The sequence below is a fragment of the Monodon monoceros genome, unplaced genomic scaffold (assembly GCF_005190385.1).
Source record: "Monodon monoceros isolate NGI ecotype Baffin Bay Population unplaced genomic scaffold, NGI_Narwhal_1 Super_Scaffold_11, whole genome shotgun sequence".
Lineage (NCBI taxonomy): Eukaryota > Metazoa > Chordata > Mammalia > Artiodactyla > Monodontidae > Monodon > Monodon monoceros.
The window spans coordinates 81829820-81901908 of record NW_021703767.1 but is presented as its reverse complement, the minus strand read 5'-3'; the positions used below and the strand labels follow the sequence as shown (position 1 = coordinate 81901908).

Genomic DNA, 72089 nt, shown 5'->3' with positions numbered 1-72089 from the left:
CCCCCTCTAGTAATCCCAAATTGCATGTCATTCCCATACTCCCACCCCAACCAATATACATTCTGTATTAGCCAGGGTTCTCCAGAGAAACAGAACCAATATTTAAAAGGGATTTTTAAATAAGGAATTAGCTCACACGATTATGGAGGCTGAGAAGTCCAGACCCAGAAGAACCCATGGCATAGTTTCAGTCCAAGTTCAAGCCTGAAGGCAGGGGAAGACCCATATCCCAGTTCCAAGGTAGAGAGAGAGGATCCTTTCTCACTCAGTCTTTTATTCTATCCAGGCCTTCAATGGATTGGATGAGGCCCACTCACATTGGAGAAGGTGATCTGTTTTACTCGGTCTACCAATTCAGTGTTAATCCCATCGAGAAAGCCCCTCACAGACACACCCAGAAATAATATTTAATCAAATATCTGGGTACCCGATGGCCCAGTCAAGTTCATACATGAAATTAACCATCACACCTCTGAAATGTAGTTCATATTTCTAAGCCTTTGTGCAGGGACTGTTCCCCTTGTCTGGACCACTCTCCCCTTTTCCCTTCTTCATCTGTATAATTACTTTATCCTTTATGACTCAGGTAACTCCTCCAGGAAGTCTTCCTTGACACATCCTCACTGAACCGAAAGCCTCTCTTTCAAGCATCGTAGCAGCCTGTGCGCTTCTCCCTGAGTAGGTTGCAAATACTTTGTGGCCCAGAGACAGTCAAAACTCTTAGCCGTCTTGGTTCCTAGCGCAGTGCCTGCCTCACAGCAGTCCTAAGAAAGGTCTGTACCATCTGCTGCTGTCTACCCCACTGAAAACTACTAGTTTGGGGGTTTTTTTAAAATAAATTTATTTATTTATTTATTTTAGGCTGCATTGGGTCTTTGTTGCTGCGTGCGGGCTTTTCTCTAGTTGCAGCGAGAGGGGGCTACTCTTTGTTGTGGTGCACGGGCTTCTCTGTGGTGGCGTCTCTTGTTGTGGAGCACAGGCTCTAGGCACGTGGTCTTCAGTAGTTGTGGCACAGGGCTCCTCCTCACGGGCTCTAGAGCGCAGGCTCAGTAGTTGTGGTGCACGGGCTTAGTTGCTCCGCGGCATGTGGAATCTTCCCAGACCAGGGCTCGAACCCATGTCCCCTGCATTGGCAGGCGGATTCTTGACCACTGAGCCACCAGGGAAGTCCAAGACTACTAATTTTGACATCACTGTTTGTCTCACTGAAGCTGCTCATACTAATTTCAATATGGCTCTCAGCCCTGACTACATGCTGGGATGTCCTGGGGAACTTGTAAAAAGACCAGGGTCAAGGCCCCACCCAAGGCTGAATGAATGGGAATCTCTGGGCTGGGCCCAATTATCAGGATTTTTTTAAAGCTCCCCAGATTGATTTGCCTGTGCAACCAGGATTGAGAACCATCAACTTAGGACAGTGTTCAGACCCCAACTAAGGGATGATCTTAATTCTCTGTCTGACTAGGCAGATGGGGACGTGAAGCCCTGCTGATATGGTGCTATCCAGAGCTTAGGGGAGACAGGAAGCATCTCTGCTGCCTCTCAGGGCATCCCTACCACACACACCCCTCCCCACTCCCCACACCCCCATCACCATGAGGCTGAGTACTCAGCATTCTCACTTTCACATCTTCTTAGAGGGTAGCTGTTGAAGCCCTTTCTCTGGGAACTGCCTTAGCAATTCCCACGCACCCACATCACTCGTTTGCCTTATGCCTAATCGGAGGGGTGGAGCTTCATTGGGCATTACAGCACTTTGATCCTCAGGTGCTCCATTTAGAGTCGAAGGGTGGCAGGATATTAATGGGACAATCCAACGTAAGCCTGACTTATGTACAATTTTAGGGGCCCTCTTTAAGAAAAAGAATACAAAATTACAAAATTGCGAGGGGCTTCCCAAAGTTTTGGAAAGGGCCGGTGCAAGTACCACACCCTGAATTTAAGCTTCAGCAGCTTCGGAGGAGATCTGCTTCTGAGAAGCATAACTACCACTTACTGTGGCAATACGTACCAGAGACTTTCCTATGGAGCTCTCCTTACAACAAACAAGGAAGGATGTGTTATCTTCATTTTACAAGTGAGGAAACTCTGGTTCAAAAAGTTTTGTTACTCATCCCAGGTCACACACGTGGCACTAGAATTCCATCCGGTTCTGGCTGGTTCTGGAACCCAGACTCTTTCCACTATACCCGCAGATCTCAACATCTACAAAAGCTGGGTGCCTCCTGGAGGGCCTGGGTTTATTATAAAAGGCAGGCAAATCCACTACACCAAGTATCGTATGTAGACTGAAAAATTAATGTGACTGGCATATATGTGCAGTGTTTTCTACATGATGTAGATAGTGGTGTCAACTAAAAAAAATGCACAACCTAAAAGTTGAGAATTATGTTTTATTCAGCAGACTTGCTGAGGACTTAAGCCTGGGAGACAGCCTCTCATATTTATCTGAGGGACTGTTCCTGGCTTAAGTCCTCAGCAAAGCCTCCGAATAAAACATAATTCTCAACTTTTAGGTTGTGCATTGTTTGAGATACGGTTGACAACATGCTTCGTCCACAGAGTTGCAGTGAATAAAATAAAGTCATTTAAAGGCACAAGTGTTACTTAATAGTTTAAATCATTGTGTCCTTTCTCAATCAACAGATACAAAAGGTACAACTTTTATATGAGCACTTGTGAAACTGTTTTTATGTTAAAACGGCCCCTGGTGCTGGGAAGGATGGGAGCCCACTGTGTTACTGGCGAAGTTGTACAGCTTCTGCTCCCGAGTCTGTAGTGGTCAGCCTCCTTCCACAGTGCTCCAACTTCTCAAACAGTGGTCTCTAAAATGAGAGGTTATAAAACAATCTGTTGGGGTAAAAGGAGAATATAGCAGAAATTCTGTTTATATTTATTTTTACCCTCATCTTTTAAAATGTCCATGCATGTCTATGTTTCATAAACTACATATGATCACAGTAGCACATGTGTGGGATTATAAATAAGTATATATTGCATGGAATACTAGTTAAAGAGCATAGATTCTGGGGAAGACTGCCTGGGTTAAAATCTTAGGTTTGCCTCTGTGTGTCCTTGGGTAAGAATCCTTTTTGTGTATCAGTTTCCTCACCTGTAAAACAGAGATAGCAATACCTACCGCACAGGGCTGTTGTGAGAACTAAATACATGAGGAATATTTATTTGTTAGTAAATTTATTTATTTGTTTATTTATTTTATTTTTGGCTGCGTTGGGTCTTCACTGCAGTGTGCAGGTTTCTCACTGCGGCGGCCTCCCCCACTGCGGAGCACGGACTCCAGGCGCACAGGCCTCAGCAGCTGTGGCACGCGGGCTCAGCAGTTGTGGCTCGTGGGCTCCAGAGCGCAGGCTCAACAGCTGTGGCCCCCCGGGCTCAGCCGCTCCACAGCGCATGAGATCCTCCCGGACCAGGGATCAAACCCGTGTCCCCTGCATTGGCAGGCGGACCCCCAACCACTGCGCCATCAGGGAAGTCCCTACATGAGGAATATTTAGAACAGTGCCCTGCAACAGTAAGGGCTGTGCAAGTTTTCTCTATGATAAAGACAAAGGTAATTATCATGCATATATTAAGTCACACTAAGGGTGCTTTCTCTCCCTCACTCTCTTGCTCTCTCCTTACTCTTTTAACCAAAAGAGGTGTGATCTTAAAAGTTTGACAACTACTGCTTTATTTTACTCCTTTGGAGGCAAAGAAACAAATGACTCTGGGCATCGGAGTAAAATCCCTCCTGAACTGCCTCCTCCAGCTGAAGTCGGCCTCCAGCCTTGGGATCCGCCAAATTGCCTAACTCCTCAAGCGTTAAAAGAGGGCGCTAATATGCTGGGATTATTTCTCTTGTGCTGTCCTCTGGCCCAGCCCTGTCCAGGAGTTGGAGACAAACTGCTACACAGTGGTTTACCCTCTGATAACTGGGGGATGGAGAGACCAAGAAACAAGGCTCCACTGACAGCGGCTTCCCACTCCCTCCAAGGAAGAAGAAAGGGGTCTGTGTGCTGAGGCAGCTCCCTTGCCAGGAGCCCGGCAGAACAGCTGCTGAGCCCTGGCCCTGAGCTCCCGCTTCCCCCATCTCCAGGCTGAGGTGCCAGGGAGTGGGAACATCGGCTGCAGAGAAAAGAAGAAAGAAGTGCATTGAGTTGTGCTCCTGCTGCCTGCTTTCCTTTCCTCTTTCATTCTTTCCAGTGACAATCGCATAGTCTGTATCCCCTCGCAGCCTCAATGCCCTCAAGCCCAGAGGTCGGCTCCTCTATCTCTCCTGTCTCCCTGGATGTTGCCATCCCAGATTCCCGTCTTCCTAAAGGGAAGTCCCAGAAGACCTTTCTGAAGTTCCAACCCCCACTCCAGGCTCCTCTCCTTTCCCCTCCCATCTGCCTCTCACGTGCTCAGATAGACTTATAATTTATGCAAATAAACGTAGATGATTATGTAAATGATGCCTTCCCTTTTCTCATCCCAATTCTGGTAACACTAGGAGAAAGTAGCGATAATGATTAAATCCTGCCATTTGCGACAACATGGATAAAAATTGAGGGCATTATGCTAAGTGAAATAAATCAGGCGCAGAAATACTATATATATGATCTCACTTATATGTGGAGTCTAAACAAACCAAACTCGTAGATACAGTAGATTGGTGGTCACTGGAGGCTGGGGGGGAAGGAGAGTGATGAGTGAAGGTGGTCAAAGGGTACAAACTTAGAGTTGAATACATTCTGGGCATCTAATGTATAGCATGGTAACTAAAGTTAACAATACTATTTTGTTTTGCTGAGAGAGTACCTCTTATCTGTTCTCAACCCGCACACACTCACACACACACACAAAGTAACTAGGTGAGGTGACAGTTGTGTGAATTAACCTTATGGTAGTCATTTCCCAGTATGTACTTATATCAAGTCATCCCGTACACCTCAAACTTACACACTGTTTTATGCCAATTATATCTCAATAAACCTGGGAAGACAACAGTAATTAAAAGATAGAAAATAGAATCAATGTGTAAAAGGTAAAGAGGCTGAAATTTAATCTAGAAAAGAAAATGCAATGGCTTTTTCACAGCAAGATTCAATTTCCACAGAGGATAAAATAAAAGAAGACTTTGACCCTCAAATTTCCATTAAAGCTTCAAATCTATAGCAGATTGTAGAGTCTGACTCCCTATATCCATTAGGTTTTCCCATTGAAATTAGGGGCTCTTAGGAAGTGGTCAAAAGGGCTAATTGCTATATTATACCAATAGGTCATGCTACTATATCGGAATACAGCTTATATTACACACTGGAAAAAACACTGATTTTTCTGTCTTATAGACCAAATCTCTTCACAGAAAGAACCATAAATCCAACTGTTGAATTACTATTTTTAACACTCTTCTCATATGTGTAAGAATTAATAAAGCTGGCTTTTCATGAACCACATAAGAATAAGCAACTGGGTTTTTTAATTGAAAGGGTATTACAATACTCATTTTGGTAGACTGAACAAGATCTACAAGAAAATTATGTACATCTTATGTAATTTTTTTAAGTTTGAGAAAGGTAATTGGAAGCCAAGTACATGATGATCGCTGGAAATCTAATAATATCAAATGCTGTTATGGCTGAAATTCTCTCTCCAATTTCCACCTACTCAGATTGCCTATTATTTATAAAACTGACCCACATCACATCTACACACAAGCTCTAGGAGCCCACAGAACATTTTGTTGAAAGTTTTAAAAACACATCTTATGACAGAACTATCGTTAAACATATGAATGATATTCTATTGCTTGGTTAAAATTGTGTGTCTAAATTGGAATTTTTAAGAAAACTTCTTAGCAGCACCATCTAGTGGGGAGTGTAGCAAAAATCCTACTCTCAATATACCCAGTTCATGGAATGATTTATTTAAAGTTTAATTCATTAATTTTGTTCCATTTTCTGACATAGAGTCTAAATTATGAGATATTACTGAGGACCAGTTGAATAACCGAAAATACAGAAGTAGAGCAAAACTTAGATTTTCTGCAACAGTTCAGATTTCAAATTTTCATACATTCTAATAACAAATATTTTTGAATTTTATAATTATGTAATGTTATTGTCTTAAATAAAAGTTTAAATTGTACAAAGTGTCATTTTATCTTTAGTTCTCTGTAAGTATTTTTTAATGCAAATCACAAATTACGAAAAATTTTATTGGATCACGCATTCTGTAGTTACAGGTGGGTAGACAAGTCATAAGTCAGGTTACCAATGGAAATTTAGTTTTTATACCACCTTACATTAAACCGTGCTAAACAGTTTCAAACAGACAATCATTAGATGAGCAATCGTTCTACAACTTTCCTTTAGTGTTCCTAGGATAGCTTGGGCTAATCTCCAGCATGCAGAACATGAGGTATAATATTTCAGAATGGCAAGCCTCAGACAAGGGGTAAATTAAGATTTTTACTTCTTCAATAATTACAGTTGACCCTTGAACAACACACTTTTCAACTGTGTGGGTCCAAAAAACATATTGGAAAAATTTTTGGAGATTTGCTACAATTTGAAACAATTCACAAACGAACCACGTACCTAGAAATATTGAACAATTTAAGAAAAAGGTATATAAGAAATACATAAAATATATGTAGATACTAGTCTAGCCTAACATAGGCATAAGGTGAGTGATATTTAATATAAAATTAATAATGTGTTAGTTTTCTGTTATATAACTTTGCTTTCAAAGAATTACATTACTGTACAGTATGCCTCTCTCTGGTAATTGGGTAAACTGTGTATCACCCTACCATCACAGGTAAGTGGATTCTCTTAATGCAACAATGTTTCCAATACTGTATTATGAATATGACTGTAACACTCTATGCCATAAAAATTTCATAACGATTCATTCATTAACATATAGGCTAGGCTACCATAAAGCAATAATACTGCTGCTGCTTTGTTACTGATGTATGAATCGTTATACCTGTAAATAAATGCAAATTTCTTTTTCACATTATCTTTTCATTTTTGACGTCTAGTGTTAGTAATAAGGATAACAGCTACCATGTTCTGTATTGTATAAGATGTAGGTACTGACAGACAGATGATTCATCTTGTAAACAGACAACATAAACTAACTGTATTCATAAATACAGTACAGCCTGTAAATGTATTTTCTCCTCCTTATGATTTTCTTAATAACATTTTCTTTTCTCTAGCTCACTTTACTGTAAGAACACAGAATGTAATACATATAACATACAAAGCATGTGTTAATTGATGGTTTCTGTTTAGGTAGGGCTTCCTGTCAACAGTAGGCTATCAGTTGCTAAGTTTTGGAGGGCACAAAAGTTATACATGGATTTCAGCTGCACAGGGGGTCAGCCCCCCTAACCCCCACATTGTTCAAGGGTCAGCTGGTATATTGAGCATCACCTATGTACCAGGCACTGGTCTAGGTTCCAATTAGAACAACAAACAAAACACCCAAAATGTCTACTTTCGAGAAACTTACATCAGGGGAAGGGCCATAGAAAATAAGCAAATAAACAAACATATAATATGTCAGACAGTAATTGTGCTGTGGAGAAAATGCAGGATCAAGGAGATAGGGAGTAACAAGGAAAGGGATGGTTGCTCTTGTATGTGAGATAGTCAGAAGGACCTTCTAACAAGGTAACATTGAAACAGAAGGTAAAAAAGGGAGAAAGCGAGCTATGCAGATAGCTGAGGGCCATGAGTTTCAGGTAGAGAGAATAGGACTTGCAAAGGCCCTGGGGTGAGAGATTGCTTGGCATATTCAGAGAACACCAAGGAGGTTGGCTGGGGCAGAATGATCTAAACAGAGAAATAGGGGCTGAAGTCAGAAAGGTAGTGGGACTACATAATGTAGGGCCTCGTGGCATTGTAAAGAATCTCATTTTTATTCTAAATGATGTGGGAAGCCATGGAGCTTTTGAATAGAAGAGTTGTTCTTGGTGTTGTGTGGATAAGGCCACAGTAAAACAAGGAGGGAAGCAGGGAGTCACATTAGGATGCTTTTGTCTCGAGTGAGAGAAAACTTAGACCCAGCCGATAGCAGAGGAGGCAGTGATAAGTAGTAGGATTCTGGATTCATTTGCAGGTAGAACCACCAAGATTTGCTGATGGATTAGATGTGGAGAGTGAGATAAAGAGTCAAGGATGATGCTAAGATTTATGTCCTGAACAACTGGCAGGAAGGAATGGGGTAGGCTGCAGGAGAAGCCTGTATTTTCGGGGCTGGCAAATATTAAGAGCTTGATTTTGAACATGTTAAGATTCAGATCTCCGTTAAACATCCAAATGTAGATGTCAAGTAGACAGTCAAACAGGGGAGAGGTGCAGGCTGAAGGTGTGACTTTAGGAGTTTTCGGTGTGTAGAGGATATTCAAAGCCTTGAAGCTAAATGAGGTCACAAAGAGAATAGGTGTACATAGACAAAAGAAGAGGTTTAAAGAATATGCCCTGGGACTTTCCAACATTTATTGGTGAGGGAGAAAGAGAACCAGCAGTGGAAACTAAGAAAGAGGCGAGTGAGGCGGAGGAAATCAACAGAGGTGGTACACTTGGATCAGATGAAGCAAGCTTTTTGAGGAAGAGGGAATGATTGATGAATCAAGTAGGATGAGAATCAGGAATTGACCATCAGATTCAGCAATAAAATAGCCACTGGTGACCTTGACAAAGGCATTATTGGTGGGGTGGTGGGGATACAAGTCCGATTGAAATAGGTTCAAGAGAGAATGAGAGGGAAGCAATGGGAAACAGTGAGAATAATCAGTATAGATGTTTGCTATGAAGGAAAGAAGTGAAAAGCGCTGGTAGATGGAAGGGGAGACAGGATCAAGACTTTTTGAGAGAGAAGCTTTTTCTTTTTTTAATTTATTTTTGGCTACGTTGTGTCTTTGTTGCTGCCCTCGGGCTTTCTCTAGTTGCGGCGAGCAGGGGATACTCTTCTTTGCAGTGCCTGGGCTTCTCATTGTGGTGGGTTCTCTTGTCGTGGAGCACGGGCTCTAGGCATGGGGCTTCAGTAGTTGCGGCATGTGGGCTCAGTAGTCATGGCTCGCGGGCTCTAGAGCGCAGGCTCAGTAGTTGTGGTGCATGGGCTTAGTTGCTCTGAGGCATGTGGGATCTTCCCGGACCAGGGCTTGAACCCGTGTCCCCTGCATTGGCAGGTGGATTCTTAACCACTGCGCCACCAGGGAAGCCCAGAAATTTTTTCTAAACAAGAATTTTTTTAAGATGGAAGACATTACACAGTGTTTACATGCTGGTTGGAAAGAAGCCATACAAAGAGGGGAGTTGATGAAGCAGAAGGAAGAGGAGAGGCTCGCTGGGGTGGTGCATTTGAGTAGGTGAAAGGGGATGTTGGGGGAGTTGGGTGTTGAAAGGCACACAGATAGTTGGTTCACAGAAATAGGAGGGACAGCAGGATATATGAGCTCAGATGCAGGGGAGTGGATAGATGTGTTGGTGGGTACTTGTGGCAGGTCTCTTCTGATTGCTTCTATTTTTTTCTGTAAAGGAAGCAAGGGCATCAGCAGAGAAGGGGGACAGAGAAGGAGGCGATGGAATTCAGGAAAAGAGGGGGTATGAAATAGTCATGTAGAAGAGTGGGGCAACGAATGGCCTGGGGAAGTGTTTTGTATAATAATAGTATAGCCTCCTTGAGGTTAGTAGGCTTTAATTGTTTAGTGACCATTTCCTTCACAGAATTCCAGTAGTAATATTCTACATTATTCATTTGGCACATAACACATGTTACATCCTGTTTTCATTTATCTGTTATTGAGAGTCCTACCTCTCTTTTTCTTCTAATTATACCTCACATGTTTCCAAAAAGGGGCTGAGACAATTTACATACAACAAAGAATTATTTAAAATGACATAAATGAGGGCTTCAGAAAAAAAAAAAAGTGTGGGCCAGTGCTGCTGACTCTGTGGGGTGGTCTATTTCTCAGGTGCAAAGTTATCAAGTCCACAGGGTTAATATACTAAACCCACATCTTGCAATCTGGCCCCTACCAATAAGAAAGGTGGTATTTGGCCCCCACAATTACTTTTTATTTTATTTCTCGATTATTCAGAAGCTGGCTGGTGAAGCCTCTCATTGGAGACTCCCTTTAAGACTTTAAGAATTTAGGCCACAAACACGAAGGAATGTTCAGAGAACATTTAAGAATAGAGGATATTTTGCTGATGGAAACCATGAATTCTACAGGACTCAAGGGAAGAATTTAGAAAGCTGAGGAAGACAAGGCATCAGATTAGGAGATATACAGAGCTGTATAGGGATGAGAGTCCAGGTGATGAGGGGTGGCTGGGAGTTTGGGGCTTCTTGTAGTGAATGACCAAAGCAGGGAAAAGGTGTGAGGAGAGTGATATGGAAGGTCTACAAGGCAGAAGCTGTGTACTGGATGCTGTGGTGCACGGTCCAGGTTCCCCCTTTCAGTACCAAGGCACTTATTCCCTCAGCTGCTGGGAGAAGCCAAGGACCTGAGTTCCCCCAAGGATATTCTCCTTGGCTGAAGGTAGATGCCTTGTCCAAGGCCATGCCTCCCTCCCTGGGGGCAGCCCACACCCAAAAAGGTGAGAGTACAAAGGCGCAACACCCCTGCCTCAATTCAGGACATCTCTGAAGGGCTGTCTGAGCCTCAGAGCTCCCCAAAGATCTGCTGAAGCTTCTGCTACATCTGCCTCACAGTTCAACTCCTCCTTTTGCTCCTTCTTGCTTTCTCCACTCCCTTACAGGTATTATACCCAGGAGCACTCACCAGTAGACTTCCTGCATGGAAATCTCTATTTCAGAATCTCTTTCATGGGAAGCTTGCTCTATGCCAATTGCTAACAGAAGTGGTCCTAGGAAGCAAAATCTGAAATGAGATTTTAGAGCTGGATTATAAACCAGCCAACTGGCAATGAAAATGTCATCTGGTGGTAAGTGGAGTATTGAAAGCGCCTAGCATACTGTAACTGCACAAAAGTTAAAACTTTCATCAGTGGAGAAGTTGGGATGGGATATCCATAGAAGGTAATGAGGGCATTTTTCAGGCCTTTAAGAGGTTACAGAAAGTTGTAATGGATTCAGAGGGCTGTTGCTGGGGACTATTCCTGTCCTGGAGAAATACAATAAAAGGTGTGAAGGTGATTAACTACCAATCTAAGACAAACTGTGATTTTCAGAGGGCTTCCCTGGAAGCATATAAGACAGATGTATCTCCTGTAGTCACAGTATAGAAAAAGCAGAGGTCAGGCCCAGGATTTAATTATGAGGGAAATGGAGTTTCAGAGAAGGGTGAATTCTCATGGCAATTCTGCTTTGCCAAAGTTAAGGCCTTGATTGAGAAGAAATGGGACCCTGCGACTGGCAATGGGGACATCCGGGTCAGTGAATTTGAAAATATCAAATTCTGAGTTCCCCTGAATGCTTTGCGCCTGCAGAGGAGGCCGGCCCCTCCTTCCTAAAGACTTGTGTTTCACCCTTGCTCAAAGACAATTCGGGGGCTTCTGTTATGCAAGACACACACTCAGCTTGTGAAATAACTCCCCTCTTGGGCATCAGAACAATAACTAGAGTTAAGTCACAAAACAACCCATTTAGGGGAGTGTTAAGACTAAGGGAAGAAAGGGTTTATATCCTCAAGGAGGTATAGGATCCAGCCAAGAGGTGTTGGCAGAAGCTGGGAGACTATGTTTGGGAGTGGATCCTGAGGGCGCTGGATCAAGAGGGGCAGAACATGAACTTTGGTAGAGTGAGTTTACTGATGTGGAAACCTTTTCCATGATACAGGATTTAATGCCCAGGCAGGCTCTAGGACACACATTACTAACACAGTGCTAGGTTGGCTCTTGGAGGCTTGGAGAAAGTGATGGCACACACGTAGTGAAGTAGATATACTGAACTGCCATGGCAGGTGGTGGACGAAGGAAAAAAAAGACTCAGAGAGGTGGCTTGAGTGGGCAGTGGCAATGGCTTGGGTGGTTGGTCAGGGACCAAAAGGAGAAACATTGGAAGATAGGAGACAGCAAAAACTGGGGAATTGAGGGATGCACTGATGGGAGTGGGCACAAAGTGTGAAGAGCTGTGCATGACATGTTAATTCCATCCAGAAAACATCTACCACAGAAGATGAATTAAACAACCAAGTAGACAGAGTGACCAGGCTAGCGGACATCAACCGGCCACTATCATTACCCACATTAGTGCTGCTGGCACAAGTGGCCCACAGCAGAGAAGGCTTGTTTGTAGGGATGAAGCTATGCATGAGCCCAACAGAATGGACATCCACTCATCAGGGCTGATCTAATTGCTGAATGTACAACTTGCCCCAGATGCAAGTTGTCATGGCGAGACCAACCAACCACTTGGTGGTAAGCCAACTACATCAATACTCTTTAGTCAGCAGGTTAGTGATTCATCTTGACTGGAATTGACACATATTCCAGGGTTTTCCTTTCCTGACTGCAGGGCTTCATTTTCCAAGGACTTCAAGAGGATCTGAGCCAGTAAAGTAAGAACTCACATAATATTGCATCAGACCAAAGGACATGCTTTAAAACAAAGGTGGTACAGAGGTAGGCATATGACCATGGATTCCCTTTTCCGATCAGATACTACACCGCCCAGAAGCTACTAACCTTCCTAATAGAATAATGAACAGCTTGGAGATTATATCCTGTGAGGATGGGGTACCATCCTCCAGGACGCAGTTCACATCCTGAATCAATAACTGTTATATGGTGCTATGTCCCTAACAGGTAAAATACAAGGTTATAGGAACCAAAGACTGAAAGTAGAAGTGGCCCCATTTATCATCACGGCCAGTGACCCACTTGGAGAGTTTTGTTTCCTGTACCAGAAATTAACACCCTGAGATCTAGAAGACATGGTTCCTAGAAGGGAAATGCTTCTGCCAGAAACACAGTAAGATCATTTTAAATCTATATGTGCCCATTCAGTCACTCCTGGCTTTTTGTGTCAAGGAAAGGAGTCCCCCCACTGGCTGGGTATTTGACCCCAATCACAGGAGGAGGCAGGACTATAGATAAAACATGAGCAGGGCTACAGAGAAAACTTGACCAACATAATTAGAAAGCTCGACCTTAGAATAGCATCCTAGATTCATCAAACAGAGAATGCACATTCTTTTCTAGCACACACAGCTGTTTATAAAAACTGATAACATGTGAAATCAGAAGAAGTCTATTACACATATACAAAAGAGTTGATAGCATATGGATCAATGGTTTCCAAACATCTTTGGTTGTGTACCTGCAGTGTTGCAGTTTCCCTGGGAAGCCCACTCTGGGACGGAGATGACTGTGCAGATTGTTTAGGGAGGGCTCTTGGGATTAACACCTGTGAAGGAGAAGGGAGGAAGCAGGAAGGAGCAGAGAGAGAAGTTCAGCTGCAATTGGATACCAACGAAGGCCCCAGCCCAATGTCCTTGGGAGCTCGCGAGCTATGTCAGCCCTTCAGAGTTGGGGCAAGAAGATCAGGTGCTTACACTCCTGAGTTGAGCAATCATTGAATACCAGCTATTTTTTTAAAGTTAATTTTTATTGGAGTATAGTTGCTTTACAATGTTGTGTGAGTTTCTACTGCACAGCAAAGTGAATCAGCTATATGGATACATATATTCCCCTCTTTTTTGGATTTCCTTCCCACTTAGGTCACCGCAGAGCACTGAGTAAAGTTCCCTGTGCTATACAGTAGGTTCTCATTAGTTATCTATTTTATACATAGTATCAATAGTGTATATATGTCAATCCCAGTCTCTCAATTCATCCCCCACAACAAGCTATTTTTGGAAAAAGTTGTGACTTTGAGCAAGGCAGTCCCAAAAGAAGGCCATTTTCTGGTAACACTCCTACCAACTCGGAGAATAAAATTTTCATTCCTAAAAGAGCATCTGGGTAGCACATCACATAAATTTTGAGTATACATCTCTAATACATAAGAATAGGATGTTTATAAATTATATACTTTTACTATTATATTGACATATATGACATTTTAAACACAATAACATAGAAGTTTATAAAGAGTGAGATAGTGATGAACTAAACAATGTATTAAAACATTTTGCATAGGTGATGGTTTCATACTGCTATTCACTAAGATAAGACACAATACACACTTAGGACAGGCAGACTTCATCATGAATGGTAGGTTGTAAGTCAATATTTCTAACAATCTTCTTGATAATTTCAATTTTTTGGCCAACTTCTTACCTGATCTGACTCCTTTGCTTGCATTATTTGTGTTATCTTCAACTGTTCTTTCTTTCAAAGATTATTTTTAAGGGTGCTTTCTTTGAAGGAATCTTTTGTGAGGGTTAATTTAGTTAAATTAAATAATTTAGTCTAAATATCCACTTAGCCCAGCATACATAATTTGCAATATTTCTCAATATGCTAAAAGCAAATGTAAGAGGGAGGATGCCACTGCCAACCTCTCTACATTTTGGAACTCGCCCTCTTCCCTCAAGACACTCCATTCCTGACATGTGGCTATCTGAGACACAACCTGGTGAGGACAGCAGTGTTCTTATCTACATGAAATATTAATAAAGATTAATCTCTTTTTTTTTTTTTGTGGTACGCGGGCCTCTCACCGCTGTGGCCTCTCCTGACACGGAGCACAGGCTCCGGACGCACAGGCCCAGCGGCCACGGCCCACGGGCCCAGCTGCTCCGTGGCACGCGGGAACCTCCAAGACCAGGGCACGAACCCATGTCCCCTGCATTGGCAGGCGGACTCCCAACCACTGCGCCACCAGGGGAGCCCTAATCTCTTATTTTTTAGACAAAAATAAGTAGCAAGAGTAGTTCTAAATATTTTCTGTCTGCACCTCTATGGATCATCTTTCACACCATCTTCGGTAGGGACACCCCATTTTAGAGATTTCTGATCTAGTGAGCAGGTTTGTGCACCCCAGATCCAGCACCTCCCTTTCGGTCAGTGCTAAGAGATATTGCTTCTTGAATTACTCCTCTTTCCATCTTTCCTTCTGATAGCACATACTTTGTTAGTGTTTTTATCTCTAATCAAGTAGGAGTCAATTTGAGGTTTAAGTAGGCCTGTGAGACTGTTTCCTACTAAGTTGATGTAATCCTTTCTGCTATCCCTTTCTCCTTGTGGTCTAGTTTTTAAATTATGTTCAGGTTCTTGGTGGTGTCTCCATGAATTGCCTACAACAATTATATGTGAAACATAACATACAAGTTTATTAGCAATTCAACATCAAGTTGAAAAACACATCACACTGGCAAAAAATTGTTTTTCTTAAAACAAGAAATCCTGTTTAATGAGATTAGATTCTCAAAGCTGCCTGTGTGTCAGAATGACCTATGGCACTGAGAAAAACAAAAACAAAACGAAACAAAACCCACTCATTCTTGGACCCCACCTGCATTACTTAGGGTCAGCTGTGAGGAATTAAAGAACTACAATAACAGGGTCTTACCCATAATGGGAGTTGATTTCTCTCTCACACAAATGACTGTTGGAAGGCAGAGTAGCAACTCTGCTCCATGAGGTCTTGGGGGACCAAGCTCTTTGCAGCCTTCCTTTCTGCTATCCCTAGGGAATTTTGTCCTTGTGGTCCAGCATAGTGGGTTGACCTCCAGCCTTCACATCTATGTTCCAGGCAGCAAGATGGAGGAAGGGGAAAAAAAAGAAACAGGAAAAGGATGCATATCATCTGATCCTTAAGGTAGTTTCCCAAAGTCTGCCATGTGACACTGCCACTTACATCCTATTGTCTGGATCTCAGTCACATGTTCACAACTGGATGCAAGAGAAGCTGACAATAATACTATTTATTCTGAACAACCAAATACTCAGCTAAAAATTGAGAAGTTTATTGCTAGAGAAGAGAAACTTTGGGAGACAGCCAACAGTCTCTGCCAAAACTTACAAATCAGCGATTCTTTAGGCCTTGGCGGTCTTCAGGAATCCAAGTGCACTTATGATTCGGTTGGAGAAGATTTTGCTGTACCCCATCCTAAGGATCTCATATTATGTCCAGAATTAGCAACTGCTTCTGTGCTCTCTTAGAGAAGGTGGAAAGATGGACACAAGGTCAATTGCCTCAGCTCTGTGCCTGTCATTTTATCACATGCTTTCAGGCATCACTCAGCTAGGCTATTTTAGGTTTGGTGAAAGAGAACAAATAAATATTACAATTAAAATACCCTGGAATTCTTTTGACAAGAATTAAAAGCCCTGTTCATCTCTCTCATGTTCCTCTTTCTCAGGGTGCTAGAAAAAAAAATACTAAGAAGAACAGACAAGACGTACAGTTGACCCTTGAACAAGGCTGGGGTTAGGGGCATTGACCCTTCTCCCAGTCTAAAAATCCACCTATAATTTATAGTGGGCCCTCCATATACATGGTTCCTCAGTATCTATGGTTCCCCCGTATCAGCAGATTCAATCAACTGTGAATGGTGTAGTACAAAAGTATTTACCATTGAAAAAATGGAATTTTTCAAACCTGAGCTGTTCAAGGGTCAAATGTAATCTCTTCTAAAAATTTGGTCCACTGGAGACACCAATCTAAATGGAGACTTTCCCTCTACTTTTGTCAACTTTGTTTAGAGAGGTGCTTACAGCAATAAAGAGAAGAAACGGTTTGGGGGCTTGAAACCTCTACACGGTGTGCCCTGGAAACAATACTGGGTGTTGCACAACTCTACAGGGTACTGTTCACATTATTTCTGTGTGAACGGCAGCCCCTTGGAGCAGGGTATAAATGGTGTCCCTCAGAGTTGTGTAAGGTTGCTGTCCTGCAGGGAAGCAGTGTAACTTGTCTGTTAATATCGAAATACAGGTAAACTGGCAAAATAACCATGTGGCATTGACAGTCCCAAGAAGAGTCAAAGACTATTCTGTTCTTGAAGAAAGCTGTTTTTAAACATAGTCCAGAGAACTTGATTTATATTAATTTCATCAATGGCTACCAAGAGGGTTCAGCTAATCTAGTGAATCTGCAACATTTCTGAATTTCTAGGTGTCTATTTTAAAGACAAGTGTAAGACCCTAGAAATTTCAGGTTTCTACAGTGCTGTGGAATATGAGTTGCATGCACATTTCTGTCACATCATTAATCAGGCGAGTTTAGGATACCTCACTTTCTTTCTTGCGAGCACACCTGTTCCTGCTGGAAATGAATAAGTAGATAGCAACCGCAGCTGCATGGTGGCTTTCCTGATTTAAGGAACATAATTAGCCTCATCTTTAAAGCTGGAGTATTATGGCAAAGCTTCAAGGGTGCCTCTAATATGTAGCTCTTGTCAGAGTCAATTACCATTAGAACATATTTTTAACATGTCATTTAGAATGTGTTTTTTTAAAAAAATATAGTTTTAAAATTATTAACAACAACAAAATAAGTCTTTAAGCAAGTGCATTTTCAATAATGGGATGGGATATCCTGGACAGGTTTCTTCATATTAGCCACTGTTGTTTATGGGACCCAACAGTTTTAATCAGTCTTGCCTCCTTTGACACAAAATAAGGATAATTGAACTCATGCTTCTTTTTCCCATTTTATATCAATATATAAAGTATTGGTCCTTAACATTTATTGGGTCATAAACATGTCAGAGAATACAGTGTAAGATATGGCACCTTTTCTAAGCAATGCACTCAGATACATATACACAAATGTTAGCATAAAATTTCAGGGATTATTGACTAAAAATCTATTCATAGACACTCTAGTTTCAAAACCCCAATCTAAAGGAGAATGTAGGATGAAAATACGTTTTGAGAACTCAAAATTGAAATCTACTCAAGGTCTAAAGAAGAAAAAGTTGATGTGTGTATGAATTTGAAATAAGTTTACATTAATTTGAAACTAAGACACTTTGGAGACAGAGTTACTATTTTCAGGAATTTTTTTCTATTGATGTCTTTAATTTCAAGGACCAATTTATATAAAATCCAGCAATACACATCTCAAAAATTATTCTAAATTGAGCTACAACTCAAAGCACACTCTAGAAGTTTTTTTGGTTTGTTTTGTACAATGGAAAACTTATGCTATATTCCTTCAAGATTTCTCTATCAGAACTTTTGGTAATTTTGTTTGGGTTCACTGGTGAAAATATTGTAAAAAAACCAGTTCATTTACATCATCCTGAAGGACAATAACCTAAGCCCATTTGTTTGTCTGTTTACTTATTTATTAACTGTATTAAGATATAATTCACATACCATACAGTTCACACATTTAAGGTATACAAGTCAATGGTTTTTAGCAGATTTACAGAGTTATGCAACCATCACCACAATAATTTCAGAACATTTTCATCAACCCAGAAAGAAACCTTGTACCCATTAACAACCACTCCCTATTCCCCACCCCCGATCATTCCAGCCTTAGGCAAGCTGTAATCTGCTTTCTATCTCAATTGATTTGCCTATTTTTTCACTTAGCATAATATTTTCAAGGTTCATCATGTTGTAGCATGTATTAGCACTTCATTTCTTTTTATGACTAAATAATATCCTATTGTATGGCTATTCTACATTTTATTTATCCATTCATCAGTTGATGGACATTTGGGTTGTTTCCAATGTGGGGCTATTATGAATAATTCTGCTATAAACATTTGTGTACAAGTTTTTGTGTTGACTAGCCCCTCAACATTTAACCATACAAGGCAAAAAGTAAAAAGAGTTCTTATAACAAAATTAAACAAAATTTGTTTTACAATAATTTTAGACTTGCTAAGATTTCATACCCAGCATCACAAAGGCATATCATGACCGGGAAATGCATCATGACTTTATCACAGAATTAGAGGAGGTTAGATCCCTGAGATCTCTTCTTACACTAAGTCAACAACTTAACTACTTTCCATTACTTCTGTCTGACTAGAAGAGTAAATAAAGACCAGGTTGTGGACATCTGGTGGTCTTGAGGAAATTATCATAAAATGTTACTGAACCTCTTGCAAGCAGCAAGGACAACTGTGCACATGGGCCTTGGACAGAAGTGTTATACTGAGCGTGACTTGCCAAGCTACCCTGACCTCCCTTTTCTGGTCTGAAGTATGTGGTTTCCTCACCAACTCTCAATTGTGTTTTGCCTAAACTTCAGCACTGTTCTGCCATTGATACTCTGCCTCTGACTACTGCCTCTGCCTCTCCCTTGGCCGCTTTCCAAGCTCACTCATAGAGACCCTCACTGCTGACTCTACCCTGCCAACCATCTTCACTCCACCTCTGAGACTGAAGTGAAATGTATCATAGGCTTCCTTGCTGGATTAATGCCCCTCTGGACTCTAGGTCTGTCAAGTGCTGTGCAAGATGCTCAGGGGTGCATGATGAGTGTCTGTTGAATGAAGGGTCCATAAGATTTCCTATCAGTGCTACGTGTGTGAGGTTGAAAGGGCTCAAATGAATTTATACATGTATCAGTGAACAATTAGTGACATATTTCTCCAATGATCAAAGAATTTGGGGACCTCAACTTATTCCTGAGGCTCTTTCCTTAGTGATTATGGTGTTAACATAAGTTTATTCACTGAGATTGAAATAATTTATCTGATAGGGACAGATTCCCTGGCATAGGAAGCACATTCCTAAAGATCTGTCCCATTAGAATCTTCATCAGACAGAAGACCCAAAGAAGAGTTTTAGCTGGCCAATTACTTCTTTTGCTTTGCATTTCAGAGCAATCTTACTTTGGATCTTTGGATTTAGTTTCGCTGAAATTCAGTGAGCATTACCTGATGCCAGCATGTGAGGCAAAACCTGAAAGGCTGAATCACAATTTACTGCTGGGGGGTCCTGCCAAGCTTTGCCACTCTTTCAGAGGAGGGTTTCCCTGGGAAGCCAGTTTTTTCAGATAGTCACAAGGCTCCAGTTGGGGAATATCAGGATTCTGCCTGTGATATTTCTGCAACTTCTCTACCACTGTGGGCAACCCAACTGTGGAAGCATAGAACATGGGCCCACCCCTGTGCCTTGGCCATCCATACCCGTGTAAATAGACCACATCAATGTGCTCTGGGGTAGCCGCCATCCCTTCTCCCAAGATGCAGAATGCTTCATTGATGAGTGAATATAAGCAGCGCTCGAGGATCTCATCCCGGCTAATGATACGTGGTTCAATGTGATAGGTTTCTCTGTACTGTGTCAGAAATTTGGAAAGCCAGGGATTAGGTTTGTGAATCCTACCCAACGGCTTATCATAAAGGTACCAACCCTCACCTGTCTTCTGGCCAAATCGTCCTGATTCACAGAGCATATCAGGAATTGGGCAATATCTCCAGCTGCCTCGCTTTCGGGAGGGAGTTCCTGGAGGCAATGTAGGTCCAGTAAGACCTTGCCCTTTTCGGGATTTCCAGCCTACATCCAACCCAGCAAGATCAGACACTCTAAAAGGTCCCATTTTGAAACCAAACTCTTCCAGCACCTGATCTATCTCCTCTGGTTTACTGCCTTCTTCCAATAAGAAATATGTCTGATTATAATAAGGCTTCAACATTCGATTCCCAACAAATCCAAAACAATTTCCTACCACTACTCCAATTTTGTTAATCTTTTTTGATAAATTCATAATAGTGGCAATGGTAGTGGGGGAAGAGTATCGGCTGGGAATAACCTCTAACAACTTCATGACGTGAGCTGGTGAGAAGAAGTGGGTGCCAATGACCAAGTGAGGACGATCACTGGAAGAAGCAATCTCATCAATGTCCAGGGCTGAAGTGTTGGTGCACAGAAATGCTTCTGGCTTGCACACGGCTGACAGTTCAGCAAAGACCTGTTTCTTCAGGTTCCTTTCCTCAAATACTGCTTCAATGACTAAATCTACACCACTAAGCTCTTTTATAGATGTAGTTAACCTGGGTTTTGGTCCTGACCAAGGGTGGCCACTCTGCTGCATTTTGGACACTTCCTTTTCTAAGATGGAGGTTATTATCTTGTTTGCAGTCTCTAGCTGCTTCTTGTCTGATTCTACAGCAATCACAGGGATTTTGGCCATTGCAAAAGATATGGCAATGCCTCGGCCCATTGTTCCCAAGCCTGCAGATAAGAGTGAAGGAGAAAAAGAATGATTCAATGGTATTGGGAACTGAGAAATTACTCAGTAAATGGAAGGCTTCTGTGGAAACATGGCATTCAAAGATACAAATTCAAGGACTACAAATGGATTGAATACTAGTTAAGGCTAGGCACTGTATTAAGTGATTCAGAAGGTATAACAGTAAGTAGGATTCACACACAAACACACACATGCTATTAGAAATAATAAACAAGTTCAGCAAGGTTGCAGGATACAAGATCAATATACAAAAATCAATTTTATTTATATATTCTAGCAATGAATAATCTGAATATGAAATTAAGAAAACAATTCCACTTATAATAGCATTAAAAAGAATACTTCAGAATAAATTTAAGGAAGAATTGTAAGACTTGTACAATAATAACAAAAGAACATTGTTGAGAGAAATTAAATAAAACCTAAATAAATGGAAAGACATCCCATGTTCGTGGATCAGAAGACTTAATATTGTTAAGATGGCAATATTACCCAAATCAATCTGCAGATCCAGTGCAATCACTATGAAAAATCCAACTGTTTTTTTTTGCAGAAATTAACAAGCTGATCCTACAAGTCATATAGAAATACAAGAAATCCAGAATAACCAAAACAATATAGAAAAAACAAAAAGAACAAACTCTTTCCAATTTCAAAACTTTTGACAAATCTACACTATTCAAGACAGTGTGATACTGGAATAAGGATAGACATATAGATCAATGAGATAGAATTGAGAGTCCTGAAATAAACTCATACATTTATGGAAAATCAATTTTTGACAAGGGTGCCAATATAATCCAATGGGGAAAGAACAGTCTTTTTCAACAAAGGTGCTGGGACAACTGATATCCATATGCAAAAGAATTTTGTTGAACTTCTACCTCACACCATATACAAAACTAGATCAAAGTGGATCACTCAAAGTGGATCAAAGACCAAAGTAAGAGCTAAAACTGTAAAACTCTTATGAGTAAATCTTCATGACCTTGGATTAGGCAATAGTTTCTTAGAAATGACACCAAGAGCATAAGCAATAAAAGAAAAAAATAGATAAATTGGACATTATCAAAATTAAAAACTTTTGTGCTTTGAAGGACACAATAAAGAAAGTGAAAAAAAACCCATAGAATAGGAGAAAATATTTGCAAATCATATATCTGATAAGGTACTTGTATCAGAATATATAAAGAACTCAAACTCGACAATAAAAAGACAGCTCAATTTAAAATTAGGCAAAGGAATCTGCAGCAACATAAATGGACCTAGATATTCTCATACTGAGTGAAGTAAGTCAGACAGAGAAAGACAAATATCATATGATATCGCTTACATGTGGAATCTAAAAAAAGGGTACAAATGAACTCATCTACAAAACAGAAATAGAGTTACAGATATAGAAAACAAACTTATGGTTACCAGGGGGTAAGTAGGGGGAGGGATAAATTGAAAGATTAGGATTGATATAAACACACTACTATATATAAAAGAGATAACTAATAAGGACCTACTGTATAGCACAGGGAGCTCTACTCAATACTCTATAATGGTCTATATGGGAAAAGAATCTAAAAAAGAGTGGATATATGTATATGTATAAGACTCACTTTGCTGTACACCTGAAACTAACACAACATTGTAAATCAACTATACTCCAATAAAAATTTTTTTAAAATAGAATAAAATTAGGCAAAGGATCAATTAAACATTTCTCCAAAGAAGATATACAAATGGCCAATAAGCATATGAAGAGATGCCTAACATCATTAGTCACTATGGAAATGCAGATCAAACCCACAATGAGCTACCACTTCATACCCACTAGGATAGCTATAATTTAAAAAGACAGACAATAACAATTCTGGTGAGGATGTGGAGAAATTGATACCCTGATTCACTGCTGGCAAATTGTAAAATGGTGCTGTTGCAGTAGAAAACAAGCTGGAAGTTCCTCAAAATGTTAAACGTGCAGTTACCATACGATCCAGCAATTCCATTCCTAGGTAGGTAGGTAGGTAGGTATATACATAACCCAAGAGAAATGAAGGCATACATCCACACAAAACTTGTACTTAGATGTTCATAGCAGCATTATTCAAAATAGCCAAAAAGAAGAAACAAGCCAAATGTCTATCAACATGGATAAACAAAAGGTGGTATGCCTCTCCAGTGGAATATTACTCAGCCGTAAAACTAAATGGTACATCCTATAACATGGATGAGCCTTAAAAACCATTATGCTAAGTTAAAGAAGTTGGATGCAAAAGTTTACTTGTTATATGATTCCATTTATATGACATGTCCAGAATAGGAACATCCATAGAGACAGAAAGTAGATTAGTAGTTGCCAGGAGCTGGGAGGATGGGCAATGAGGAATAACTGCAAATGGGTACAGGGTTTCTTTTTAAAGTGATGGAAATGTTCTAAAATTTTTTGTGGCAATGGCTACACAACTTTATGAATATCTAAAAACCACTTAAGTGTACTCTCTTTTTGGTGACATTGTTACTATGTCTTTTAAAAATGTTTTAATTGCGGTAAAATACATATAACATAAAACTTAACATCATAACCATTTCTAAGTGTACAGTTCAGGGGCATTAAGTACATTCACAGAGTTGTGCAACCAGCACCACCATCCATCTCCAGAACGCTTTTCATCTTGCAAAACTGAAACTCTGGGCTTCCCTGGTGGCGCAGTGGTTGAGAGTCCGCCTGCCGATGCGGGGGACACGGGTTCGTGCCCCGGTCCGGGAAGATCCCACATGCCGTGGAGTGGCTGGGCCCGTGAGCCATGGCCGCTGAGCCTGCGCGTCCGGAGCCTGTGCTCCGCAACGGGAGAGGCCACAACAGTGAGAGGCCCGCGTACCGCAAAAACAAAAAAAAAACAAACCTGAAACTGTACTCATTAAACAATAACTCCCCATTTTGCCCTCTCCCCAGCCCCTGGCAACCATCATTCTACTTTCTATCTTTATAATTTTGACTACTCTAGTCTTTTTCAACAAAGACTACTCTAGGTGCCTCATATAAGTGGAATCAAATGTTATTTGTCCTTTTGTGACTAGCTCATTTCTCTTAGTAGAATAGCCTCCAGGTTTATTCATGTTGTAGCGTGTATCAGAATTTCCCACCTTTTAAGACTGAATAATAGCCCTTTGAATATATATATGTACCACATTTTGTTTATTCATTCATCTGTTAATGGACATTTGGGTTGCTTCCACCATTAGTCCACTATTGTGAATAATTCTGCTATGGACATGATTATACAAATACCCGTTTGAGTCCCTGCCTTCAATTCTTTTTGATATACCCAGAAGTGGAACTGCTGAATCATATGGTAATTCTAGTTTTAATTGTTGGAGGGATTGCCATACTTTTTTTCAGCAGCTGCAGTATTTGATGTTGAATTGTACTCTTTAAATGGGTGAATTTTATGACATATGTTTCACCTCAATAAAACTGTTATTAAAAATATGAGTAGTACCAACCCTCAAGGAACTTATAATCTAGTGGTGGGAAAGAAAATAGTTCATAAATATCCACCCTTAAAGGTAAAGTAAGTGATGAGAGAAGTTCAAATTTCTTTGGTGATTCAAAGGAAAGAGATTATTTTTGGTTGGATGAGTCAAGAAAAACTTCAAGATAAAGATATTTGAAGAAATATTTAAAGAAAGATCAAACTAAAGCAGTGAAATTGGAGAAGGTGAACCAACCCAGCTGGGGAAGGGAAAAGAAAAGTGAGAAATATTTTTTAAAAAGGCAAGAAGGATGGAAAATGTAGAAAAATTATTCGATGGCAAAGATGTTGCTATTTCTTTCCCACACCATTTCATTTTCTTCCTGGGCACATAGAAGACTGTACTTTCTAGACCTCTGGTATCCTGGTAGGACCTGGAACTAATTCTGGTCAAGGGAATGGGGAAGAGGGCGGTGTGGGATCACGACTGGCCCCTAAAATCACCCAAAAAATCCTTCATTACCACCTGAGTATAGAGTATGCAGAGAACAACTCTGAGGCTTTGGAGGAGACCCTAGAGCAGATGTTGGCCTGCAGGGTGCATCCAGCCCACTGCCTGCTTTTGTACTGCCGGTGAACTAAGAATATTTTTACATTTTAAATAGCTGAAAATGAAAGAATAAGAATATTTTGTGACACAGGAAAATTATATCAAATTCAAATTTTAGTGTCCATAAATAAAGTTTTACTGGAATCAATCACACTGATTTGTTTTTGTATTGTCTATGGCTGTTTTTTTTCTTCAGCTACTTTAATTATAAAAATCTTTCATGTTCTCAAAAAAAAAAAAAAGGAAAACCAGAAGGCAACAGTCTAGTACAGAAATATACAACCAGAAGATATGACCACCAACCAGGTCCAACAACTAAATCATGTTGGGGATTCTGAAAATAAAAGCACACTAATACAAAGTAGTAAACCAGTGGTTCTTATATAATCAGGGATGGAAAAATGAGTCAGTAGGCCTGGAAAACACCATTCCTGAAAAAGAAACACTGTAAGAATATAAACCATAACTTTACAGTAAAAAGCGACCAGGACTTTCCATTCAGACATGGGTGAATCTAAAAAGGTGGTGATGCCATCTACTGATCACATGACCTTTTAAGGAACTGTAAAAAAGCATAGAAACAGTAGGTAAAATGTATCTACATCTCATAAAATTAAAATTTCTCTGGCTAATTTATCTTTGTATTTACCTTTCTGCTTAAGACGTGGAGGTCAGAAGTAACCCACAATGAACCGAGAACCATAGAATATTAACTATTCTTGAAAGCATAAAAACCAACTATAATCCTTACATATGTTCCTTAAATTATCACCAAGTATTATTAATAGTGACCTCTAGTGAACACCTGTAATCATTACACCACAAGTCAAAGTCTCTGTGACTGCTTTCAGTATCATACTCAACTGAGAATGCAAGACAAAACTGGCCAACGGGACTTGTTAATTTCAGAAATCAAAGTAACTAAACTTTTTAATAGCCACAATTTAAATGTAGAATGTAAGGTTTTAACGACTTCTATCTTCCATATTTTTAACAAGCCATAAAATTGTGCTAGGTTTTCTGGTTAAAGTGATTGCAAATTTGGACCCTAAGGTTAAATCCTGGAGGTTAATTTTATATCAGGCCACATTATAGCTATAATCCACTATCCTTTTTACAGGAACCCTTCCAATTCAAGACTCTGCAAGTTGTATACTGCCAAACATGCCCATGTAGATTTATAAGAGCAGTGTAATATTGATGTACCATATTACTTCCATGAATTCTTAGCTATCTTGCCTTGCTTGATCATAGCAAAGGTTTTAAGCTATGAAATGCCAAAAGAAAAAAGGCCCAAAGCCCGAGCTCCCAGTAAATCAATAGGCCATCTTAAAAGTGTCTTCTGTAACAAGGCTCATACTGAACTCCACTGACACCAGTTCTCCCCCTGTGACACCCAGGACTCTCCTCCCTTGATATGTGCGTGAAAGGTGAAGAAGGACCACTGGAAATAATTTGTTTAGGATCTGTATCTTATAAAACATCCTTATAGATTAATACAATGACATCTTTTATATTAAAGAAAGTCAGTACAGCATAATCCAAAACTATCTTTAAATAGTACATTTAAGGAAACTAAGCCAAAAGACTGTTGCATTATGATTTAATCTAATTGCACAAAAATTTGAAATTACAACTCCTCTAGATTTCTAAGAAGGTTATGCATGCCTCCATATTCAATTCTGCATTGTTACATTTAAACCAGATAATGAATTTCACATCATGATGGATCAATTTAGAATTTCCATGCAACACCTCAAATTATATAAAATGGAAGCAATTTTTAAAGCTTTGTGGAATGTTTAAAGTTCTACTTTGTGCTAAAGTGTTTTTTTTTTGTTTGTTTTTTTGTTTTTTTACCAGCAACTTTGGATTATAATGTATCAGGTGGCTATACTTTAAAATGCTGGTCACTGAATATCATAGACTTTGAACTGGCTTCTACTCCTAAAAATGTATCATCACTTAAGTGGACAACCAAAAATTCCCTTCACTTCAAAAGCCTCAAATTGTGTTTCTTACAAAATAAGATTTGTGTAACAAACTGCCTTCTATGGGACCAGAACTATGGTAATAGTGGGTTCAACTATTACACAATTATGTTAATATTTTATTTTCAAAAGCACTTTACAAGAAATTGTAAGTATGCCTTCCAATAGGAATGTTATACCTGGACTTGATTGGTACCAAGCTCAGATTTTAGTTTTGCAAGGAAAAACAGGCTTTCAGGTTAAACAACAATTTGTAACCAAAACTTTAATCCCAAGGATTCTCACAAAACATATTACAAATGACAGCATGAAAAAAAAATCTTGCACAGTAACTCAAAGTTCAGCTCTACAATGTACCCTTAAACTAGCAGGACATTGGTATATTGAACAGTCTCAAATTTCCAAATAATATTACAAAGAGCTATGTATTCATATACAGCAATCACAGAAGGAACTTATGACCTAAAGCAAAGGTAAACTAACTTTCTTGAAACTTCTTAGATTCTAAACCCACCGGACAACCTCTTGTCCGGGGTGAAGACTAGTGGAATTTTTAAACCTCTAATCTAGTTTAAGGGTGCAGCTTTTATTTTTACCTGCTGGCCTGTGTTCACAGCAGCTTTTAAAGACTGCTTGCTTAACTACAGCTGCATATCCCAGCTACAGAAAGTCTTTTCAATTTTTGCCAGTTTTGTTTCCATAATATTAAACATCACACTTTAGCTGGACAGGAGTTAGAGGTTTATTATCAGTCTATGCAAGACTAAAAATTCAAAGCAAATTCAATTTTGCATAAGGTAACATTGTAAAGTAACAATTCTTGAAATTACATGCCTCATATAATCCATTTCAAACCATAGAGAATTACACCTTTATGTGTCACTGTTCCAAGAGACAAACAAATGTGAACAGCTAAAACATTTTAAAAATGCACCAAACTTACGAAGTCTCAAACAAAACTTGAATTTTCTGTACATACTCCTGTCAAATGAAGTTATTTCCTGTGCACCACTCCTCTTGCAAACTGGTCTTCTATTTCCTTTCATTTGACCTGGATCGGCTAGGAGACCCAGAGAAAGATCAGGACGGCTTGTGATTTCTCTCCTGGGACAGTGATCTCTCTCTTCTCCTATATCTAGAAAGGGACCTGCTCCGGCTGCAGGAGAAGCTTCTCTGTCTTGGAGATGTGTGGTGAGGTGGAGGACTCCTCCTCCGATAATCATCTCGAGGGCGACGACCCCAAGAACGAGGCAGCCCACGATTTCAACTTCTCTTTTCCCCATTCGACAGTTCCACTCTTACTCGGCGACCACATAGTGTTCTCTCATCTAGCTCTTGGACAGCATCGGCTGCATCTCGGGATCTTCAAATACAACAAAAGCGAAGCCGGGAGGGTTTCTAGCAAACCACACACTTCGGAGTGGTCCATAATAGCCAAAAGCTTGTTCCAATTCAGTCTTGTTACCATTGTTTCCAAGATTACCTACATAAACTTTACAGTCCAACAGACAGGAATCACGATGCATTTCAAGATCTTGGGTTAGAAACGCGAAGGCTCAAATCCACACACCCTCAGCTGGGTCTTCCCGGTCCCCTCCCGCCTGGCACCCGCAGATGCTCTCGCACACCCGTCGTCCACGAAATTGCTCTATGGCTGTTTTTGTCCTCAATAGCAGAGTTGAGTAGTTGCAAAAGAGACCATATGGGCCCAAAAGTCTAAAACATTTACTATCTGGAACTTTACAGAAAAAATTTGCTGACCCTTATTATCCAGGAGGATGGCAGAGCCGCTACTTGGAAAGAACCTGGTTCTAGAATTACTGTGGAGTGAGGACGAAAATGATCTTTATTGTGCTAAGCCACTGAGATTGTTATTGTTACAGCAGCAGGTTACCTGTTACCTAACCAACCCACTGTGGATGTTTTGTGAAAGACATGTATATATAACTCTTCTACACTTTACAATGACTAGCTTTGGGATTGTTTTTTTTTTTTTCAATTGAAGTTTAGTTGATGTACAATATTCTTTAGGTTTAGGTGTACAACATAGTGATTCAAAATTTTTATAGATTATACTGGATTTAAGGTTATTATAAAATATTGGCTATATTACCTATACAATATATCCTTGTAGCTTATTTATTTTATACATAGTAATTTGTGCCTCTTAATCCCCTGTGGCAATTGGTCTTGAATAAAGAATGTTATCAGTAATAAGAAATCACTGATTTCGTTTCTCTGGAATATATTTAATTTTAAAATTGTTAAATTATTTAATATAATATATATATTAAACTATTTAAAACATTTAGGTTTCCAAGTTTACTAAGCATGTGCATTTCACTCAGTAACAAGAGGGCTGGACAGCTCTCACTGTTGTAGCAGCTTGTATCCTAAACTTTGGCCTGGGTAAATAGGAGGTAGAGTTGGGGGTTCAAAACCCTGGCCTCCTAGCTTTCAGTCCCAAGCTGAAAATTCCTACCATGTAGAGATTATAAACTCACAGGGACAGTAAGGACTAATGAGAAGTTTATGTGAAAGTGCTTTGTAAAGTATAATGTCATGCAGGTGATATCTCAGAACTGAACACAGCGGGGAAGGAAGGCCACCTGGTGAAGATGGAGCAGAGCTCCTCGGCGCTCACCTCTCAGAGCAGGTCTGCTGAAGGACCGCTGGGGCTCCAAACAACTCATAATCCAAACCACAAAGTGGGCCAGACTAATGCTTTTTAAAAGTGTCTTAGCTATAACTTTAGAGCTCCTTCAGTTCTATAAACTGATACTTTTCATTTAATCACTGAAACAAAATATACATGAAAACAATATCTATTTCTTTCAAAAAGATCTTAGCTACTAACTTCTCTTTTCACAACCTTGTGGTCTCAAAGTTCTCAAGAACAAAGGGCTGAAAGACCAAACTTTTCACTGTTGGTAATTATGTTTTCGTTGGTAATTATGTTTTCATAGGTATATATTGCATTTACATTGAATTTAGTTTCTTAATTTTTCCTCATTAAACACACACAGACAGGGACCAGGAGTCCTGCTCCTGTACCAAATCACTGCCTTTAACTGCCATGGAATTAAATCTAGTCAAGAACCTCTTCTACTCAGAGAAGTAAATAAAGGATAAGGGATGCTTTGACTACTGGTTCTGCAGTGTTTGGTCAACTGCAGTCTTCTCCCCTTCTGACAGCCCTGAGAGTCCAGGTGAGGTGGGAGAATGAGAACTTGCAGTTTGCGTCGACCTGATCTGAGAACATAGGCTCATGGAAGTGCAAAGTTGGGCTCACCTGGGGTTTTGCCAGGGGGCATAATGAAAGGATGAGTCGTGGCGTTTGAGGACATTGGTAAGAGAGTAGTTGAAGTGATGACTGGAAATGAAAACTGAATAGAGAAGAAGGTAAAGATAGGAGGAGCTGATCAAGTAACACATGTACTAGTTAGAATAACCGAGAAAGGGATGTGGGAAAATACAAGGTTGTGGTGAAAAAGTGAGATTTCACATTTCAGAGGTGGAGAAATGTTCAGGGTAAAGACAAGACCTACGGTGAAGCCATAAGTATGGGTCACAGAAGTGAAGTGAGGTGAGCGTCGCTGGATCTGAGGCGGTGAAGGAACCCAGAAGCAACAGGGCTGGGTTATTCAGGGCTGAATTATTCACACAGAGGATGAAGACAACCAGATGGCAGCAGGATTTGGGCCACAGAGGATAACTGTGAGCCAGGTACTAAAATGAGGGCAAAGCAGTGGAGCACTGACAGTGATGAGGAGGGATAAAGTGATATGACTGGATGGCAGGACCACAGAGGAGAGTGTCCTGAAAGGGGTAATGGTCTGAGAGGGGAACTGGGAAGTGACAGTGAGGTCCATGGAGTGTGGGAGAAGCAACAGCATTCTCTTGACAGGGCTGCAGGAGAAGCAGGTGCCCAGGGTAAGCCAGGTTTCAGGCAGGAGACAGAGGGGGAGCCATTAGTAAACCAGATGAGGCTGTGGGCGTGTTCCAGAGGACACAGGGTGCGGCGGGAGGCTGCGTCACAAAGAAGAAGTGCAGAGCGGGATGTGGATAAACATGAAGAAGGGGGAAATGACGAACTCTCTCACTTTATTTTTATCCACATTGTCTTCTACACAGTCTAAATGCTTTTTCAAATATTTTTCAGAACAATGTGGGGTATACTTAAAAAAAAACAACCTTAAACTTTTAAACATTCCATGCTAGACACAAACCTGAAGTATTTTTAAAAAGCTCACAATAAGGAAATAGGGAAATTCTCAAATGATGGTTGACAAACAAAATACTGATAAACTTAAAACTTTTACTATTATTTTGCATTAATTATTCTTGGCTTGAAGGAATACAAGGAAGAAGAAAGAGTTAAGTACATAAGTGGGAACAAATATTGGTGTTGCTGAAAGAGTATAAAAAAGGGATACTCATAGTTCTTTGTCACACTATTTATCCATCTCCTTAAAAAGTCACAAGTGAAGAGAGTCAGTGCTAGAGGAGCACAATGTGTTTGCGTTAAAGACACACTATTTTATTCCCAAACTTGACTGAAACCACAACAGACTAAGAAGATGTAGAGAGGGCTCTTCCCCTCCAAGCTGGGTTGGTGTTAGAGAGCTGGGTGAGGGTTAAGAAAGTTGATGCTTTTAGTAAACTTTGGACCTCCTCCCCCAGAAGACTGTATACAAGCTGATACATATAACATTTCACTTACTATTTCAGGAGGTTTGGAATCTACCCAAGACCATTCTTGGGCCAAGACTAAGAGAAAGTGAAGTTTAGGAAAGTGGCCTGAAGAAGGCAATCAGAGAGCTAGCTTCTGAGGAAAGAAGACATTTTGTTTGAGAAATTTTCTAGGGGAAAAAGTAGGGAAGCCACTATTCCAGAGTTCAGATGAATTTGAGGATAGTGGTTTTGAACCAGGAGGAGCGAATGGATGCAAGGACCAGAAAGATATAGCCTTCATTCCAAATCCCTAGCTATAGGAGTGACAGCACACACTCTGAAATGTGCAACATATTAATAATCATTGTTGGGAAATCCAGGAATGAGAGACATGGAAGAGGTAGAAATGAGTTAAAAAATGCCCAGAGTCTAGAATCAGACAGACCTACATTAGACGACTTGGGTTTCATTAGCTCACTGTTGAGAAGGTTAGTGTTTCTAGGCCTCACATATAAAGTAAAGATAGTTCATGGGCTGGAGTGAAAATTAAGTTAGCTAAAACAAGTGATATGTTTGGCAAACAGCCTGGCACCTGGTGGCCCTAAGCAAATGGTAATACTTTACGTGTGCAGATTTGGGGAGTGACATTACCCATGTTCTTACCGAGAATGCCAACAGAAGAGATGGGCCGTGCCAGTGCTGTTTTCCAGGATGCTCCAGAGGGAGTGGACCACTTATTTGTGGTCCTCTCCGCCAAGAAACAATATTGCAGGGCTCTAGCCTGCCCTGATCTCTGAAGGTACACATACAGCTCCTCTTCCTTCTTGATGCCCACCTCATAGGGATACTGGACAGCGGCCTGGACTGCACGGATGGAAGTCTCCTGAGAAAGGCACCCAGGGTGCTGCTTCCGCATCTTCCGAAGGGCTTCACTGAAAATGGTGTCCATGTTGGACAAGCTCTGGATCGGCTTGTTGTAGATTCTACGGGATTCTAGAGATTGATCTGAAAGAAACAAGAAAGAAAATTTGGAAATGTTACATATACCAGGGGAATATGTGTATATAGCAATAGTAATAACTTGTTCAAATTCAAAATATGAAATTAAATACTATTCATCAAGATATTTAATGTAACACTAATACCAAAATCTCTGACATCTTTGCAACTTAGTCCCATTAGATAGAATTTAATAGATTCAAAGCAATTTCCACTTACCTAATTGAGGCATAAAAGTTACACTTTCTTTTTACTTCAAGGCCAAGATAATATTATGATAGATTAATTATATCAATCTGCCAGTGAGCTTAAGGAAAATCGTTCTGAGTTAATGATATTTTAGGTTCAAAATAATTTTAACTCCATGCTTAACAGTAACAAAAACTTTAAAATACCTAGAAAAGGAGACAGTGTAATATCGGCACAAGGATAGAGATACAAATCAATGGAGAGAATTGAGAGTTCAAAAATAAATCCTTGTAATCACTGCCAATTGATTTTCAACACAGGTGCCAAAACAATTTAATGAGAGAAAGGAGATGCTGCGGACAACTGGATAGCCACATGAAACAAACAAACTTAGATCCTTACCTAGCACCATATATAAAAATTAATTCAAAGTGGATCATAAATCTAAATTGAAGAGCTAAAACTATAAAATTTTCTAAAAAAAAAAAAAAGAAAAATCTTTATGACCTTTGGTTAGGCAAAGTATTCTTAGCACAATCCATGAAAGAAAAAAATCAATAAGTTGGACTTCATCAAAATTAAAGACTTTTGTACTTCAGAGAACACCATTAAGCAAATGAAACGAAATGAAATGAAATGATAAACCATAGACTGGGAGAAAATATTTGTGTGGTAGGCAAAATAACACCCTCCCCAAATGTCTACTTCCTAATCCCCAGAACCTATGAATATATTACCTTACATGGCAAAGAGACTCTACAGATGTGATTAAGGTTAAAGACCTTGAAATGTGAAGATTACCGTGTATTATCCAGGTGGGCCCAATCTAATTACATGAATGCTTAAAAGAGGAGAGCCTTTCCCAGCTGGAGTGAGACAGGAAGAGTCAGAGAGATGCAACACAGGAAGGACTGGCTCCATGGATGACAATCTGGCTTTGAACATGGTGGAAGGGGGCCAGGAGCCAAGGAATGCAGTGACCTCTAGAAGCTAGGAATGGCCATCAGTTTACAACCAGCAAAAACACGGAGACCCTGGTCCTACAACACAAGTACTGAATTCTGCCAACAGCCCGAGTGAGCAGTAAACAGATTCTCCCTTAGAGCCTTCAGAAAGGAGTGCAGCCGCTGACACCTGGGTTCAGTCCAGTGAGACCCCTACCAGACTCCTGACCTACAGATCACGAAGTAATACATTTGTGCTGTTAAAACTGCTGAGCTTGTGGTAATTTGTTATCAAGCAGTAGAAAATGAATACAATTTGCATACAGAGTATCTAATTAAGTATTTGTATCCAGAGTATATAAAGACCTCTTATGACTCAATAATAAGAAGGCAAACAACTCAATTTTAAAAGGGGTAAAAACTTGAGTGGATATTTCACCAAAGAGCATATACAAACAGCTAACAAGCAGTGAAAAAACGTTCAGCATCATTAGTCATTAGGGAAAGGCAGATTAAAACCACAATGAATGTGGTAGGCAGCCTCTAAGTAATGGGATGTCGTTTCTGAGATTAAATGACAAAAAGACTCTTGCTCTCTCACTTGCTCACTCTGAGGGAAACAAGCTACCATGGGTGAGCTGCCCTCCAGTGAAGCCCATGAGGCAAAGAACTGAAGGAGGCTTTCAGCCAACAGCCAGTGAGGAACCAAGGCCTTCAGTTCAACAGACCAAGAGGAACTGAATTCCACTAACAGCCACTTGAGTGAGCTTGGAAGCAGATCGCTCCCCAGTCAAGTCTCCAGGTAGATACAGTCCCCCCTGCAATACCTTGAATGTAGTCTTTTGTGAAACCCTAAACCAGAAGGCCTAGCTAACCACACCCAGATTCCACAGAAACTGTAAGATAGTAATTGTTTGATTTTAAGCAAATAAATTTTGGGATAATTTGTTATGCAACTATAGATAACCAACACAGACCCACTAGAAGGACTATCATCAAAAAGACATGACACAGAATGTTGGCGGTGATGTGGAGTACCTGGAACCCTCGTGCGTTGCTTGTGAGAATGTAAAACAGTACATTCACTTTGAAAAACAGTTTGGCAGTTTCTTAAAAAGATAAACATAAACTTACTGTTCGACCCAGCAATTTCACTCCTAGGAATCTACCCAAGAGAAATGAAAACATATAAAACTTGTATGTGAATACTCACTGCAGCATTATTCATAGTAGCTCAAGACCAAAAACAATGTGAATATCCAACTGATGAACGGATAAAGAAAATGTGGTATAGCCATACAATGAAATACTATTCAGCAATAAAAAGGATCAAACTGGACTCCCCTGGTGGCGCAGTGGTTAAGAATCCACCTGCCAATGCAGGGGACACAGGTTCCAGCCCTGGTCCAGGAAGATCCCACATGCCGCAGAGCAACTAAGCCCGTGCACCACAACTAATGACCCTGCGCTCTAGAGCCTGAGAGCCACAACTACTGAGCCCACATGCCACAACTACTGGAGCCTGCGTGCCACAACTTCTGAAGCCCGCATGCCTAGAGCCCGTGCTCTGTGACAAGAGAAACCACTGCAGTGGGAAGCCCGAGCACCGCAACAAAGAGTAGTCCCCGCTCACTGCAACTAGCAAAAGACTGTGCGCAGCAATGAAGACCCAATGCAACCAAAACTAACTAACTAACTTAATTAATTAATTAATTAATTAATTATTTTAAAAGGGACTTCCCTGGTGGCACAGCGGTTAAGAATACACCTGCTGATGCAGGGGACACAGGTTTGAGTCCTCATCCAGGAAGATACCACATGCTGCGGAGCAACTAAGCCCATGTGCTGTAACTACTGAGCCTGTGCTCTAGATCCTGCATGCCACAGCTACTGAAGCCTGGGTGCCTAGAGCCCGTGCTCTGCAACAAGAGAAGCCACCGTAATGAGAAGCCCACGCACCACAATGAGGAGCAGCCTGCACTCACCTCAACGAAGACCCAACACAGCCAGGAAAAAAAAAAAAAAGGATCAAACTAATGATACATGCTACAACACAAATGAACCTTAAAAACATTATGCAAGCTGAAAGAAGCCAGATGCAAAAGATTACATATTGATGTGATGTAATTTATTTTAAATGTCCAGAAGAGGCAAATCTATAGAGACAGAAAGATCAGCTGTTGCCTAGGGCTGGGGGTGGGAGTGGGGGTAAGCTGCAAAAGGGCAGAGGGAACTTTTGGGGATAGTGGAGAAGTCCTAAAACTGATTTATGGGGATGGTTGCGCAACTCTAACTCAAAGGCAAATTATGCCTCATCAAGGCTGTTAAAAAATATCTAGCAATGAATTTGTTAAGAAAGGTACAAGACCTTTACGAAGGCCTATATAACATTTTATTGAAGAACATAAAATAATACCTTAATAAAGAATGACCCCATGTCCCTGAATATAAATATTTAATAGCATAAAATAAATATTTTCCATATATTATATATGAATTTCTAGTCAGAATCCTTGTGGTCCTATTTTTTAAAATAACTCAAAAGAATTATTTTAAAGCTTACATAAAAGTATAAATGTGTAACAAATTTATTTTTCCTAAAATAGTTTTCTAAAATAGTATTCCAGAAACTGTTTCCTAAAAAGTGCTACTATCTCTTAAAAAATAAGGCAATATATCAAAAATGTACACCTTAGTTAATTAGACCAGAAACCTATCAGAGCTTACAAAGCAGTTTCACTATAAAAAGACAGATGAATGTGAGCCAGTCTGGCATTGGTATGTTACTATGTGTCCAAGGGAGAGTAAGGTTTGGATATAATCATGTGCACAAGGAAGAACTGTATCTGTGAGGCATTGTATAATCTCAACCTTTTTTTTTTTTAACCTAGTTGGCAAGAACATTTCCTTAATGCTTGATTACTATGTAGAATTGAAAAGAATGGATTTTTTTTTTTTCTTTTGCGGTACGCTGGCCTCTCACTGTTGTGGCCTCTCCCGTTGTGGAGCACAGGCTCCGGACACGCAGGCTCAGCGGCCATGGCTCACTGGCCCAGCCGCTCCGCGGCATGTGGGATCTTCCCAGACCGGGGCACGAACCCGTGTCCCCTGCATCGGCAGGCGGACTCTCAACCACTGCGCCACCAGGGAAGCCCAAAAGAATGGATTTTTAAATTAATGCTTTCCCATATGATATAAGAATAAGATTCAGGAAAGGAGGCAAGATGATGAGTAGCAGCATGTGGTCCTTGTTATTGTTGGAAAAACATGAACTCTACCCAACAGGCTACCAACTACTTGCTCAGTTAACCAATGAGTTACCCAATCCTTTATGGGAAGGCAAGCTCAGTGCAGAAGGATGAAGACCTTTCCAGGGCCTACAGCTGATTTAATTCCCTGGTGGCTCAAAAGAGAGACAAGAACAGACAGTGGGGAGAGGACAGTGGGTAGAAGACAAGTGGAAGAGGAAAGGAGGCAGAGCTGTCAGTGTTGTGGCATCTGACAACAGGTGGCTGTTGCATTCTTTCCTGGGACAGAGCATAGTTGGGTTTGGGATATCTTAGAGCTGGATCTCTGTCCTTGTGACACTACCACCAGCCCCACCATGACAGGGGCTGATTCTCAACATCATAGCACACATCAGGGTTATTTGAGGAGTTTAAAAAGTTTGGATGCCCATGCCCCACTGTGAACTCAGTTAAGAATCTTTAAGGGTGGGGCCTGGGCATGAGTATTTTTTTTTTAAATTCAATAGTTGATTTTGAGGTATAGCCTCTGGGAGGGCCAAGAGCAGAGCATATGTCAGCCACTGTATCAAGGACAGCTGTAACTCCTGGCAACTCTAACCTGGGCCAGAGATTGAAAAGAGATGAGAAAGAAAAAAAGGAAGAAAGTGGTTCAGTGGTTAAGACTTCGCCTTCCAATGCAGGGGGTGCGGGTTCGAACCCTGGTTGGGGAGCGAAGACCCCACATGCCTTGAGGCCAAAAAACAAAACATAAAACAGAAGCAATATTGTAACAAATTCAATAAAGACTTTTTAAAAAAATGGTCCATATCAAAAAAATCTTTAAAAAAAAAATAAGGAAGAAGAAAAAAACTGAATAGTGTGCAGTAATTTTAGCCAATTGGCATGTTCCTAGTATTCTGGGGATACTCAGAACCTCTGAGACTACAGACGCACATTTTGGGAGCTCCCCAGAGCACTTGTTCCGACCAGCCTAGGGCCAAACTAAGCACATCCACTGGAGAGTGCTGGATCAGGGCACAACCATTAGAAGGTTTTTTCCTGTCAATTTCCTATTCCTTTTGTTCTGTGGCTGTAACTGAAGGATGCTATTGTCTCAAAACTTCATTTTATTACTACAAAATATATTCAGAATTTCCACTTTGGGTCTACAGGTATGGTGTTTTCAAAGTGTATTTCTTATACAGCTGGTAGTTTTAGAGTCTTGGTAGTTTTAAAGTCACTCAGCTGTAACTACATAATAAGAGAGGCAAGTGTGAGCAGGTCAGCACCAGCATTAGCTGCCAGGAACATGGGAAAGTGAAGAACTAATTAATGATTCAAATATGCTTATAATTGAATTCTTTCCCTGACCCATTCACATTTTTTCTTAATTCTTTGAAGTTTTCTAAGGCAGAAGTTTTAATTAAAAAAATAAAGGACTCACATGCCCAAAGGAAGAAAAGGAGGTGATTATTTTCCCTCTTTCCTTTCTAGTAAACTAACAGGAAGAGATTTTCTCTGCCTAGGAAAAAGAGAGACATAATGTGCAGTTTACAGAAATGGTTTCCTAAGACATAATGGACTCTCTTTTCTCTAACTCTCATAAACAATAAGCTGTCTCTCTCATAGAAGGGCTGCAAAGGACAAACAGAACAACTGCATTTTTCCAGGCTTGGGGGGGTCCCTAAAGAAGTGGGGTACATAAAAAAGAAGCCCAGTTTAGACGTGTGCTCAGGCTTCCTAGGTACGGCAGTGTCACTCTGCTTTTGTGAAACATGTTTATATAAATGTTCCCAGACAGTAAAAATAAATTACAAAGCGCAAAAGATAAAATGAAGAGAAAGACAGATGTAACCACTAAGATTTTTTTTTAAGCCACAAAATCTAAACAGATCAAGATCTTTGGGCAGAATAAGAATCGCTAAAAATGGCTAACACAGCCCAGTGCAGTCATAGTAACAGGACCAGAGTTCATTACAGGGACAAAACCAGAGCACTGGGTTCCTGAGTTGAGGCTCCCACTTGGATGTCCCCTGTGCCCATCTTTGACTAACAGTACACATTTTCAGCTTCATGCCAGAATCATGCACGTGGGAACAAGGAGTTCTTACTCAGTTTGGGAACAAGCAGTCTGCTGGCCAAATGCAAATAAATAGCATTTTACAGGACCCTCCCCTCCCCAGTTTAGCCAAAGCAATCTGGTTTGGCCAAGTGATTTTGAATTGCTCTGCTAAATCCATTGCACTGCAGTAGTCTAAGAGGCTTCATGTAACAAAAGCATTAAGATACATGAAGCTAATTAACTTCCACAGACAACTCTCCAGGATGCGTGTTAAGTTTATAGAGAAATTTGCAGCTACTTCCCAAATCACATTTTTAGATATATATGTTAACCTCCTACAATCCCCTCCCACCCATAACTGGCTCCAAAACTGCTGATTGCAACATTGACCATTGGAAATTTCCTTCCTTCTCAACTTCTTTATTGGATGTGGAAACTAAATAAGTGCTCTTAATCTTTTCCTTTTGTTATTTTTTTAAGTCAACATTTCAGCAGTGGGGGTGGGGGTAGTGATGCGGAGTGAGAATAGGCTGAATTAATGGAATATTTTTACAAATGGAAAAAGAGAATTCAAAAATTTTACAGGTACTTTTAAAACTGAGATATAAATCACATCAGTAAAAGTCACCATTTTAAAGTTTGTTAATTCAGGAGTTTTTAGTATAATCACAAGGTGTGCAACCATACATGTATGTTTTTTAAACATGCAGAACTGATTTACTAATATCTTTAAGACAGCAAGTAGTGTTTGCATGTAAAAAGTCAAAGCTAGGAAAAGTTATCTCCATTCTCACTCTTGTTCTCTGTACATCAGTTGTTCTCAAAGTGTGGTCCCCAGAATACAGCATCAACATCGCCTAGGAACTTGTTAGACATGCAAATTGGGACCCATCCCAGATGTACTAATTCAGAAAGTAATGAGTGGGGTCCTATAATCTATGTTTTAACAGACCCTCCAAGTGATTCTGATGCACAGTAACGTTTGAGAACTGTTCCTCTAGATCAAGACAATTGCACTAGCTTCACTAGCTGTAGATTTGTAAATGCACATATATTTAACATCTATATATATATTTTTTTGCAGTACGCAGACCTCTCACTGTTGTGGCCTCTCCCGTTGCAGAGCACAGGCTCCGGACACACAGGCTCAGCGGCCATGGCTCACGGGCCCAGCCGCTCCGCGGCATGTGGGATCCTCCCGGACCGGGGCACGAACCCGTGTCCCCTGCATCGGCAGGTGGACTCTCAACCACTGTGCCACCAGGGAAGCCCTACATCAATATATTTTAATAAAAAATATTTTATATTTATACATTCATATTTATAATAAACATCAGTACTATTTATATCATATATTTATAAAAAATATCTATTATAAAACATAAATATACATTTTTATAATAGATTTTTGTGAAGCCTGTCCTTCAAATCAATCCATCAATTTTGTCTGCCAAATAACCACAGTCTAACAGCTATATTTAAAAGCAAACAATGGAAAAAAAGAAAGGAAAAGCACAAGACCTCAAATGAAAATGAAATGCAAAATATGTAAGCCTAGCTAAGCTTCACATTTTGTAAGATAGTAAGTGTAAATGTAGATAAGATTCTCTGAGCTAGTCCTTCATTGATCTGCCCGATTTCTCTACCTTGTATCTCTAGCGTTTATCTATTACAGGGCAGCACCAAGAAATCATAGGATTCTAAACAGTGGAACTCATTTTTTTTTTTAAAGTAAAAGTTCCAGAGTTTTCCTTGGGATTCTAAACCCTAAACCTCAAAAGAGACACAGGAGAGCTGCCCAGGTTGTAGCAAGACAAAAAAAACTGGAGCCCATAGGGTCTCAGAACACGGTTTGAAATCAGCTTATTTTGTTGAAACATTTCCTTTCATTGATGAAGAAAATAAAGCCCCCAAAGCTGATTTGTTAGGGTCCATATAGCTATAGGTTAAAATTATAATCCAGGCCTCCTGACATCCAATCCTAAACCTATTTCTCTACTAGACTGTACCCCTTCCATACTGGCCAGGCATCCCTTTTTCCTTTGGATAAATTTAATGACTCAGATAATAGGAAAAGATAAACATTAAAAAAAAAACAAAAACAAAGGTCTTCTCTACTTACCATCCAAATACAACCACTGTTAAAAATCATATCTCCTTGTTTTTTTTTTTCTGTATGTAAATATGCATATGAACACACACACATTTGTGCAACTTCCTATCTGGTTGTTTTTTCTACTTAATATTACATGTAAGCATTTTTCCAAGCTCTTCAATTTCCTTTAAAAATGGAAGTTTTAATGGCTGAATGGGGTTGCTTCACTGAGATCTATCATCTTTTATGCAATTAATCCCTTAGAATTAGACATTTGAGTTGTTTCCAACATTTTATAATGATAAATAAAGCTTCAGTGAGTATCACTGTATACAAATCTTTGTGTACTTCTGTGATTATTTCTGTGATAAACGCCTGAGAATAGAAATAATAAGTCAAAACATAAGAATAAGCTTCAATACATGATTGCCCAATTGCCGTCTAGACAGGCAGGATATACTACAAGCTGTTTAATAAGTGCTTATTTAAATTCAATCTGAGCATATTATTTTTTCTATCTTTGCTAATTTGCTTGGAAAAAATTAGTGTCTTTCAAATCATGAATGGTTTTATATTAATCACCAAGTTTAAAAAGCATTTAAGAATTAAGCATATACTTACTATATGATCCAGCAATACTACTCTTAGGTATTTACTCAGGAGAAAGGGAAATATAATGTCTGCAAAGACTTGTGTACACCCATAGTGAAAACAACCTAAATGTTCATCAACTGATAAAAGAATAAACATATTGTGGTATATCCATACTATGGATTATTATTCAGTAACAAAAAAAGAAAAAAAAATTAATACATGAAAGAACATCATGAACCTCAAAAACATGCTAAGTGAGAGAAGCCAGACACAAAGGACTACATGCTATATGAAATTCTAGAAAACAAAACTATAGTAACAGAAAACAGGCCAGTGGTTGTCTGCGGCCAAGGGCAGGGGAGAGGCATGACAATACTATTTAGGGTGATAGAACTATATCTTGATTGTGGCAGTGGTTATACAACTGCAAATGATTACAGAAATTCATCGACCTCTTCATTTAAAATGGGTGAATTTTATTGTATGTAAATTATACCTCAAGCTGGAAAAATCAAAACAAAAGCAAAAATCATTTAAGAAATTCTGAGGGGAAAACAACTTATTTTCATTTTTGTGTATTTTCTTTAAATTTTTGTCTGTCACAGACCTACTAGAGAATGGACTTGAGGACATGGGGAGGGGGAAGGGTAAGCTGGGACAAAGTGAGAGAGTGGCATGGACATATATATACTACCAAACGTAAAATAGATAGCTAGTGGGAAGCAGCCGCATAGCACAGGGAGATCAGCTCAGTGCTTTGTGACCACCTAGAGGGATGGGATAGGGAGGGTGGCTGGGAGGGAGACACAAGAGGGAAGAGATATGAGGACATATGTATATGTATAACTGATTCACTTTGTTATAAAGCAGAAACTAACACACCATTGTAAAGCAATTATACTCCAATAAAGATGTTTAAAAAACAACAACAACAAAATTTTTGTCTGTATTCATAATACTCTATGTAGCTGTAAGTATAGACTATATGTAAGTTTGTATTTAGACATTTTTATATCACAATTTTACATTTCTACAAAGTTTTCATGATTATCATTTAAAATAGTTATACATAATTGTCCAAAGCCCAGAACCATTCTCCTATCGTTAACAGGTAAATTACCAAATTTTAAAGCAAATGATTCCTCCTCAATATTTGGATGCCACCAAGTGGACAAACTGTAATATTACTTAGATTGAGTAGACCTTTTTATAAATTTAAAAAAATAACAATTTAGTGTTTAAAACTTTAATGTAAAATTAATTTTTAAAACTAAATAAATTTTAGTAATTAAAACAGATCATTTTATAAGTGTACCAGACCATGATGCTCGTCTATTTCTTGTAGTAACTTAACTCTCAAATCTAATATCTCTGGAAATCAGTCAAAGAAAAGAACTTCTGTCAAAATCAGGGCCTTTACAAACTAAAACTACAGGTGTAAATGATAGACATGGGTCTCTCTTAAGCCCCAAACCAAAAACCATTTAGGGACCTACAAATGCAAATAGCCTTTGCTGTAGGCCAAATGACTTCCAACAAAACAATAAGTGCTTCCAGGATGCACAATGAAACCAGTGATGAAACTGTGGTGAAGATTATCTGGAAAGCAGAGAAAGACAGCAGGAAACTCATTCCCCTTTGGGCAAAGCCTTGCTAACTCTCTTTACAGTCACCAGTATTTTCTCCTTACAGCTCCTGGCCTTTCCAGTTCAAGCTTTTGCTATTGAAATGAAACAGTAACTGGTTAGAGCCACAAAAAGAAAGATTATTTCAGGGAAGTGTTTGGTCCCTGCCAGGGTGGACAAAAGAAGGACTTTTTCAAAAGAAGCCTTTGAATGACACCTAGCCATTACCTACCACCAACTGTGGGAGATGAACACTCTGCCTATAGCCCAATATTCCTCCCAATTATTTTTTCTGATGCACTTTAACCCTCTCCATCTTGCTGCCAACCTCCATAAATCAAAAAGAAACATTTATTTAAAAAAAGAAATCTAGGAATGCCACTCCAAAGAACTCTTAAAGGAATGTCATGAGTCCATAAAGTGAGAAACCAGTGAGAGAGAGAAAACGTAGCTCACTGAGACAGAACCATGGCTTCATTGTGGTAAATTATAGAGCCTGTCTTCTAATGGCTGAAATGTTTGTTTGCTTGGTTTTTCTTAAATTTTAGTTATGTTTCTTAATAGAAGATACACTCATTCAATAAAAATTCAAAAGGGACAGAAGAATAAAAAGGGACGTCTACTTTTAACTGCTTCTGCTGGCTGGTCAGCCCCATTCCCAGAGGCAACCATCAATCCTCTCTTGTGAACAGTTACAGAAGTATCCTATACAGAGACAGTTACATATATACACTCTCCCTATATAAACATTCAATCCCATCCCCCCTTTCTTGTTACACAAATGCTGAACCACTGTACACAATGATGTGTTTTTCATTTAACCATACAATACATCATGGCATTCATACCATGTCAATACATAGAGTTTCTCATTCATTTTAAAACTGTATTTGCAAATGAAGCAACGGACAAAGGACTAATCTCCAAAATATACAAATAGGTCATGGAGCTCAATATCAAAAAAACGACCCGATTAAAAAATGCGCAGAAGACCTAAATAGACATTTCACTAAAGAAGACATGCAGGGCTTCCCTGGTGGCGCAGTGGTTGAGAGTCCGCCTGCCAATGCAGGGGATGCGGGTTCGTGCCCCAGTCTGGGAAGATCCCACATGCCACAGAGCGGCTGGGCCTGTGAGCCATGGCCGCTGAGCCTGCGTGTCCGGAGCCTGTGCTCCGCAACGGGAGAGGCCACAGCAGTGAGGGGCCCGCGTACCACAAAACAAAAAAAAAAAAAGAAGACATGCAGATGGCCAAGAGGCACATGAAAAGATGCTCAACATTACTGATTATTAGAGAAATGCAAATCAAAACTACAATGAGGTATCACCTCACACCAGTCAGAATGGCCATCATCAAAAAATCTACAAACAATAAATGCTGGAGAGGGTGTGGAGAAAAGGGAACCCTTTTGCACTGTTGGTGGGAATGTAAATTGATACAGTCACTGTATCAACCTCCAGTATGGAGGTTCCTTAAACAACTAAAAATAGAACTACCATATGACCCAGCAATCCCACTTCTGGACATATACCCTGAGAAAACCATAATTCAAAAGGACACATGTTACCAAATGTTCATTGCAGCACTATTTACAATAGCCAGGACATGGAAACAACCTAAATGTCCAACGACAGATGAATGGATAAAGAAGATGTTGTACACGTACACAATGGAATATTACTCAGCCATAAAAAGGAACGAAACTGGGTCATTTGTAGAGATGTGGAGTCTTGTCATACAGCGTGAAGTAAGCCAGAAAGAGAAAAACAAATATTGTATACTAACGCATGTATGTGGAATCTAGAAAAATGGTACAGATGAACCTATTTGCAGGGAAGGAATAGAGACGTAGATGTAGAGAATGGACATGTGGACACAGAGAGGGAAGGAGAGGGTGGGACGTATTGGGAGATTAGGGTTGATATATACACTACCATGCATAAAATAGATAGCTAGCGGGAACATGCGATAAAGCACAGGAAGCTCAGCTAGGTGCTCTGTGACGACCTAGATGGGTGGGGTGGTGGGGGGCAGGGAGGGAGGTTCAAGAGGGAGGAGATATAGGTATACGTATAGCTGGTTCACTTCATTGAACAGCAGAAACTAACACAACATTGTAAAGTAATTATACTCCAATTAAAAAAAACTGTATCATATTCTATTTGGATGTACCATAAAATATTTAAGGAGTTCCTTATTAAGATGGACATTTAACTTGTTTCCAATTTGTGCTAGTTTTATTATTATCTTCTTTACCTGAAACTCTTTGGGCAAATTTGATTGCTTCTTCAACCGGATCTGAGTTCACAATTTTATCTAGAATACCCAGCTTAAGAGCTTCATTTGCCGAAATATGTCTTCCTAAAAGAAAACAAAACAAAACAAATCAAAGAACAATGTGAGATTAAACCAAAAACATCACTCTCTCTAGTAGGAAAATTCACTTGTCCTGGGTATAAACATCTGTTACTAAATAAACAAGCACCATGCTGACTGTTACAGTGGAAAGATTACTGCAGAGGTAATCAGAAAATTTGGATTCAAGTTCCAGCTCTACCTTGCACTATTTGTGTGAACTGTACTAGGACCACAATTTCTTCGTTGGTGAATGGCAAAAATTATGCTTACCTTGGTAATTCTGAGTATTAAGTGAAAATAATACATTTTCCTTCTATAAATCTCTATTAGAAGCACTTTATGAACTATAAATCTATATAATAATGAGGATTTATTGTTTGATAATAATAGAGATAAGAAATAACAGAGGTCGTAGCAGCACAGCAATAGCAATACTATCTGTTCTTATACTAGCATACACCATGGGCTGCCATTGATTACGAACTGAGCTCAAACACAAATATAGTTGGATAGACAGGGGAGAAGAATTATTAAGTTGATATCACATAAGTTATAATCAAAATTTCACAGGAAAAGTGGGGTGGACCTCTGCCATTTTTTGGCTACCCAGCATCTCGACCCTCCCTTAGTTTGTGGAATTGCTAATGTGTGAGCTTTGGAGCTGAAAAGGAAGCTAAAAAAGAAACAGAGATGATCAGACAATTGTTCCTTCAGACCTGGCACTACGGTGTGTCCCATGATCCCAAGCTTGGCAAACTGAGTGCTCAACTGAGGGTTTTTAGCTGGAGTGAGTAACACTAAGGAACAGCAACAGCGTAAATCTCACTGCACAGGTGGTGACATCTAGTGTCTGGTGGCGGCGGTGCCAGGAGCATCTACCATCCACTAGTGGCACTTGGCAGCCTCTGGTATAGACTGGAAGCTCTACGAGGTTACAGAAGTTTGATGAGGGTTTGCATTACTCCCACATTCTCCAGCAGGCATAGATACGTAATTTGATCTGCACACTCTGAAGCAGGAGGTTAAGGGATATAAGCTTCCCTCACCACAGGGTCAGGAGAGAGACAGCGACACATTGCTTGCTTGTTTACCAGCACCATCTGGGCTTCTGAAGAGCAATCACCAAGTCAGTCTTGCTGGCAACAACTTCATGGTCTTTGCTGCTCTTACAGAGTGTTGGTGGTTGCCATCTCTGAGACAAACCCTCCATTCCCAGTTCTTATTAGTGCTTCGGAGAGCTACCAATGGCTTTTCTTGATCAGATTGATAATTCAATGATTTGGGGCAGGGGTCACTCTGTAACAGCAATATTTGGGCAGTTTTCTGGAAATGCCTTTGAAAACAGTCTTCCAGATCTCCGCCTGGGGTGAGGAGGGCAGTGGAGGGTGGGCAAGTGGCTTCAAGGGTGAAGTCTCCTCTGTACAAAATCACTTGAGTGAGGGGTGAGTGAATCAGACTCTCTAGGTTAAGGGGCCCAAAGGGACACGGAATGGAATATGAAAACCTGGGTACTAAAAGGATCTTTGGGGCAACTGAGCAGGGGAAACATGAGATGTCCACAGGATGAACTGAAAATTCCGTTAGCTGTAATGTTTTCTTCTGACCTGGATTTCACAAAAGTTGGAAGGACCACTACTGTTCTTACGGAGTCAATGAGATTTCAGGTACTTTTATTCTGTTTCAAGGACCTGAAGACACAGCTCTGTATATCCAACCCAAATCCTCATGCTGAGATTTAAACTTGTTCTTTCTTGTGCTTTCTTGTTCTTTCTTGTGAGTGTAGATAATAACCACTGTCCAATCTAATAAAAGCCCTCCCTAGATCTACTATAAAGAGACTGGGGCAACTGAAGTTGAGACTTCTCCAAGCCAGGTAATCTCAATTCTTGCCAATTTTCTTTGTGGCTTCTTTTCCAAGCTTTAGAAAAAAATTTCTACATGGAACCCTTTCCAGATGCCATTTTAAAGTCCCCTTAAAATTGTACAGACTACTTAAAAAGATAGGTGTCCAACAAAGATGTTAAAAAATAAAATAAAATAAAAAGATAGGTGTATGATTCCAATGTTAGCTTTCTTCTAATTCACTGTGACCTTCTCTATGCAAATCAAAATCTATCATATTCTTACTATTTTTACCTCTTTTCTTCATCATGTTAATAATAGTGATATTTCTATAAGCAGCAGTGCTTTGAAAAAGGTGAATCTTAGTTCACTTTATTTCTTTTTGTCAAAGAAGCCAGATTCCTGCCTGATTTCCTCCAAGATATTCTTGCCTTTCAGGCTTAATACTGAAAGCAGGAACACACAATTCCTCAATATTCCCCCACATGCTTTAATTTCTATAAACCTTAGAATTTACAGACTCATTTCACCCTATTATGATTTCCCCATATATATATATATATATATATATATATATTTTTTTTTTTTTTTTTTTTTTTTTTTTTTTTTTTTGCGGTACGCGGGCCTCTCACTGTTGTGGCCTCTCCCGTTGCGGAGCACAGGCTCCGGACGCGCAGGCTCAGCGGCCATGGCTCACAGGCCCAGCCTATCCGTGGCATGTGGGATCCTCCCGGACCTGGGCACGAACCCACGTCCCCTGCATCGGCAGGCGGACTCTCAACCACTGCGCCACCAGGGAAGCCCTCCCCCTATATTTTATGCTGCTTTGCTTCCTTTCTATTTTGTCTTTTGCAGAATTAACCCTCTCATGTGCTTTGAATTTCTGTAGTATGTTGGGTTGATTGTAAGCATCCTCTTATGAATTCTGCATTAGGTACTTAAAATAGTTCACATTCTTAAAAGTGTACTTATCATACCACTGTAAATTAAAGCAATTTCTAATCTAATTTATTGAAGAGAAGAAATTTAGTTTTTAACTCCCTTTTCATGCTCTAAAGAATTTATAACATCTCCCCATTTAAAGGAGGAAAAAGCCATTTTAGACTTTAGTCTAATTATATATTAGTAACTGTATAAATTTTACACTAGTAATTATATATTAGTAATAATATAGACTCATTACTTTCTAATTTGGACCATGTGTGCACAGTTTTGTATTGTGGTTTCTGTGTCAAAACATAAGTGTATTGGGGCTTCCCTGGTGGTGCAGTGGATAAGAATCCGCCTGCCAATGCAGGGGACAAGGGTTCGAGCCCTGGTCCGGGAAGATCCCACATGCCACAGAGGAACTAAGCCCCTGCGCCACAACTATTGAGCCTGTGCTCTAGAGCCCGAGAGCCACTACTACTGAGCCCGTGAGCCACAACTACTGAGCCTGCGCGCCTAGAGCCTGTGCTCTGCAACAACAGAAGCCACCGCAATGAGAAACCCGCACACCACAACTAAGAGTAGCTCCCGCTCGCTGCAACTAGAGAAAATCCCACAGACAGCAACGAAGACCCAACGCAGCCAAAAATAAATAAAATAAAATAAATAAATTTATTTTTTTAAAGTGTATTGATTAGCAGTTCTCAAATTTTTTAGTCTTGGGACCCCTTTGCACTCTTAAAAATTATGGAATACGTCAAAGAGCTTTATTTTATAGGGGTTATTTCTATTAATATTTACTATATTAGAAATTATAACTGAGAACTTTAAAAATGTATCTTTATTAAATCACTTTAAAATAACCATGATAAACCTATTACATATTAACATAAATAAATTTTTATGCAAAATAACTCTATTTTCAAAATTTTAAAAATTTAGTAAGAAGAGTGTTGTTTTATATTTTTGCAAATTTCTTTAATGTCTGGCTTAACAGAAGACAGTTGGATTCTCATTTCTGCTTCTGCATTCAATCTGTTTTGATACCACATGGCATACAATAACCTCTGGAAAATTCCACTGTATATTTGTGAGTGAATGAGAGTGGAAAAGGCAAGCAATATCTTATTATTATGAAAATAGTTCTGACTCCCTGGACCCCACCCCCACCCCCTGCCCCCCATACACAATAGTCTTAGGTACACCTAGGAGTTCCTGGGCCGCACTTTAAGAATTCCTGACTTAGACCACATTTAAGACTGTATAGCATCTTAGTATACGAATGTTCCATACGTTGAGAATTTATTTGTGGCTGGAGTGATTTTAGCTGTTTCAAGAGTAACCTTTTGTTGTGTTTTGTTTTTATCCTTTGGAAGCTTGCAGGAGTTTATTTCGTGGAAATTTAAAATCTTTATCAAAATACAAGGCATTGACATCTTATCAGTTTTTCCAGGAAAATGAGGTGCTTACTAAAGCACAATCTCTGATTCCTTTATGTATCTGAAGAGATTCTTCTATTTTTTCCTATGGTTATTGCTTCTCCCCTTTTTGCTTCGTGCTCTGGGAGCTTTTATTATTCATAGCAGAGGCCTCTATTATAGACCTCTCATGTCTGCTGCCTTCATTTACATTTTCTGTATTTTTTTTAGAAATTCTTCTGAATTCTATAAACGTGTGTCTATCCTCTATGTTGCTGATTCAGTAGTCTGTTCTATTGCATCTTTTTTTTATTGCTTCAAAGTTATTTTGGCTAATGTTTTGATTTTAAACAGGGTGTTCTTATTTAATAAATAAAATATTTTCTTTTCTAATTTAGAATATTGTGAGTTTTCTAAGGTTTTTTGTTGCCTTTAATCTGTTTCAACAGACTCACATTTATGTTTCATTTTTCTAATGACACAGAATATTTTCATAGGTTTTTTTTTTGGTCTGTTTTGTTTGTCTTAGTCATGAAGTAATATTTGCCGATATTTATTATTGCTGACTGGGAGCCCTAGGTATTAAAACTCACCCTTAACATCTTGTTCGAGTATAGAGAAAACCCACATGGACCTAACTAAATCTGAAAGACTGGCAGGATAAAGATGCCATTCACAGCTTCTTCCCCAGTACCCTGGGTGGCAAGAGGTACCTCATCAAAGACTAGAGTCTGAGGGCATCCCTGTCCTGGGAAAGATCATAAAGTAACTATGGGGCTGAGACAAAGCTCTATGAGAATAGAGAAGAGGCTTTCTATGCTGTTCAGTGAAAAAGAAAGACGGGACCTAGAAAATAACAGCAGAAGGAACATCAGGGCACTGTAGTTTTCATCATTTGACTGGACAGAGAACGTCAGGGAATGAACTGCATTGTGCCCAAGCGTGTGTTTTGTGGCTACTGCTAAAGATTCAGTTGTTTTCAGGTGGCATTTTAAGGGAATTGTGGAGAAGCAGTGGTTGTTGTAATTGTTCCACTTTCCAGAATTATCTCTCTTATGGTTTTCAGAAGAGCAGAAAAGGTTAGCTATTTATTAATTTAATCTAAATTTATTTACTTATTAATTTCCTATGGGGGCAGTGCCTATAGAGCTGGTTTTTTTCTTCATTAACATCAGTAGGGAATCTTCAACTTTCAGTAACAATTTTTTAGCATCCCTTCTTAGGAAAAAAAATGTTTTCCAGAAGCAAGAGTCTTAATATCATCATTATTAATGGCTACTGTATTAGTTTCCTATACAGATTACCACAAACATTGCATCTTAAAACAGCACACATTTATTATCTTAGTTTAGGAGTCAGAAATCTAAAATAGGTCAGCAGAATTGTGCTCTTTCTGGAGGCTCTGAGAGAGAATCTGTTCCTGGGCTTTTCTAGCCTCTAGAGGCTGCCTACATTTCTTCTTCTCTTCCTCCATCTTCAAAGCCAGCTGTGTATCATCTTCTCTCCCTCCTGCCTTCCTCTTCTAAGGACGCTTGTGATAAATTGTGCCTACCTAGACAGTCTAGAATAATCTCCCATCTTGAGATCCTTAATTTAATCACACCTGCAAGGTCCCTTTCAAATGTAAGGTAATATATTCACAGGTTCTAGGTATTAGGACGTGGACATCTTGGAGAGAGGCATTATTATGCCTACCACAGTTACCATTTATAAAATGTCTCCTCTGTGACAGGTACTATACCAGAAGCAAGTCATGTAATTTCATTATTCCTTATATAACTATGTGGTTGTTTTACTGATGAGAAAATGAAGACTGAGAGAAGTTCAGACAATCTCCCTTCTAAATTTCAGGCCAGTCTATCCAACTGTCTACCTGACACCTCAAGTTGGATGTCAAACCTTAACATGTCCAAAACTAAGGTCTTGTGATTCCTCCCTACAACCTGCTCTACCAGCAGAATTCCCCTTTTCTCAGTAACGGCGCCATGCTTCCAGCTGCTGAGGCCATTAGAATCATCATTTTCTCTCCCCTTTCCCTCACCTCTCACATTCGGTCTGTCACAAAATACTGTTGGCTCAAAATATATCCAGAATTTGACCATGTCTCACCATTTACATTGTTACCACTCAGGTCTAACCTCCCGTCATGGCTCCCTTGGATTATTAAAGCAGGCTTCTAATCAGTCTTCCTATTTCTGGCCTTACTCCAATTAATATATTTTCAGTAGCCAGGGTGATCTTTTAAAAAACATAAGTGACAGCATGTTTGTTAGTTTTCTGCTCAAAACACTCTAACGCCTTTCTACCTCATTCAGAAGAAAAGCCAAAGTTCTCTCTATAATCTTCAATTCCCTACCTGATGTGACTTCACCCCCTACTACTCTTCCCCTTACTCACCTTACTCTAGCTTCATTGACCTTCTTGCTGTTCTTTGAAATTTCCAAGTATGCCCCTACCTCAGGGCTTGGTATTTGCTATTTTCTCTGTGTGGAATATCTTCCTCCAGATATTGGCATAACAAGCTTCCTCCATCCTTCAGGTATTCACTCACATTCATTTTGTAGGAAAGCCTTTCCCAACTATCCTACCTAAAATATTACCCAACCCCCAGCCCTATCATTTTACATTTCCCCTTTCTGCTTTATGTTTTCTCCTTAGCACTGATCTCCATCTAACCTACCATGTATACTACTTACATAATAGGTAGGCATGGAGTTTAAGAAGAGTATACAGTGTGGTAGCTGGTCTACAAAGTGACCTGCCATGTGTTTGACCTCTAGGTATTCAAGTTCCCCTCCCAAGTTGGATAGGGAAGACTTGTATAATCAATAGAATAGTTCAGAAAAGATGGCACGTGACTCCAAAGCTAGGTCATAAAAGACATTGCAGTCTTTGCCTTGCTCTCTCTTGGATCACTCACTCCAGAGGAAGCCAGCTTCCATGCTGTGAGGATATGCAGGTAGCTCTAGAGAGAGGTCCATGTGGAGTGGAAATGAAGCCTCCTGCCAACAGTCAGCAGCAGCCATCCATGTGAGTGCGCCATCTTGGAAGTAGATCTTGGAAGTAGATCCTCCAGCCCCAGTCAAGTTTTCAGATGACTATGGCCCCAGTCAGTATCTTGACTGCAACTTCATGAGACACCTTGAGCTAGAACCCAACTAAGCTGTTCCCAAATTCCTGACCCACAGAAACAAGGGAAGAAAAACACTGCCAATCAAACCACAACTCACAATGAATGTAAGAGGCGTCCTGATTTCAAAGATGTGGAAAACACTGTGCATTTTTGAATTGATCATTATTGTTATTGTTGTTGTTTTCTGTATATAATGTCCATAAGGGCAGGAGTTTTTGTAGGTTTGATTTACCTCTATAGTCCCACTGCCTACAACAGGGACCAGCACACGAGAAAAAATTAAACAGCTGCTGCATGAGTGAATAAAACTTAATTTGTACACAAGGCGTATTGTTTACATGTGGTACAGCTGGGATTCAAGCTCAGGTCTTTGATTGTAAAGATTGTGCTCTTTTTATTGACCATTCTTTGGGATATAGTCTATTACCAAGATCCTCATCTTATTTTTACTCAATCCTCCTCTTTCACTAAAGTCAGATATGGGAATAATAACATATAGCTAACACTTTTTACCATGTCTAGGACTGTTCTAAGCACATTGTATGCATTAAGGTGTCTAATCTTCACCACACCACCATATGGTAGGTGCTATTGTCATAAACATTTATGAGGAAACTAAGGCACAGAGAGGTAAAGTGTCTGGCCCAAGGCCTCATTAGTTCCACCTGTTTGGAGTACATATGTATGTTCTTTCATCCAGCCTCACTTTGACTGGCAATATCTTTCTATGTCTTATCATATTTGGTAAATTCAGGGTCTCTAGATGATTTCTAGTGTTGCATTGTTCACATTCCCTATTGAAAGAGAAAACTTCTATTTGAAGCTAACACCTTATCACCTGGGAAATGAAAAATGCAGTCATTTCCAAACTAAAATTTGAAATCTTTCCTTGGAAATTCTGGTTTTAATTCTTGCTTATATTATAATTTCTAAATTATATCTGAATATAATGCACCCTATGTGAAACCAGTGTCTATGAGTAGACACTTAAATGTGATTAGGGCTTTGTATATACTTTCATTTAGAAAGCACTCACATTTGCTCTTCATGGTAACTTTTGAGAAGCTCTCAGAAAAGGCATTCTTTACATTTAAAGATGAGAAAATTGACATCAAAGAAGTTAAAGTATCCTCTTAAAATTACATGGGTAGGGAATGGTCAAGCCAGAATGTTTCTAAATCCTAGTCCAGTTCCTCACATTGAACTAGACAGACATTGGCAGGGTTAGTACTGACCTGAGGTAATTAAGTCAAGTGCAGCAGGAACTCCAATAAGTCTGGGGAGAAGCTGGGTTCCTCTTGCACCAGGAAGGATTCCTAGTGTGACCTCTGGGAAGCCAACTTGAGCCTATCGAAGATTGAAGGCATAAAGGTCATTAGAATGAGATGATATATTCAGAGTCAAGGCAAGCATTCCTCTGGGTTTCTCACATCCTCAAAAACATTGCTGTATAGAATTCAGTGAGAGTTTCTACAGAGAAAATTAGTGCACACCCTCTCCTTTAATTAATAGCATAAATAGAGCTGTGCCATCCCTAAGTCTTCATGTTGAAACACATCCCCAGCTTCTTACACAATTCTTCTCTGACTCTATTATTCACAGAATGGAAAAAAATAGTTGCTAATAATATATGTGGAATATATAAAGAACTTTTATAACTCAATAGTAAAAAGACAAATGATCCAATTCAAATGGGCAAAGCATCTGAATAGACATTACTCCAAAAAGATACAAATGGCCAATAAGCACATGAAAAGATGCTCAATATCATTAGCCATCAGGGAAATGCAAATCAAAACTACAAGGTACCACTTCATGCCCACTATGATGGCTATAATAAAAAAGACATACAATAACAAGTTTTAGAGAGTATGTGGAGCATACAAAACCCTCACACATTGCTGGTGGGAACGTAAAATGATGCAGTCACTTGGGAAAACAATTTGGCAGTTTCTCAAAGGTTAACCATAGAGTTACCATACGACCCAGCAATTCCACTCCTCTATATATACCCAAAAGAAATGAAAACATGCCCACAAAAAACACTTGTGCAAAAATTTTCATAGCATCATTGTTCATAAATCCAAGAAAGAAGAAACAATCCAAATGTCCATCAAGTAATGAATGAATAAAGAAAATGTGGTATATCCATAAAAAGAAATATTCAGCCATGGAAAGGAATAAAATACTAATGACATGTTACAACACAGGTGAACCTTGAAAACAATGCTAAGTGGAAAAAACCAGACACAAAAGACAACATATTGTATGTTTTCATTTACATGAAGTGTCTAGAATAGGCAAATCCATACAGACAGAAAGTAGATTAGTAATTGCTAGGACTGGGGGAGAGGGAAATGATGGTTTACTCCTAAAAGGTGTGAAGTTTCTTTTGAGGGTGATGAAATATCCTAAAATCAACTGTGGTAATGATTGCATAACTCTGTGAATATACTAATATACCGCTGGACTGTACACTTTAAATGAGTGAATTATATGGTATATGAATTATATCTCAATGAAGCTATTATAAAAAGAGAAAGAAAGAAAGAAAGAAAGGGAGGAAGAAAGGAAGCGAGGAAGAAAGGAAGGGAGGAAGAAAGTCAGGCAGCAACCTCAGTCCAGATGAGAGGGTGAGATTGAGACCTTAATCACATGTCTCTCTTGGCCTTAAAAGTGGCCAAAGCTCTGTTAGGCATTTTCCAGGTATAAGGATGGGAGGAGGAGGGTACTTAAATACAGACTGCCATTTGCCCAAATTGTGATGCCAACAGCTCCAAAATACCTGGAATGTTTGAGCCTCTCTCACATGAGGCTTTCCTAGCAGTTGATCACCATTTTTCCCACCAGTGGTCATCCCTATCCCCTGACTTACTATTGCTTATAACTTAGATCTGCACTCAGTGTGCAGAAGGTCATGGTATTAGGAACACAGAAAAAAGAACACTTAGGATATGTGTCTTTATTTATAAGTTTTATAAAAAATTAAAACAACATAGGGAAATGGTTAAATAAATTATGATAAATCTATAAGATGAAAAATTATGCAACCATTTAAAATGATATTTTAAAGGAATATTTCCAATAAGATTGACAGCAAATTTCTCATCAGAAACCATGGAGAGGGCTTCCCTTGTGGCACAGTGGTTAAGAATCCACCTGTCAATGCAGGGGACTTGGGTTCGAAGCCTGGTCTGGGAAGATCCCACATGCCACGGAGCAACAAAGCCCATGTGCCATAACTACTGAGTCTGCACTCTAGAGCCTGCTAGCCACGACTACTGAGCCCACATGCCACAGCTACTGAACCCAATGCACCTAGAGCCCGTGCTCTGCAACAAGAGAAGACACCACAATAAGAAGCCTGCGCACCGCAAGGAAGAGTAGACCCCACTCACCGCAACTAGATGAAGCCCACACGCAGCAACAAAGACCCAACATAGCCAAAAATAAATAAATTAATTAATTTAAAAAAAAAAAAAAGAAACCAGGGAGACCAGTACCAGTGGAATGACATGTTCAAAGTACTGAAAGAAAAGTACTGTCAACCAAGAATTCTACATCCAGCAAAACTAGTCTTTAAAAATGAAGGCAAATTGGGACTTCCCTGGTGGCACAGTTGTTAAGAATCTGCCTGCCAATGCAGGGGACACAAGTTCGAGCCCTGGTCCGGGAAGATTCCCACATGCTGTGGAGCAATTAAGCCCGTGCACCACAGCTACTGAGCCCATGCGCCACAACTACTGGAGCCCAAGTGCCTAGAGCCTGTGCTCCACAAGAGAAGCCACCGCAATGAAAAGCCTGCGCACCACAGTGAAGAGTAGCCCCCGCTCACTGCAACTAGAGAAAGCCCACATGCAGCAACAAAGACCCAACACAGCCCAAAATTTAAAAATAAATAAAAATTTATTTTAAAAAATGAAGGCAAATTAAGACATTTTCAGATAAATAAAAATTGAATTTGTTGCTAGCAGATCTGCCCTACAAGAAATCCTTCAGGATGAAATGAAAAGACACTAGACAGTAATTCAAATCCACATGAAGGAATAAAGAACACTGTTAAAGGGTAACTACACAGGTAAATATAAAAGACAGTATTAATGTAATTTTTTGTTTGCAATTCCTCTTTTTCCTTACCTGATTTAAAAGACCACTACATTAAGCAATAATTATATATTTATGTTGATGGGCATGCAATGTATAATGATATAATTTGTGACAATAACAGCATAAAGGTGGTGTGTAACAGCACTATATGGGAGCAAATTTTTTGCATACTATTGAAATTAAGTTGGTATTAATCTGAACTAGCTTATCAGAAATTAAGATGTTAATCCCCAGGGCAACCACCACTAAGAAAATAACTCAAAAATATACAGTGAAAGAAACAATAAGAGAATTAAAAGGGTACTAGAACTTATCCATTTAATACAAACAAAAGCATTAATGGAGGAACTGAGGAATGAAAAAATATAAGACGTAGAAAACAAATAGCAAAATGGCAAAAGTCCTTCCTTATCAGTAATTATGTTAAATGTAAATGGTAGAGATTGGTAGAATGGATAAACAATATTTAATAACAATTTAGATACAGTATTAGTATAAAAATAGAGTACAAGTGAAATACAATAAAATTCCAAATGTATTTTTTTTTTAAAAAAAAGATTGCAAAGAAAAAAAAATTACACAGGAAAAAGACAAGGAAGGAAAAAAATAAAATGTCAATAGTGGTTGTTTCTGAACTGTGAGTTTATGGTGACTTCAGTTTTACATCTTTGTACTTTCCTGTATTTTATAGTCTATTACAATGATGAATATTATCTTTATTATTAGAAAAATGTATTACTTATAAAAATATTACTATTATAAGACTGATATCACAAACCTCAATCTACATGTCTAATAACCCAAATTAAATCTATTTCCAGAAATACATGGATTTACTAGTTGTGCACAGTTTCCAATAGTAACTTGTCTTCTTAGGTACTAAAAATTATGAGACCACAAAACTGAAATGTTTGAGATAGGAAACAAAAATTTAAATAAGTATGTACACTCAGGGGTGATAGTCAAAATATTAATACCTCATACTGCATGAGCATGGCTCAGTGAAATCTGATGTGGGCCATAGTACTAGAGCAAGGTCCTGGGTGTCCTGTATAGGAGTTCCCCTTTACCTAGTGGGTAATGGGAAGGTCCAAAGGCTAGGGTTAGGGGAAGTGATGGGACAGTCACAGGCTCAGGATAGGAACTCTTTATTAACTAGAATGGACATATTTCAACATTTCAACAAAGAGTAACACTGTACTTGTATGTAACAGCAGAACACCAGTGCTAGAAAAACCTAAGAGTTGTGAACCAGTAAGCTAACCATTCAAAATGATCACCTCTGATGCTTATGACTACATTTAGAGCTTGCTCTAAAGAAAAGCTCCCTACATCAAATCCCATATGGATCCCCTCTGTTACCTCTGCATGGGCAATCCTATAGTGACAGCCCAGGGCCAGCTCCAGTCCCCCTCCTAAAGCCACCCTTTGGATAGCTGCCACCACAGGCTTCTTGTTTCTCTGTACTTCATCTACTACACTTCCCAATGTCAAGTCAAAGGTCTTATCAGCACTGAAGCCACGGATATCAGCACCTAAGAACACAAAGACAAGGAAAAAAGAGAGTTGAAGAAGACTTGGGCTTTGCTATAGAACAATAAGTTACCAGATTACACTTAAGGAATCTCAGACCTCTTTGGACCCATGAAACTCTTTATCCTTTGGTTGCAGACACAGTAAAGGAACAAGTAGCCTGGGAAATGTAGAAAGATATGAGAGAAAATCCTCAAATCTTTATCAGAAGTCCTGTAATCTAAAATCTGTCTTTCCATATGATAGTAGTAACTCTACTTTTAGAAAAATTTGAAAGCTCAGAAAAGGGAAGCAAAGATTCTAAGATTGAGTCAGCCATTCCCATTTTTTGCATGATACTGCTCAGCAATTTAGACCCATATCTTTGTTAAGGGCATCAGTCATTACAATATAAAACCTCAGGGTAAAATGAAGACATATTTGTGAGTTATATGTTAATCAATCAGCTTAGAATTACATTTCTGTGATAGACTTTTTTGTGATCAATAAAAGTAACAACATTTACTGCTTTTCCTAATTATAAAAATAATATGCATTATAGAAATTTTGAAAAATACGCAAAATTATAAAGGACAAAAATATTACTCCAAATATCACCACACAGAGATAACAATGTAATATTTTGGTGAATTTTTAGTTTTTTCCCAACGCATGTATGTAAATTGCTTTGCGACCTTGAGTAAGTTATTTAACAATTTTGTTTCAATACCTATCTTAAATGACTGATGTGACAATTAAATGAATGTTTACTATAATATATATTTTTAACAATATTGAGAACACTCTGTAAAGTCATTTTTTATATTTTCCTTTTTTCACATAACATTATACATAGTAGTGAGCTTTTCCCCTATAGCATTATATGTTCTTTGAAAATATTAAGCTTGGTACAAGTTAAAAAGTTAAATTAATTATTTCATGTTCAGCCTTTCTTTTTTTTTTTTTTTTCCTACCTGCTCCTTATCTAGCATCCATCCAGGGAGTATGCTTTTTTTCTCACCAATCCATCATATTTCACACTCTACTGTTATTATTTATTTTTATTTTTTTAGATTCCTTTTGGTTCTAGAGAAACAAGGTGAACTTCAGTCTGAATGTCATGTCTATTATTCCTGTAACTTTAGGTTAAACTAATTTTTCAAGTAACAGAAGCAATTAACATTTGTTGGATAAATACTATACATAAGGCACTGGGCTAAGTAGTTTCATATATTGTCTCATTTAATTTTCTTAACACCTAAATTAAATAGTCTATTAACAATTTCCATTTTACAGGCTTAAGTTTAAGGCTTTGAGATGTTAAGTGACTAGTTCAGACATATAATTCTGTAACAGGTTGAATAAGGATTTGAGCTCAGGCAGTTTGACTATACAGCTCACATTCTTAAATGTTATACTACATTCTTCTACTTGCAGCAAAAGGTTAGTGTGATCATCCCAATTTTATAGAAACCAAGGCACAGACAAGAGTATAGTGATTTCACTTTTTAACTGTTTATCTCTGGCACATAGAAATGCAATTAATTTTTGGATACTGATTTTACGTCCAGCAAAATTCCTAAATTCTATTATTAATTCTAATAATTTTCTGATAGATTTATTTTTTACAAACACTCATTTCTTCTGAATAATGATGGTTCTGTTTCTTCCTTCCCAATCCTTATACCTTTTATTTCTTTTTCTAGGCTGGCCAGGGCCTAGAATATAATGTCAAATACAAATGGTGATAGCAGCCAGCCTTGTCTTATTTCTTTCTGAAAAGGAAAGCATTCAATTTACCATTTTGTTTGATGTTTGCTGTAGGTTTTTAAAGATAGATACATTTTGCCTGATGAAGACATTTTCTTTCTATATTTAGTTTACTAAGAATTTTAATCTTTAATGCATGCTAAACGTTACCAAGTGTTTTTTTCTGAATCTCTTGAAATAATCACATGATTTTCCTCCTTTAATCTTTTAATAGGATGAATTACATTGATTTCTCATGTTTAATGAATCTGGTATTTCTGGGATGAAAGTGATATATCATGCTTTTCATATATCGTTAGATTCAGTTTTATTATATACTGTTTCAGAGTTTTATATCTAGGTTTACAAATGAAATTGGCCTTTAATTTTGCTTTTTCATACTGTCTTGACAGGTTTTGTTATCAAGGTTATGCTAGCCTCACAAAATGAGTTGGGAAGTGTACTGGATAGAACGGTGTCCACCCAGAGCCTGTGAATGTGATCTTATTTGGAAATAGGGTCTTTGCAGATATAATCAGGTAAAGAAGAGGTCATACTGGATCAGTGTGGGTCTATATAAGATCAGGGAAATTTGGACACAGAGGATAAAGCCACAGGAAGACAGAGGCAGAGATAGGGATAATGCAGCAACAAGCCAAGGAATGCCAAGGATTGCCAGCAACCACAGAAGCTAGAAGAGGCAAGGAAGGCTTCTTCCCTAGAGGCTTTGGAGAAAGAATGGCCTTGCAGATATCTTGATTTTGAACTTTTAGCCTCTGGAACTCTGAGAGAATAAACTTCTATTGTTTTAAGCCACCCAGTTTGTGCTCACTTGTTATGGCAGCCCCAGGAAACTAATATAGAAAGTGTTCCCTCTTATTTTTATTCTCTGAAATGTTTGTGTAAAATTAGAATGATATTTTCCTTGACTTTTCAGTTAGAGGTTACCAATGAAGTCATCTGGGACTTGAATTTACTTTGTGAGATTTTTGATTACTGACTCAATTTCTTTAATGGTTTTCTGTTTCTTCTTGAATCAATTTTGTAAGCTCTGTTTTTCTACTTGTTCATATTATAATTTTTAATGGCTAGAGCATCTTCAGTGATATCCCTTTTGTCATTCTTTATATGTATTGTTTGTATTGTCTCTTTTTTTTCTTGATAAGCCTCTCTGAAGCTTTATCAATTTTATTAGTATTTTCAAAGAACTTTTGATATTATTGTTCTCTTGATTCACATTCGTATTCTATTTTAGTAATTTCCCCTCTATCATTTCCTTCCTTCTACTTCATTTGGATCTATTTTACTGTTTGTTTTGTCAGTTCCTTAATATAAATACCACAATATGTTTCAGTGTTTTTTCTTTTCTGATATATACCTTTAAGGCCATACATTTCCTGCTAAGCTTTGCTTTAACTGTATCCCTCAAGTTTTATATATTGTTTTTATTATCATTCAGTTAAAATATTTTCTAAATTACATTATGATTTCTGCTTTGACTCAAAGGTTATTAAAAAATGAATTTATTTTCCAAACACATGAGAATCTCTAGTTATATTTTTGTTATTGATTTCTAACTTGATTGCACTGTTGTCAGAGACATTCTAAATGAAATTTATTGAGATAAGCTTTCACAGTCCAGTAGCTGATCAACTTTTGTAAATGTTGCAGATTGGAGAAGAATACATATTTTCCGATTGTTGGGCACATTGTTCTATCTAAGTCCATTAAGTCAAGTCTGACAATCCCTAATGCTTTTCCAGAACAATTATTTTTGCTGCCTCTGAACTCTAACTACGTTCTCTCCTACCTCCTTTTTTACAAAGAAATATCGGTTCTGATTTTTCATAATTCTGATCCCTCACTCCATGCCTCAAAGTTACCATCTTGAGCTCCCAACCTTAAGTTTTCAAACAGTTGAGTAAGCTATTTAATAGCTGGTTAATGTTTGGCCCATTATTTAACTTCTCTTAGGCTTAGCCTTCTCATCTGTAAATGGAAACTGTAGGATTTACTGAGGATTAAAATATAAAGTATGTAAAAATATTACTATTTTCATTGTTAATAAGTAAATAAGCTACACGGTACTGGCACATAGCAGGTAAGCTAAACGGTAATTATTATAATGATTAATGTGTTTATATTTATTCATTGTGATGATTTCAACATCTATTTCTTCTCAGGTTACCACTGACACACATTAAATTCCTCTGGCAAAAAAAAAAAAAAGAAGAAGAAGAAGAAGAAGAAAAATGAAAAAAATTCCTCTGGCTACAGTAAGAATACATGGGCCTTCATATCCATGGGACTTTTGTCAAAGGGTATAATTTGGGAAAAGAAGAAAAGGTGCCACAAATACCAGTGAATAAATCACCATTTCAGATGCTTTTGCCGTATTTTGTCACTATTTTGCATCTTCACAGGATAACCCAATAAAGAGTGCATGGTCACTGAGATGGGTGACTATCAGAAGAAAAATGAAGTCCATTGCAGGACTCTGTGTAAAATAAAAAAAAACATTTATCAAACATGTTCTGCATGCAAGCACTGCTCTAGGGTTTTCAGATATGTTATCTCATTTACTCTCACAAAAACCTGTTAAGATATGAATATTATGGTATCTATTTTATAAATAGAGAAATTGAGGTTCAGGAGATTTAAGGGACTTGCCCGAGCTCACATAGGATGGTGACACATGCAGAGCAGACATGTACCAGCAGATGTATACTAGCAGCTATAATAGCCATCAAGCCTGGAACTAAATGTCCTCCAAAGGCCCAATCCAATATAAAAGAGAGTAAGGTCAGCATCTTCTCTGGGTTCTCTCCTATGATTCTTGTCTCTTTCTCCACAATGTTTCTCATTCCCGTTCAACTCCCATATTCATTACCCACACTATAGTATTACCCACAGGGACAGATAATGCAGCATTGATCTCAGTCTGTGGCAGGATTTCAGAGAGAGTGGGAGAGGGTTAGACACTGGTTACCTGCAGAGAAGATGCCATCTGCTCCACAAATCACAATGGCTTTTACTGTATGGTCTGTTAGAGCTTTCTGCAGACCCTCTTTTATTCCACGGAGAACAGTCTCACTAAAAGGGAAAAAAATTACATGAAGCATGAGTCAGAATCAAATTTCTACCATCTCAGAGTTTTTTTTTCCTTTCCTAACAATGAAAAATTAAACATATACACGATGTATAAAAATCCTAGATACTTATCATTAAACTTTCACTAATTTAACAAATAATATATGTATCTACTGTAAATTAAGCACTGAGTTGATTAAACACATAAACTTTAGAAAAAAAAAGTGTTTTCCTACATTTTGCTGTAACTTTGACCACTTAGAATCAGCACTATCAATTTAAAAATATTATATACATATCCTATGTACAGTGAGGGTTTACAACATCCTAGGGAGAACAAAATGTACACAACACAATATCACACTAAGATAAGTGCTGTAATAAAGGTACAAAGAAAGTGACGTGGAACTCCTGAGAGGAAAGAAAGTATTGTTTTTAAAAATAAATTTATTATTTATTTATTTATTTATTTTTGGCTGTGTTGGATCTTTGTTGCTGAGCGTGGGCTTTCTCTAGTTGTGGTGAGCGGGGGTTACTCTTTGTTGTGGTGCACAGGGTTCTCATTGCAGTGGCTTCTCTTGTTGTGGAGCACAGGCTCTAGGCACTTGGGCTCCAGTAGTTGTGGCGCATGGGCTCAGTGCTTGTGGCTCACAGGCTCTAGAGAGCAGGCTCAGTAGTTGTGGCGCACGGGCTTAATTGCTCCGCAGCATGTGGGATCTTCCCAGACCAGGGATTGAACCCGTGTCCCCTGCATTGGCAGGCGGATTCTTAACCACTGCGTCACCAGGGAAGTCCCAAGAAAGTTTTTTCAATTTGTCATATTGGCATAATATAAGAAACTGAAATTGTCTAAAAATAACAGTCTAAGTGATGTGGCAGGGGCTGCAAGTTACCCCCAAATATCCCTCCATCCCGACATTCTTCAAAGTATTAAACATCTGGTTTTTAGCTGGATACATGGCTGCCCAAAATAAAGACTACATTTCCCAGCAGTAAGGTCAGCCCGAGGCATTAATTTCTGGCCAACGGGATGGAAACGGATTTGGTACATGCAACTTTTGGGAATAGTCCTCAAAGGATTGGGTATGCTTTTTGCTTTTTCTTTCCTCCCTACTTCTGGCAGGAATGCAGATATGATGGCTAGATTTGGAGCAGCCATTATGGATCAAGAGGTGGAAGCTATTTATTGAGGATGGCGGAGCAAAAGATAGACAGAATTGGGATCACTGATGATTGTGGAGCAGCCATACCAGTCATTCCAGGACGCTGCTGTGAGAGACATCAACTTTTTCTTATTTAATCCATCATGATTTTGAGTTTTCTGTCAGTAGCAGCCAAGCCTAATCCTAACTAATTTAGGCGGTAAAGGCAAGGTCTGGGAAAGAAAGGGCATGTAGTAGACTTTGCCAAATTTCAGTAGATGAGGGAGTCATCCACAGAGGAGATAGTTAAAGCCAAGATTGAATGAGTCTGCCAAAGAAAAAGAAGAGAGAGCTGAGGGTAGATCTAGATGATCTAAGAGGTGGGAGAGGCTCAGCAGAGTGATTCAGTACCAAGGGAGCCCAAAGTCACAGAGACCAAGAGAGGAGAATTTGCCATGAAGCAGAGGATCAACAAGTGCCAAGGGATGATAAAGGAGGAGAACTGGGAAGAGTGGTGAGGAATTGCTTAAAGGAAAAACGATAGAACCAGAGTCCAATCAGTTTTGCCTTAGAGGTCTAAGTATTGGGGGAACATTTTATACAGAGTGAAAAAAAATCTTAAAACAAACAACAACAAATGTCCATAAAGCCAGATTGTTCAGACCAGCAACTGAGTTAAAACCTCAGGGAATAAAGGAGATACTTGCCCTTGTTTATGGCAATTCCCTTTTACCTTTTTTCCACCATTTAACCCAGCTGAAATCAAACAAAACCTCTTGCCTTCAACTAGTTAATTAGAAACCAAATCTGCTAATGGAAAACTGATTCTGAACCATCCATACTACTGAGAAGTCCAAAAGGCACATATTTCCTTCTGGGTAAATGATGGCTGGAAAATGAGCCCAATCTGCGCCACTGAGGAGACAAGCCTGGCTTTTCCCATTTCAACCAACCCCTACTCTTTTATTTCTTATGTTCTTGCTAATTTTGCAAATATCAAACACAGGAAAAAAAGAAAAATGAAAATGGCTGTAGTAGATATAGCTTTACTAGATTCTAGTTGAGTGAAAAGGACAACAACTTCGTAGCAATGTCAAGGTCACAGGGGTTAAGAAATTATTTTCTCCCCTTAATATTGTCAGGCATGGAGAAATGGAGTCTAAAGGTAATATTTCATGAGTGATGACCAAAGATCTTTAGCTTTTGTCACTATAGGAAGCCTTTCTTGTGACAATTTTTTAAAGCCAGGGGGTCAGCGAATCAAGCCGTGGCTTGTGACCAGCATTCTTCAAACAAAGAAATAGAAAAGAAAATATAATATATCAAACAAAACAAATAAGTTTCACGAAACTTTGTTTTCAGTTATGTATTTGTATGTGTGTGTGTCTTAGGTTGCTATGTAAAACATGGATTCCTGTGTGGATTATAATTTTAAAAAGTGTGAAAGCCATTGTTCTGGGAGATGGGCCTAGTAATCAGACATGTCCTACACTTGTAAAGAGGGTTGGCATTCACCTGAATAGAAGGAAACCTGGCTGGCTAAAGGAAGCAAGGAAAGATTTGAACTATTTGTTCTGGCCCAAAAATATTCAAATAAGAATCTCTGACTTAGCTAGGAAGAAATAATTTCCCACATAAAATTAGAATTAGGAAGGGAGAAAGGAAGGAAGGGAAGAAGAAAAGTGTAAAGCAAAAAAAAAAAAAAATTGGGAACCTGTTAAACTTGATGAATGTGCTGGGACACACACCTCTACCTAAATATAAGTTCAGAAGAAGGTAGATGGGAAAGGGCAAGAAAGCATTTATTCCCAAGTGGAGAAAATCTTGATGCAGCTGCAATGAATCCTGAGCAGTGGGGCCTGCTGGTAGGGGCTTGTAACAGGCCTTCTGACTAATAGTAATAATGATAGCTAACATCTGCTAAGTGCCAGTTTATAATCTCTAACACATTTAAACCTCACAACAACTTAATGAGGTAGACACTAACATTTCTCCTGCAAGGGGGGCTAGGGGGCAGGTTAAATAACAGAAACATTTTAAGTAGTTATGGTAAAATATTCCTAGTTATAGGTAGTAGACTGTGGAACCTTTTTCCCCAAGTTCTAGATGGGCACAGTTTCCCATTATGAGCAGAGGTTAAGGCAGAGTCCTAATATTTAGTAATTCTAATAGGAATACAGTCAAGTTCAAAACTGATATGTAATCATATTACTCATGTTTTTCTTCATCAAAGCCAAAATAATAAATATTTTGATTTCTTCTGAGAGTGGCAAGTAAGTGGACATTATCATCCTTGAATGATTTTATTTCTGATTTTTTATATTTTTAAATGCAAAATTTTATATTAAAATAATTATATTAGTGTTAATGATAAAATCAAATCTGACGATAGTAGGATAAAAATTCAGGTAAAATTAGTATGTCTTCTCATTACAGTCTCTTTTTGCTCCAGCATCATGTGATAAGGATTTTGACCACAAGTCTTTCTCTTTATGCTTTATATGTTCTCTGTAAATTATCATTTCTTCTAATCCTACTCCCTGTGGATAGGTGACTCTTTCCTAGGCTGATGTATCACTATACTTTTTTCAGAGATCTAAGAGAACCAAACCTATATAATGTCATTAACTTTCAAAAGAGCAGCGTTAATCTCACTTTTAAAAAGTAATGCTTTTACAAGTTTAACAAGGAAGGTACTCCACAGTAGTTTTTCAGAAAATGCCATTTAATAGGCTTATTCTGATATGGGCTTAACCCAACATGGATCTTCCATGGAAGCACTAAGACCTTAAGGTTTAGAACAGACCAAGAGATATACCTTTGCACATCTGGGCCAGGACACAATCCTCTTTTACTCACTGTGTTGGCATTAAAGGGGATCTTTATTTTTAACAGTGTGAAGCCACTTTATTGTTGGATTCCTAAAACTTTTAGTCACACATTATAAGGGTGGCCTGGACTCGAGGTTGGGAAGTGAAGGATCAAGGTCCAGCCAGCATTGCACTAAGACCTTTGGAATAGAAAGTACGGCTGAGAAGTCAAAGTTGCAAGCAAGCAGAAGAGTCCAGCGCGACGGGAGCACGGACAGACCCGATCCATCCCAGCTCCCCGCTTCGTAGCCATCTGACTGCCTCTCAGCCTCGGTTTCCTTACCAGTGAGATAGTTCTCTGCAAACAGGAACTGAGCTAACCAATGTAAAAGGCCCTGGCATATGCCCAGGTTTAATCCGTGTCAGTGTCTCTCTCCGTTTAAACCAGCAGGGGAGAGTCAAAGCCTCCACTGCAGGCAGGCGGCTAAGACCCTGCTCGCTGTCCCCGGGCTGAAGGCGGCCGAGCCCGTTACCTGAGCGCGTTGACAGGCGGGTTTCGTAGGCGGATCAGCGCCAGGCAGTTCTGCAGCCGCGTAAACTCAGCCATGTTTCCTCAGTCGCCGAGGTCGCCTCAGCTCATGGCCCCAGGGCGATATCACTTTCACTGGGCGCTGGGCCGGCCCCGCGAGGAGGGGCACCCGCTGGGCCAATGTGAGCTCGGCATCGCCTCCCGCCCCCCGGGCCGCTCCAGGGCACCGATGCCCATCATCCATCCCAGACCTCCTCCTTCCCCGGACCACAGCCCCGCGCTCTGCAGATCCTTGTCGTCTCCTCCTCTTTGTTGGCTCTTGTCCTGCTCCCAGCACAAAGTAGATCAGGGAGGACGATGGAAAATGAGTGGAATTGCCAGCAAGTCGAGATTTGCAAACCGCTGGCCCAGAGGGGCTGGCTACTCTGGACAAGTTCTAGGTTCCCTAAGTTGGTGGAGCTGTGTCCTCATCACAGTTTTCATCTACACGATCCTTCTTAACAGGGACGGATATCTGGGATCCTCACAATTATGTGATATGACACACACCTGGAACACATAAAATACACAAATCATTCATTTCACCTAAATGGGTATGGTACAAATATCAAATATCTACAGAACCGTCATACAGCGACCTAGTGAAACCTTCAACTTTCCTGTCTGCCCAATCCTTCCATTTCTTTCTTCTTCTGCCATTCCTAAAGATTGTGATTTCCAATACTTCAACCACCAATTGAGCACCTATTATGTGCTAGGCTGTAGGCAGGAGACTAAAGATAAATAAAGCCTCGTTCAGGCTGGGACAAAGTTTTTAAAGATGCAGTTGGCCTCAGGCGGTCTCCACAGTCCATCAGGGGGCTAGAAGGCAGTCTGGAAGTTTCAGAGAAAAAAACAATGGAGCGGTCTTATTCACTAATGTTTCACCAATTTTAGCAAAGATTAAGGATTATTTTCATAGATTTTCTTTTACCTGTTGAAAATAAAACCAGGTTCCTACTCCTAGGAAAGTACCCATTGCCTTGAAGCCCTGAAAACAAGTAGCAGTCAGAACCCATCTAATCCGTCAAGGACAACCTATCAAGGACAGCCCCTCATATTTTTTTTTTTTTTGGCTGCATTGGGTCTTTGTTGCTGCGCGTGGGCTTTCTCTAGTTGCGTCGAGCGGGGGCTACTCTTTGTTGCGGTGCACGGGCTTCTCACTGTGGTGGCTTCTCTTGTTGCAGAGCACGGGCTCTAGGCACTTGGGCTTCAGTAGTTGTGGCACATGGGCTCAGTAGTTGTGGTTCGCGGGCTCTAGAGCGCAGGCTCAGTAGTAGAGTGCACGGGCTTAGTTGCTCTGCGGCATGTGGCATCTTCCCAGACCAGGGATCGAACCCGTGTCCCCTGAATTGGCAGGCGGATTCTTAACCACTGAGCCACCAGGGAAGTCCCAGCCTCTCACTTTTGATAGCCAGCCAATCACAAACAGCCCAGGGCACACGCTTCTGAGTGCCAACATTCAACATCAACCAGCCTCTTACAAGTGGCATCAATCTCTACTGCCTCTAAAATTCGCCAATCCCTGAATTCAACCTTGCCCAAAAACTATATGTAAGATCAACAGTCTGCTCTGCTTGGAGAGACTATGTATGACCAGCACAGCTTTCCCTCACTGTAGGAAGCAATAGATTCAGTATTGTCTTTTCAGATGTCGGCCTCTAGGGGAACAATTCTGCCGTCCATCCTAACAACTTTTGAGTACCTCCACAAAGGCCATGTAGGCAAGGCTTAACAGTTCTGAAATTGCTCCTGGAGGAAGTGGAGATCAGCATGGTGTGGAGCCGTTTTGAGGCATTTTTCTCATCTACATCTTGGAGTCAGCCACGGGTCATTTCTCATCTATCTCCCTAGTTTTATTTGAACACAGAACTTTCTGCCTTGCACCTCCCTCCTCTTGGGTACAGCTGCAAATTTCTGTGTGAGTCTACAAAACTGCTTGGCAGTTTATTATTATTTTATTCTATTTTTTTTTAGTGAAACAAGTAAAAGGTTTATTAGGAGCAAAAAAGTACATGTGAATAGACACACATGGGCGGGCTCAGAGAGAGAGTCGCGCCTTTGTGGTAGTTTAAATCACTTATATGGGGCCTTTCTTCTGGGTTTCCTCTGGCCAATCATCTTGCTTTGCCTGACTCAGAGTCCGTATTTGGTATAACTCAGTGTCCTCCCCGTGTGCGTGCGCACCTCTTAGCCAAGATGGATTCTAGCGCAGAAGCCTATGGGAAGGTTGACGCCACGTATTATGCGGTGGTGCCCCTTCCCTTTTTTGGCCCCCAAGGAGTCTTTCTACGCATGGGTAGTTGGGAAGGTCTCCTTGACCTCGAGAATGAGAAATATCTAGTCTCTTTATCGTTAATCTGGGCAGGACTCGGCTCCTCCCTGCCTTGCTTGGCAGTAGTTTAGAGTTGGCTCCTCAGCAAGGCAGGGATTAGGGTGGGCAAAATTGAAGAGGGCACTCACTCTCAGTTTCATGCAATTGGGGACCCTGCCCTGCTCCTCAACAACAGCGATCCCCACAGTTCCTGTAATCTGTCATCCAGCCTCTCCTGTTTGGTGTCATACTGTGGGATTAGGGCTGCAGGTAGCAGATACCATGCTGATCTTTCTTTTGCTGTCTATGTAAATAATAAACTGCCTAAATCTATTTGGACTCCTTATGGGCCCAATCTATGGCAGTGTAGCAAGCTAATATAGCAGGTGCCACCATGATGTTGTTTACAGACCACTTGACCCCTTGACAGTCTCTTGATCGTTGTGATGAACTATTACATTCTTAAATTGTCTTCTCATTAGTTCCAACAAGTGCTACTTAGCAGGATGCCATTCCTCTTGACTAACGCACTTCCACATCATTTGCACGTTACTGCTTTTGCTTCTTAAATATGTCATTTTCATTGCTGTCATGGTGTTGCAATTCACAAATAGATCAGTTGATCAGGACTTCCCTGGTGACACAGTGGTTAAGAATCCGCCTGCCAGTGCAGGGGACATGGGTTTGATCCCTGGTCTGGGAAGATCCCACATGCTGCAGAGCAATTAAGCCTGTGTGCCACAACTACTGAGCCTGTGCTCTACAGCCTGTGAGCCACAACTACTGAGCCCACGTGCCACAACTACTGGAGCCCAAGTGCCTAGAGCCCATGCTCCGCAACAAGAGAAGCCACCGCAGTGAGAAACCCGTGCACCGCAACAAAGAGTAGTCCTCGCTCAACGCAACTAGAGAAAGCCCACGTGCAGCAATGAAGACCCAATGCAGCCAAAAACAAGAAAAAAAGAAAAAGAAATATATTCAATGGCCATCATTAAAAAGTCTACAAATAACAAATACTGGAGAGGGTGTGGAGAAAAGGGAACGCTCCTACACTGTTGGTGGGAATGCAAGTTGGTGCAGCCACTATGGAGAACAGTATGGAGGTTCCTAAAAAAAACTAAAAATAGAGATGCCATATGATCCAACAATCCCAGTCCTGGGCATATATCCAGACAAAACTATAATTCGAAAATATAGATATACCCCTATGTTCATAGCAGCACTATTTACAATAGCCAAGACATGGAAACAACCTAAATGTCCACTGACAGATGAATGGATAAAGAAGATGTGGTACACATATATAGTGGAATATTACTCAGCCATAAAAAAGAATGAAATAATGCCATTTGTGGCTACATGCATGGACCTAGAGATTATTATACTAAATGAAGTAAGTCAGAAATATAAAGACAAATACCTTATGATATCACTTACATATGGAATCTAAAATATGACACAAATGAACTTATCTATGAAACAGAAACAACTCACAGACAGAGAACAGACTTGTGGTTGCCAAGGGGGGGTGGGGGGGGGTTGGACTGGGAGTTTGGGACTAGCAGATGC

General features: G+C 39.5%; 1 protein-coding gene and 1 pseudogene across 2 annotated transcripts; both read right to left on the bottom strand.

The window, feature by feature from the left end:
* Positions 1-17911: 17911 nt before the first annotated feature.
* Positions 17912-68284, bottom strand: EHHADH (enoyl-CoA hydratase and 3-hydroxyacyl CoA dehydrogenase). 2 transcript variants are annotated; one of them, XM_029214177.1, is made up of 7 exons: positions 68172-68284; positions 63586-63689; positions 58698-58870; positions 54464-54575; positions 45807-45911; positions 32478-32819; positions 17912-21056 (listed from the first exon to the last, which is right to left on the bottom strand). In XM_029214177.1, exons 1-7 carry the CDS (start codon positions 68243-68245, stop codon positions 19795-19797), a joined length of 2172 nt encoding a protein of 723 aa, XP_029070010.1. In that variant the 5' UTR covers positions 68246-68284; the 3' UTR covers positions 17912-19794. The 2 variants fall into 2 exon arrangements, with proteins under 2 accessions (XP_029070010.1, XP_029070011.1); XM_029214178.1 differs by lacking the exon at positions 58698-58870.
* On the bottom strand, positions 26900-32375 carry LOC114890571 (annotated as a pseudogene).
* Positions 68285-72089: the final 3805 nt, after the last annotated feature.

What these genes read in the sequence shown, in the direction of transcription:
- EHHADH (XM_029214177.1), bottom strand. Translation starts at nt 68,245, where the DNA reads ATGGCTGAGTTTACGCGGCTGCAGAACTGCCTGGCGCTGATCCGCCTA. An exon ending in CCGCCTGTCAACGCGCTCAG is followed by an intron (nt 63,690 to 68,171) that starts GTAACGGGCTCG and finishes TTTCCCTTTTAG; the next exon opens with TGAGACTGTTCTCCGTGGAA. An exon ending in ACTTGACTTAATTACCTCAG is followed by an intron (nt 45,912 to 54,463) that starts GTCAGTACTAAC and finishes GTTTTCTTTTAG; the next exon opens with GAAGACATATTTCGGCAAAT.